The 72,089-nt window shown below is 38.6% G+C and overlaps 3 protein-coding genes across 6 annotated transcripts in view; 1 reads left to right on the forward strand and 2 right to left on the reverse strand.

Moving 5' to 3' along the window:
• The first annotated feature begins 892 nt into the window (after positions 1-892).
• Positions 893-21,850, forward strand: setd6 (SET domain containing 6, protein lysine methyltransferase). Its single transcript, XM_028809543.2, has 9 exons — positions 893-1,000; positions 4,334-4,429; positions 6,907-7,051; positions 7,475-7,616; positions 7,756-7,950; positions 8,055-8,205; positions 8,293-8,473; positions 10,964-11,106; positions 18,813-21,850. Exons 1-9 carry the CDS (start codon positions 932-934, stop codon positions 19,137-19,139), a joined length of 1,449 nt encoding a protein of 482 aa, XP_028665376.2. The 5' UTR covers positions 893-931; the 3' UTR covers positions 19,140-21,850.
• Positions 21,851-22,795: 945 nt separating this feature from the next.
• Positions 22,796-51,286, reverse strand: LOC114657668 (cytochrome P450 2F2-like). Its single transcript, XM_028809542.2, has 9 exons — positions 50,971-51,286; positions 39,678-39,840; positions 35,094-35,246; positions 30,421-30,581; positions 27,321-27,494; positions 26,442-26,583; positions 25,639-25,826; positions 24,967-25,108; positions 22,796-23,690 (listed from the first exon to the last, which is right to left on the reverse strand). The coding sequence occupies exons 1-9, from the start codon at positions 51,130-51,132 to the stop codon at positions 23,506-23,508; spliced, it is 1,470 nt and encodes a 489-aa protein (XP_028665375.2). The 5' UTR covers positions 51,133-51,286; the 3' UTR covers positions 22,796-23,505.
• Positions 51,287-68,438: 17,152 nt separating this feature from the next.
• The window catches only part of cnot1 (CCR4-NOT transcription complex, subunit 1), a 190,497-nt gene continuing 186,846 nt past the window's right edge, over positions 68,439-72,089 (reverse strand). For all 4 annotated transcript variants that reach the window (XM_051931631.1, XM_051931629.1, XM_051931630.1 and 1 more), the window contains exons 48-49: positions 72,011-72,089; positions 68,439-69,470 (exon numbers count right to left, since the gene is read on the reverse strand). The exon at positions 72,011-72,089 is cut by the window's right edge and continues 56 nt beyond it. In XM_051931631.1, coding sequence (XP_051787591.1) covers positions 69,392-69,470; positions 72,011-72,089 — 158 coding nt within the window. In that variant the 3' untranslated portion in view covers positions 68,439-69,391. The remainder of the gene's footprint in view (positions 69,471-72,010) is intronic.

Consider the following 72,089-nt stretch of genomic DNA (forward strand, 5'->3'; position numbering starts at 1 on the left):
ATACTTCTCCATCAGCACCATCAGACCAAACATCACATCTGTGGTGCTCTTTCCTGGCATGAAACCATACTACTGCTCACTAATCATCACCTCACTTCTTAAACTAGCTTCCACTACTCTCACCCATTACTTCATGCTGTGGATCATCAATTTTATCCCCCTGTAGTTACTACAGCTCTGCACATCCCCCTTATTATTAAAAATCGATACCAGTACACTTCTTTTCCACTCCTCAGGCATCCTCTCACTTTCCAAGATTGGATTAAACAATCTGGTTAAAAACTCTACTGCCATCTCTCCTAAACAACTCCATGCTTTCACAGGTATGTCATCTGGACCAACAGCCTTTCCATTCGTAATCCTCTTCATAGCTGTCCTTACTTCCTCCTTGCTAATCCGTTGCACTTCCTGATTCACTATCGTCACATCATCCAAATTTCCCTCTCTCTCTCTCTCTCTCTGTCAATCTGTTCATTCATCAGCCTTTCAAAGTACTCTTTCCATCTGCTCAACATACTCTCCTCGCTTGTGAGTACGTTTCCATCTTTATCATCCTAACCCCAGGGCTGCTACACATCTATCCAATCTCGGTCTCTATGTCAATCGGTAGAGGTCATTTTCTCCCTCCTTAGTGTCCAGCCTCTCATACAACTCAACATGCTCCTTTTCTTCACCCTTCGCCACCTCTCTCTTCACCCTACGCCCTATCTCCTTGTACTCATGTCTACTTTGTGCATCTCTCTGACTATCTCACTTCTTCGCCAACCTTTTCCTCTATACTCTTCTGTACTTCCCCATTCCCCATTATCCCATTAATACATGGAACTATGTCTTTCTAAGCAATTGCTACACAGGGAGCCAATTAAGCGTTACGCCGGAACCTGTCGGCTAAGGGCGGGAGGAGGATTGGGGGCGGAGGAATACTGGGGTGATGGTACACGTGGTTTTGTTTTCTTCTCTGACGAGCTGCAACATGGCAAGTGATCCCAAACAAGCTAAGGTATTATCAAATTGGTTACAATAATTATAAGTCATTTTTAGTTGTTGCAAAATATACATAATAATTCGTAGTGGTTATTGTCGAATAATACATTAAATATTTCTTGTGTGCCATTGCTATACCGGAGCGTACTTTTCCATAGAACGTTATCACGTTAGGTAAACATAAATGCTCAAAAGCAAACTTTAGTATTTAAATCGGAAATTGCAAGTTGTGACAGCGTAACTCATCCACCCGTTTTCTAACTCGTTTTTCCAGTTCTGGATGGCGGGGTGTCTGTTTCTGAACCACAAGACCGGGGCCATTTCATCACCAAGCACACCCACTAGGTGTCAAGTTATATTTGCGTAACCCAGTGGTTTCCAAGTTAAGTTCTGAGAAATCACTTTGGCTGCAGATTCCTGTTCCAACTAGTTTCACAATCACTGAGTTTACCTCTGATTGATTTTTAATTTTTTTAATTAATTGGTCGTTTTCTTCCTTCACTCATTCTGCATTTATTAAAGAGCAGGGATGTGAGATTTACAAGACATTAGTAAGACATTTAGAAATATCTGTATATTTGCCATAGTTGTACTTCTAGACTCTCATATCATTTTCCTGTTAATTCACTCTTCCTGTGAAGTTTGCCCCTTCAGTTGTATCCTTTTAATGAATGCTAACAGTGAACAAAGTGAAAACCAGGGCAAAAAACACTAAGCAAGATTCATCGCTAACACCCCTCCTCCAAAAAAACACTAAATAACATGCCAAAATACGAAACAATGGATGTAAAAAGCATTGATGCCTTCATTTAACACAACAGACCAAAGTAATAACAAACTCAACATGTGCAAAGTACATGCAAGATAATTATAAGTAATATAATAATAATACAGCATACCACACCATTTTCTAATCCTGCTTTATCCTGAAAAGTGTTGTGGGGTGCTGGAGCCAATCCCAGCAAGTATTGGGCACAAGGCAGGAACATTACCTGGACAGAGAGCAAGCCATTCGCAGGGCAATCACACACACTACGGCCAACTTAACATCATCCATCCATCCAACCTACATGGCTTTAGACTGTGGGAGGAAGCCAGAATGAATGAATGAACACCTGGAGAAAATCCATGCAGGCACGGGGACAACTTGCAAGCTCCACACAGGGAGGACCAGGGATGCAAACCCTGATCTCCTTGCTGCAAGGCAGAAGTGCTACGACTGTGCCACCATGCTGCCCCAAACAGTAATACAGTAATAATGAATATCTTAAACTAGTACTCTGAGGCAAATGTAAAATTTAAAATATATGAATGTAAAATAAAAGAGCATTATCTTTGGAACTGTATACATTATACATTATATCAGTTAAATTTAATACAATAATTGCAGAGCATTCCCCACAGACATTTAACAGAATTTAAGGACTGACATGACACTGGTAATTTTTTTTTATTTACAGTTTTACCTTCCTGCACTTACGTGCTGCAAAATCCTCTATGACATTGTCGTATGAAATAAAGTATATATATAAAAGTGCATCTGAAATGACAGAACTATAAAACATACCTAATTAGTTGTCTTCTTACCATTTATTATATTACTGGCCCACGTCACTAACTGCAGCAGTTAAATACTCAGTGATACAAACACAGTCAAACCCTGAGGAATATTTCATTTTATTTTAAAATGTCCATAGATGGCATGCCTAGGTAGTAAGATTAAGTAGATAATGATTATAACATTACAGTAACTTCAGGCTAAATGTGCAGTCTTTTTCCTTAAAACCTTTTTGACCACTACATTACTTTATGATGTCTATAACACCATTATGTACAGTATATGAAGAAAAGAAATTACAGGTAGCTAAGTACAGGGAGATTCATTTGAAAGAGGCCCTGAATATTCTGTAATAACTCTCACTAGGACAAAGCAATCTGACTGAAACAATGCGCAATGTGCTCCTCAGTATATGGAGTTACGAACACGCCAGGATGCCCCTGTGTCCGGAGTGATGAGGTAGGCGCCAGACAGCTGTCTCAATGTTTAACCTTCGTTCGCAACTTCTGGGTGCATACTGCCCGTACCCCTTCACTCAGCCAATCGACTTCTCATCAGGATGGTGGTGTACAGTATTGAGCAGCACGTCTTCATGCTACAAACCTATTGGGTCACCAATTCGTTTAAATGATGTCAGAAACAACTAGATGATTGTGAGTTAACAGAAGGTTACTCCTAGCAAGATGGAGCAACGTGTCACACATCGGCAAGGATCATGGCAGAAATTGAGTCCTTCTTCGACAACAGAGTAATTTCAAAGGGGCTTTTGGCCACCACAGTCACCAGATCTGACACCACCAGACTTCTTCCTTTGGGGTATGGTCAAAGGAAAAGTCTATCGGAACAAGCCTTGCACTGTGGAAGATTTGAAGGAAAACATCCAACATGAAATTGCTGCTATGCCCCCCGAGACACATGCTGATACATTCAGGAAAATGGAGTGCCGCGTCGAAATGTGTCTGTCAGAAAACGGAAACCACTTCCAGTATCGCATGTAATGCAATTGATTACATATACGTCAAGGTATATAGCATATTTTTTTGGTTCAGATTGCTCCATCCTAACGGGAGTTACAACAGAATATTCAGGGCCTCTTTGAAGTGAATTTCCCTGTACAAACAGGAAGTTAACAGCCTGCAGGCCAATTTTGAACATCCATTATCTAGTGTAGCCACATAGGTGCATAACCCCATACAAAACAAAACAAAAAAACACTACTGCTAATTATATTACATGTTGATATGTACCTTCTCGCACGTTCGGGCTTTTCTGAGCCATGCCAGCATCTGTTCTGATTGCAACCAACTACCTATTCTACAGCTCCATTAACCTGAATAGGACATAGTCTGAGTTACTGTATATTAACAAACAGATTCACCGAACCTGGCAGATTTACTGCATTTACTTTTCAAAAGTTAAGATTCATGTTCTGATTCTGATACCAAAATCTTTAATCTCTGCCATTCTGCACTCCATCCATCTTCAGCTTCTGCCATTCTGGTTAGCTAAGGCAAGAGCTGTCTATCAACTAACTGACTGCAAAATTGTAGTTTTTTAAATTACCAATATGTACCTATGTCGCCTAAAGGATTGAATGATGCTAAATGATTAATATATTAGGATAGACAATGGGTCCTGTGTCCTGGAACAGGATTAAGCTGTTTTGATAGTAAGGATGGAACAATTCATCTTTCCTTAACTAGAAATGACTTAATTAACTCACAAGAATATCTTTTAATTTTTACTATTAGGATTAACAAGTTTTAAGTATGAATAATCCTTTTTTTTCAGCTGGATGGTGACTGTAGGCTTGGAATTTCTGAAGATCCTGTTCTTGATCGTTTTCTTTGTTGGTGTAAGAAGGCTGGAATTAAACTGTCTTCAAAAGTAAGAGAAGAAAAACCTCGAAGGTCCCTGTCCATAGTACATTTTCTGAATTTTAAACATTAAATTAGTTATGTCTCTTTGAAATTAATGTTAATGTTATTTAATGTTATACAAAAAAGTATTTCAAGACTAACTTGTAATAACAGTATTTGGAAATATTTTATAAAAGCAATCTATACTGTTAAATGGGTTTAACCTAATGCTAAAGACTATACTAGAACTGACATTTCTGAAGATACACCTTTAATTGTTTTCTAATCTAGAATAAGAACATTAGAAACACACTATCTTCAAAAGTAAAGGTAGAAATATCTCGGCAGTGTCGTTGTCATAGTTGTAATTCTGCAGTACTTTTCCAGCATTTTGAACTTTCAGTTTTTGAAAGCCATGTTAATGAATACCCGAGCAGCACAGTTTTTAATATGTTTTGTCTTGCTTACTCAAAGATCAAGCATCTATGGTTGGAATTCTTTGCCCAGTCATTGCATGTCATGTTAATTATGAATCTCAGTAGGTTCAGTGTGTCTGTGTTTGTGTAGGGTCTCATGAGACTGGCATCGTGACCAGGGATGGTTCTTGCTTTGCAACTAGTGCTGCCAGACAGCAGGGTGTAATTAGAATCATTTCAGTTGATTGCCAGGGAAGGCATGTAGCACATGCACATGATTTGGAATGTCATAGTTAAAATGGTAACAGTTTCATGTGTAGTTAATAAATAGGTGAGCGTAGAACAGGAATCATAGGCTGTTCTTCAGTAAAGATTGATTTGAGCACAAAAACTTGGGTGAAAGAGGCCAAAAACATTGCCCTTGCTTCAGTATATGTTTAGATCGGTTAACCACAAACGTTTGCTGTAATTGTAGAAAAAAATAATGTTTTATATCATTTCATTGTATCACACAGGATTCATCAATAGTAAATGTTTGTTTGTTTGTTTTTTTAATCCTCACTCTCTATTTAATGCACTATACACTTCATCCCTGTCATTTCATCACTGGATGAAGAAAAGAGTTTTGCTAAAAACTAGCAAGTTTATTTATTTGGCGCTAATACAGGCAGATTTAGAATCTGCTTAATAACTGTTGATTGCACCTTTAAAACCAAATTATAAGTTTACACCTTCTTTGAAATATCAGGCTTTCTCAGTATGAACAGATCACTGAAATCCTAATTGACTTAGTTTTTTGTAAAGACTTTAGTATCATTTTTGCAGAGCTTTGATAAATAAAACTTGACACAGAACAATTACACATGCCTTTTGCTCATTGTAACATGCATCAGTTTCCTAATGTGTGAACCTTTACTACTATAGAATAATTATACTATATTACCCTTTGTGAAAAGCAGTTATCTTTTTAGATAGATAGATAGATAGATAGATAGATAGATAGATAGATAGATAGATAGATAGATAGATAGATAGATAGATAGATAGATAGATAGATAGATAGATAGATAGATAGATAGATACTTTATTAATCCCAAGGGGAAATTCACATTCACACATTCACTGTTTTTTTTTTTTTTATCAAAACCTAGAAGATAGTTCTCTTAGACTCAGTAAAATATTAGGAAGGCAGTCTTGGTTTTGCAAAGACAATGAATGAAATGCTACATCTGAAATAATTAATTATTCCTCTATTAGTGCTTGACACATACTAGTAACATTTTAAAGTGTACATGATATGCAACTCTCACAAATCTAACTAGGATCAGATTCCATTTGCAAGTTGTACCATGGCAGCTATCTACTATGTTATCCAGGGCAGGGTCTCAAGGAAGGTGAAGCATGTCCAGGTAAGCAACAAGCACAAGGCTGGAATATTCCCTAGACAGGGTGTCAATCCATTGCAAAGTGAACACACACACACATACACATTAGGGCAAATTTAACAACTCCAATTCGCCTAACGTGCATGTCTTTGGCCTGTTTTATCAATTTATATAAAAGCAAAAATCTTATCTCTTTAGTAAGTCACATGTTAAAATAATGTATGATTAAAGAAGCTCAAATGTCAGAAATTCTAGATTTTGGTTAGATGATTTAATAGTACAGTCTTTCTCAGAAAAAAATCACTTATGCATTTTCATGCACTTTTCAATACTTCCAGTGCTTAAGTTTCCAGATTCACTGCAATCCTTTTAAAACTATTCATTACCTCCTTCCCCATTGTCTTCAATGCATAAAGTTCCTGAACATTTCCATGATTTTACCAAACTCACGGTGAAGCAAAATATGCACAGTTCCCTCATCACTATTGGTCAGAGTATACGTATGTCAATCTAATAGGCTGCCTGCCTTCTACTTGTTGCTACCAAATTAGCCTCTGAAAAAGACCACATCCTTTAGAATTAGTATTCATGAATCTGAATATGCCATGTATTATTGACAGATATTCCTAATTCTGAGGATGTATACAGTATTAATTACAGTGTTTAACATGGTTCTGAATTAACTTAGTTAACTTGTTTCATAGGTTTTTATGACAAAACATGGTACTGTGTCAGACTATGGCATGTTGGCTAAAGAAGACATTGAAGAAGGGGAGGAAATATTTTCTATTCCTCGAACAGCCTTGTTAAGCCAAGAAACCACTGCCATCCATGCACTTTTAGAGAAAGGTAATTTCACAGATAAGGATCAAAGTGTATCCCATTTGCCAGTCATTTGCAGTTTTGTATATGTTTTTTTAATAAACTTAAGCCCTAAATTATCTTCTTCTTTGTTTGCAGTCAACCTCATAAAGAAATACTCATTTATATCCTATTGAGCTACATTTGATTTTATACCCAGTTTGAATATTCAGAATGACTACTGTGTGTTTGTGCAATACTGTACTTTTCCAACAATACTTATTAAAACAACTATGTTAAGAAATAGAATTCATGTTTCGTGTTTTGGTGGCCTATATAAGAGTTAATAAATTGTGGAAATATCTAAATAATAAAGTCTCATGGATAGGCCTAATTATTGCTGTGCATAACAGAGATGGGTAGTTGAAATTATGTATATAAACAATGATGCTTATTTACCTTTTTCCATAGAAAAGGATTCTTTGAAGAGCCAATCAGGCTGGGTTCCTCTTCTTTTAGCTTTAATGTTTGAATACAACAAGACTGACTCTTACTGGAATCCATACTTGTCTATGTGGCCTGACTTTACTGTAATAGACCAACCAATGTTTTGGTGAGAATTAAAATTTTGGCTGTGAAATAGTCATAATGCAAACACTGATACATTTATTGAAGAAAAATATTAGAGAAAGTTTTTTTTTTGCAGAAACAATAATAGAGTCTAATCTCTTGCATTTTCTTTTGTCTTTTAGGACCAAGGAAGAACGGGAGGCACTACTTAGAGGAACAGGCATCACAGAGGCTGTGGAGAAAGACCTGCAAAACATTGAAAAAGAATATAATGACATTATTCTGCCATTCATCCAAACACATTCTGACCTTTTTGATCCAGAGAAGCATATGCTAGAGCTCTATAAGAGTCTTGTGGCTTTTGTTATGGCGTACAGGTATGTACAATCCTAAATGTTTTGTATATAACTTTTAAGAAGGAAATGCTTTGCTTTTTGTAAACAGCTAATACTTATTAATGCACTGTTTCCATTATTTACAGTTTCCAAGAGCCTATAGATGATGATGATGATGATGATGATGATAATGATGACGACAGTACTGATAAGGAATCTACACTACCCATGATGGTACCCGTGGCAGACATCTTAAATCATGTAGCCAACCATAATGCTAATTTGGAGTATGAAGTTGTAAGTAAGGATTAGTTTTACACTAACATTTTTATTTTGTATACTGATTCCAAAAGGCTGAATTTTTTATTTTTTTTGCCTTATCAGGATTGTTTAAAAATGATATCAATTAGGAAGATCCACAGAGGGGAAGAAGTGTTTAACACTTATGGAGATTTGGCTAATTGGCAGCTGTTGCACATGTATGGCTTTGCAGAACCATATCCCAGCAACAGAAATGACACAGTAGACGTACTAATGACCACCATATACAAAGCAGCACTTCAAGGTCAGTCTGCTGTACACAAAACAAATATTTTTATTATTTATAAAAAAAAATTGCTTTGCTTTATGTGTTGAAACCTGTAAAATCAAGTTAAAGCAGTACAGTATAGCTCTTTCCCAAACTTGCATCTGGGTTAGCGAGGGTGGATTGGAGTTCTCCCACCTAAGCAAATAAGTCATTGTGCAAGTAGTGTGGTATTGGATGTTGCTATTTATTTTTCATAGTACACTTTATCGCATCTGGTATTACAGTACTCCAGATACTGATGTTACAGCATTAGTAATGATTTAAAATTCAGTGGTTTCTGAGAGATTCACAAATGTTTTTGCCCAAAATGGTTTAAGTGAAGGAATTCCCAAAATAAGTAAACTAGTGATATAGCCACTTGACGATATCGCTCACTTCACAAGTTGGATTTGGCCCAGGGTGCATTTTAGACAATTTCAGACAAGATATATGTGACCGATGAACAATTTTTAGTTGAAATAGGGTTTGATTAATATGTATATATTGTATTTTATGAATAACTAAATTCCATTCCTTTCCTGGAATTTTAATTGAGGAAACAGTTTTACATCAACCTCTAAGACCATTAAAGGCATGTTCCTTAAAATGTTTTGATATGCTGTGGAGATGCTGTCTCCTGCTGTTTTCCACACTATCTAATATCCTCACAGAGACAGTTTTAAGTTTTTTTTAATTTGTTTATCGAAATTAAAAGCCAGAGAAATGAATTTAGAACTTAATAGTTCAAAAGATGCAAATACTTTTATTTATACTATATTTTTATTTTGGTAAAATGGCCTTATGCTCAAAGCACACATAACTACATACAGCTTTGCAATTTATTATTTAGAATTTATATTTTTACATTTATTTTATCAGGTTCTTCATTCCTGTTTTTATCTTAGCACCTTAATTATTATCTATATACTGTACTGTACTATATTTGTCCATCCGTTTTTTTTTTTTCTTCTATAAAACTACTGGAAATTGTCGATTGTGCAAGATGAATGGCAATCTACTTGCTGTAGTATTTTTAGTATCTAATTTAATACACAGAAGGTATATGACTTCTCCTTCATGAATAGCAGTCTTTTTGCCAGCATTCAATGCAGTTTTACAATTTGTAAGCGTATGCCATTACTTAGGCTTTATTTGTCAACTGCTACCACACAACTTGAACTTCAACTGTTCATAGCAGAGTGGATGTACATATGTAAGGTATTTTGTTTGACATATGCACATTAAATTGGTTGTATTGACATGAGAGTGTAATTGTTATATTCTCCAGTTTTGAAGAAAAATGATTGTTGCATGAAAATGTTACATCATTCTGCTCATCTTATATATATATACAGTGGAACCTCGAGATACGATCACCTCTGTATACGAGAAATTCAAAATACGAGGAAAGTATGAGCGAAAAATTCAGATCTAAATACGAGCATTGGCTCACGTAACGAGCCACGAGCCAGGCTGTGGGTATAGCTCGCAGCTTAGCAAGGGGGCGTGGTAGCAGTTGCGAGCCGCGATCTGCGGTGTCTGCGTTTCTCACTTAAGTGCACAGGTGGGAAACTGCCCACATCCATGATTGTTCCTGTGGCTGATGGGCTGCAGCTGCCATGTCCTCCCCGCATATATAGAGAAGCGCGAGCCGGTTAAGGGGGAGAAAAAGTAAAAGAAAAGAGAGGAGAGAGAGAGAGAGTGCGCGCGCGTGCGCGCAGGCAGGCGAGTGAGTGCAGGCTCGCATGTAGCTGAACAGTGAGCAGAACGGTGTAGAGAAGGTCAGCTGCATTAAGAGTGTCTCGCCTGTTGCAGAGCCCACAGGTGAGACGCTAACAGAGAAGAAGCACAGGGGATTGTCATCTGTTTTTTAAAGACGGCATCCTTTTGACGTTTTAACCTCGTGTTAAAGGATTGTTATTCTTGTGTATTTTAAACCTCCACTTCACAACTGTTTTAAGGATTATTTATTTAAAGATTTATTGAATGCTCTACTGCACTTTGGACACCTGTTTTGATTCTTTTAATAATCAGTTATATTATTTACCAGTGTTATTTATTAAAGGTAGACTACAGTATATATAATTTATCAGTGTTATTTGTTAGGAAAATTGATTTTTATGTTAGTATATTTGGGGTGCAGAACGGATTAACTGGATTTCCATTATTTTCAATGGGGAAGTTTGTTCTAGATACGAGAAATTCGCTATACAAGCTCAGTGCTGGAACGAATTAAACTCGTATCTAGAGGTTCCACTGTATATATATATATATATATATATAGAGAGAGAGAGAGAGAGAGAGTAGATATATAGGTTAAACATTTGGTTATCTATGAAAAAGACAACATTTAAATACATTTAATTACAAAGTCTTCGTTTTCAAGGCAATAGTACTACCAGTTTATTTAAAGCCTTAGTATGGACTTAGTAAGTCTTATTGCTCCAAATGACTTCACATTTTTATAACTTTTACATGTCTTTCCAGCTGCCAACTCAGATACAGAGCGCAGTATACTGAGGGATAAATGGGACCTATTGTGTCATCTTGATATAGCAAGTAATGATGGAGCATTTGTGTTTGGCTGTTCTGGGTCACTGACTGAAGAAGAATTGTATACTACACTTAAGGTCAGAAATCATAAGCGTCAGTTATAATGTGTCTTTGGAAATTGTACACCAAGATACAATCATCTTAAAAGTTAATATTGGGAATTTTTAGCTAACTGTAAAGGTTTTCAACTTTTGGATGCATCACTGATGAAATTGTAGCAGATGTACTTTGTGTAAAATCAGTAGTAAATTTCACTTTTTGGAGAGGGTGTCTATTTACTAAACCATTTCCAAATATGAATTGTTTTAAAGCATTTAAAAGTTTACTGAGTTGGAGAATAAATCTTAATAATTGTACAGAAACTTCCCATCCCTTCAATGGTGGTAGCATTTTAGCAGACAATCACTGCTTAGCACAAATAGTAGAATTATACCTTGTTTTCTTGCATGCCTTTTTGAAAGATGGTGCTTGTTTATGCATGTCTGGCTATCGCTTTTCACCAGTGCTGTTTTTCATTTTTTTTTCTTTTGAATTTGTGCCAGTTGTTCTTGCTTCTTGATACGTTTCTGAACTGGTTACTTATATCTTGACAGTGTGGATTTGTTTTCACTTATAACTGGAATTTATACTTGCAGCTGGAGGTCCTTGGTATACTGGTCTGATTGCCTTGCTGGCTTAGCATCCTGCACATTTTGGCATGGTTTGTAACTGACCTTCCACCTTCTCGATTAGCTGTGTTTGAACAGTTCTTTGAATGGCCGAGTCATTGCTCTCTTCCCAATGATCAAATTACCCAGATAAACCGTGACACATTTTTTATCCCTGAAACTTGGCAAGAATAAGGAGATTATTTGGTTTTGAGTATGCTTATACATCCTGGGCATACATTTTTATCCAAACCCATTTTAAAAGAAAGTATGGTGATCAAGCTGTTGTGTTTTGTAGCAGCTTGAAACTTAAGGACGTTGCATTTCATTATGTAATGGCTTTTGAATACGTGCCGATTGATATTATTTCATTGACATCAGACTTTATGTCTCAACTGGATGAACTGCTTACATTTGCTTCAGTTGTGTGTCCAGTTATGATTGTGCTAGGTGACTTTAATGTGCATGTGGGCATTTAACTGCATTTTTGATAAAAAGTTTCTGTCTGTTCTTTGAAGGTTTAACCTGGCCTGTCAACTTTCCCACTCATATTTATGGGTCACATCTTATGCATGATCTTCTCCTTTGGTCTTGATGGTGTCACTGACTCTGGTTCTTTTATTGGCATTTCTGATCATAAACTAACTAAAAATAATATTTGTTTTTCCTTTCCTAAACCTCATGAAAACTTCTGTATCCCCTAAGTCTGCTGATCTTTTTCCTTTTTCACATTTTTTACAAGACTCACCTATTTTGGACACTTCCAGACTTTCTTGTCCTTGCACTGGTTATTATGTCAGTGTAGCCATTTATACATTATGATGACATAGTTTCACATTATAACTGCACTATTTCAAATATATTCAGTTATCATGCCCCTCAAGGAACCAGGCAGATCTTGGCTCATCACTCATCTCCATGTTTTTTATCAGATGTCAGGATGGTGAAAAAATTGTCAGAAATTTTGAGCATGGTTACAAGAAGACAGGTTACTCTGGCTATCAGTCTCCTCATGTTTAAAATAAAAAAAAACACCTCACCTTTTAAGACTTGTGTGATCAAGCCCCCACTATGTTTACTTCACATTTACAACCCTCTATGTGCACTCAGGTCTTCTGACACTGATTTGTTAATGGTCCTTAGACCATAATCTGTTCCTGTCATGGAAGGTTATTCAGTGCAGTGGCCCCCAAACTCTGAAATTCTTTGCCACAGTGCATTCAAGACTGCTCTTACCTTTCTCAGTTTTTTTTCTTTTACAACAATATGTTTTTCGTATCTGTAACTCTGAGTAGCAGAAGTTTTTTGTGATTTGGCTTTTGCACATTCTATGTATTTGTTCTTTTGTTTTTTTGTTTTGTAATAATTTTTATTTTGATTTATTATGTTATGTCATTGTCAGATTCTTATTTTTGTGGAAATTCTATAATAATAGTCAAGACTGGCATTTTAATGTTTCTAAGATGGATGTCCTTTAAAACAAAAAACTTGAGGGAGTCCCACATAAGGACAGGACATTTCTCTATGCCAGACTAAGTTAGGTTAGGTGAGTTTACAGATTAAAAAGCCAGGATAATTTGCATAACACAGTTAAGAAATACATTAGTTTGCACCAATCAACATACAGATAAATAATATAATGTAGAACACACCCTATATGTTTGTAGATCTAAAATAGTTAGCCAGGATGTCTGCCAAATACTTTTAATCCATCATTAAATAGAAACTTCTTATATATAATACTATGGTTAAATGTTTAAATGCTATATAATCTCATCACCTTCATGACAATTCTGCTTTAAACAAATGGTACAGAAAGAACAGGAAAGACAAGCTCAGAGCACTTCACATACTCACACAAAAAGTTCCTTATTGTTCTTTTTATGTCATCTGTTCAAAGTTTTTAACACCATCACAAAAAGGCAGCAATGCAAGAAAGTGCTGGAACTCTTTTAATTCCATCTCCATGTCCGCTAGTTTGTTTAACTGCCGATTCTAATGAATAGCTGTCTTTGTAGTTTCATCTTTGGCCCACATTTGTCTAAGTCGGCAGTACATATCCAGTTATCAGAAACAAAATAGGATGGAAATCCACAGGAGAACATTTGAAAGACACAGCTTGTTAAGCCAGTCAACTCATTTTGGTGACCAATTTTTGAAAGGCTCAGCAGCTGTAATTTAAGGTTAACTTAATTTCTTACACAGTTTGCACCATATTAACGTTTTCATCCTATACCTGTGTAATCATGTGTGCTATAGCAGCATTAGTTACGTTTAACTTTTACTAATCTCAGGAATGTGCTTCTGCCAACTTTCCATAATTTACAAGATTTTAGATGTTGGACATTGTCAACAGCTGTTCATCAATGCCATATGTTTTTCTGTGCTAAAGTAACTGGTTGATTCCTCTCTATCCAATAGACACTAGCTATATTGAATTTACAAAATTTACCTGATACTGTATTTCATGGGCAGCACGATGGTGCAGTGGTAGCTCTGCTGCCTCGCAGTAAGGAGACCTGTCTGCGTGGGTTTCCTCCGGGTGGTCCAGTTTCCTTCCATGGTCCAAAGACATGTGGGTTAGGTGCATTGGCGATCCTAAATTGTCCCTAGTGTGTACTTGGTGTGTGGGTGTGCCCTGTGATGGGCTGGCGCCCAGCCCGGGATTTGTTCCTGCCTTGTGCCCTGTGCTGGCTTGGATTGGCTCCAGCAGACCTCCGTGACCCTGTGTTAGGATATAGCGGGTTGGATAATGACTGACTCACTGTATTTCATCAATGATCAGATCATTCAATAGTACTGTTGGTAGAAATACAGGCAGATACAGTATTTACTTCAAAAGTTTCAAAATTCATTGGCTTATGTTGCCAATGACATCTTCCCCAGGTAATATGTGAACAGTATTGGCCATAGATAGGAGTGCTTGTGTAACCAAAATCATTCTGCCATTTTTTACACGTTTACATTCACAGAGTCACACTGTTAATTTATCTAGACGTGGTCTGTGTTACACTTACACCATTGTCTTTCACTAAAGGTATGCAGTATGTGTGATGGATGGTAGGTACCAGTCTTCCCTTTGAATAACATCAGCACCACTTTCATTGATGTAAGACACACCCTTCAGGATTACATTGGCACTATAAGGGTTATACTCATGCTTTCTTACTGATGTTAAAAACCTTCTGCCACCAGCTAGAATGCTTGGTTTGCATCTAAGCCTTCCGATTCACAAATTGCAAACTTGCAGTAATTGTCAACACATTTTCTGGTATTGGCCACAAAGCAGTAAATTAATTATAAAGCCTGTACTAAACCATTTCAGTTCCAAATTATATAAGCAACTTATCCCGGGAGATGACATTGTGATTCTTGTTTCCCTTCATGGCTACAGATACAAATGTAGTAAACCCAGTTGTATTTGTCTATTTACACCCAGTGTCAGACTGAGACTATAGTATAGGGTACCTCTAGACATTCTTTATTTACTCTACACATTATTTCTGCACTAAATGCTGGCCATGTTAGTGTTCATCCATCTCTTGTTTCTTTGATCTTAACACCCAGTGTTCTTCAGTCTGTATGTAAAATAGTATTTGTTCCTATTTGAAATTCACAACCCATTTTTGTCATTCCATCATTAAAGGAAGGAACAACTTGAGTCTCTAACTGTCATGTTGTCCAGGATATTAGCAATTACATTTTCCGAACTCCTTGAAACTGTGTTATCTGTATTTGTGCACAAGTCAAATCTATGCCCTAAAACAAAAGCTATTTAACAATAAGTTTATATTGTTTGTGTAAATAGTTAAATTACCTTTTATCTTTTTGCTATCTATTTCTCCTTATGTGGCACTGATTATTTTGATTATTTTTTCAAAGACTTAACTGCTGAAAAAAAAGAAGATATTTAGTTATGTCAAATCTCTTCAATAACCGGGGATTTAATATGTTGTAAAAATCAGGCCATGGGGTCCAGTACCTCATAGAAAAGGATATTAATATCTGGAACTCTTAAGCCTGCAAGGACAGATGCCTTCTCTGATTCTGTTATTAAATACAAAGATCTAAAATATAATACTGCAGTTAAAAGTTTAAACGCTTTATGATCTCAACATTTCCATGGTAAATTCACTCAAAACAAATGGTACAAGTTATTCTGGAAAGGTACACTCAGAACATTTCACAAATTCACAAAGAAAGTTCTTCCCAACTCTTATGTTTTATTGTTTTCTTATTAATGTTATGAGAAGTGATTTTTATTATTATTGTATAATGTAAATAATATAATAACCAAGTGTCTCCTTGTCTTATGTAAATGTCTGTTATGTTTGTGAGATCCAAAACATGTGTATTCCTTATTCCTGGACACTGCATTATATGCATTGTACTTCTTGATGAACATTTACTGGTTGCTAGCTCTGCGCCAGTATGACTGTTTTTGTTAGACCAAATTTGTGACTAGAGTGAGTCGCTGGGTATGTCACATTTTTCGACTGGCTTCATGGAAGCATTCTGACAGCTGCCTCTGACTCAGTAAAATTATGCAAATGAAGCCTATGACTGAAAATCACTGGAAAATGTGCATAATGTGACATGCTTTTGAGAGAGTACCCAGTTTGAAAGCCTTTAAGTTGCAGTTTTGCTTTAGGCAAATGATGTTTTCCTTTTTATGGTTGTCTGACAGTAATCTCCAAAATATACTAATTTGGATTGCAACTCAGTGTAACTTTGTTAAGAACCATGGGAGATTCAGAAGCTCCAAATTTGAAGTTCTAGTCCTTTATAAGAAAAGAATGGTTTGCTGTTTGTAGATAAGCGATGTTTTTCTGCAAAAGTGGGGAAGCTCACGTTCCTTCAGTTTTGTTCATGAGTGAGGACAAAGAATCAGTTCTCACCTTCTTCTTTGCTCTGAAGACCTACAAGATTAGCAGTTGTTGCTACAAGCAGCCAAAATTACATATCTGTGTAGAGTTGGTTGCCTCATGATAGTTTGACAATTTTAATAAAACAGGAAGACAACTTCAGTAGATTCACTGCCTCACCAAATCAAAATGATCATGTTTAAGTATTTGAGGCATGAAGTGAGGATACCACTGGTTGTACTCCATTGGAAATAAATCATGTATGCAAACCCAGGACATATTGGAGAGATTATATGCTGCACAGTACTGGTTTACTGTAACTTGCAGTCTGCAGTAGAAAGTGCAGACTGGGGTGCCCAACTACAGTCCTGGAGGGCCACAGTGGCTGCAGGTTTTCTTTCTAACCCTTTTCTTAATTAGTGATCTGTTTTTGCTGCTAATTAACTTCTTTTGAATTAATTTTAATTGACTTGGTTTTTAAGAAATGTTTCTCTGACTTTCTTCATCATTGCTCTGAGTTGCTTCATTTCTTTCCTTAAATGGCACCCAAACAGAAGTGAAATGTGAAGTGAGTGAGCCAACAGAAGACCAACTAAGTAAAGGCCTCAAACTCCAACCAATTTCACTCCAACCAGTTGCTTAATGAGGCGCCGAGTCTTGTCGTTAATTAAATTCATTCTTTAATTCCATTGATTCCGTTGCTGCTCTCAGTGTGCTATAGTAGGCATTTCCAAAATTGTGGATTTTTTCTTTTCTAAGAGCAGATCAGCATTCCTGAGACCTTTTCCTTTCTTAATTTTCAGATATTGTATGATGGTCACAGTTTGCTGGTCCTGTTTTGGCTCATTTTGTATCTCATTATTGTTTTTTTGCTAATTAAGGAAAAAGAAACAATTGAGGGGTCTGAGTCTTCAAGAGCAAGTCAAATAAAATTAATTCAAAATAAGTTAATTAACAGCAAAAATAGGTCACTAATTAAGAAACAGGTTAGAATGAAAACCTGCAGCCACTGTGGCCCTGCAGGACTGGAGTTGGGCACCCCTGGTGTAGACACATAAATGTGGTCTAGATTCCTAATCCGTCCATCATGAAAAACATTAAGTTGAAATGTCAACACTACAAACAAGAAATTCTGTTGAGTGTGTCTCCTCACTAATATATGTGGTGAATGAAGGAACAAAAACGGGAGATGAAAGGAGTAGAAGACCAGAGAAGGTGTAAAAACTAAGCCATTACAGCAGAAAAGAGAGAGATGAAAAGGCTAGCCAGTTATATATTCCTTGGGAAATGTGTAACCCAAGCCTAACAGTGAGCTCAGCCTTTTCTGTTTTTCTTTGAAAAGTGCCCTTGAAGACCTGTAAATGAATAAATGTGAAATGTCCAGCAAGAGCCTTTGTAAGGTATTTGTTCATAATGGCTCAAATATGCTTCTTAAAACATATCTGCAAGTCATGTCCCTGTTTCACCAAACATACTGTAGATGGTTTGACACATTTTGCAAGAACAGTATTTGAGATTTTTGACTTTTTTTCCCTTCTTTCATCATTCCATTTTTAGCACATCCTTCCTTTCCTATATGTTATTTGTTGTTTCCTTTTTAGTCACACACCAGATGGTTGTCTCTCAAGCAACCCGTTCTGTCTGAATAGTCTAGTAACAGGAGCAAATACTAATCCATCTATTCCCTTTCTAATATGATTGTCCAGGTTTGCAAGAGGCCTAAGTCTAGCTCTGTAGTACTTTGCATGAAGTATCTCCACCCCCCCTCCCCAAACTAAACTGCCAGGTGGAGCATCAGTTTGTCAGAGGAGGTAATACCAGCCTAACATGCATGTCTTTGAGATATGGGAAGAAAACTAGTCCAGGCATAGAGCAAATGTGCAAACTACACAACAATGATATTTAGACTAGATTGGAACATAGAAGTCTAGATCTGTGAGGCAGCAGTGATAATTATTGTACACAATGTCCCCACTTGTTTTTATATGTAAAATTAAGCATGCATGTGGCCTACACTAATCTGATTTTTTTATCACTGAATGCACATTTATTGAACTTTTATGCTATAGACTTGTGTCTTAAATATGACTTTGTTTTTACCTTTGCATATATATATATATACAGTATATATAAGATGGTTGACCTAAGAGAAATTAATCATCTAGTCAAACACTTGATACATTAATTATAGCTCATAAAGGCCAGATTTAAGTGAAATAAGCCAAGAATATTCTTTGACTTGATAGTGGCACTTTTGTTTTTCAATTGTAGGTTTTATGCATGTCTGAAGAGCATTTTAAAGAATTTAAGGAAAACAAAGGCTGGGAGGAAGCAGAGGACAGTGATGAAGAGGTTATGGCGATGTCTCTCTCCAATGAAGGAATACCAAAGCTGAGCTTTCCATTTAAACAGCTTCTCTGGAACACCATTGTGCTTTCTGTCCAGCTTTACTCCAGTGATATAAAAGAAGACATGCAACTAATTCAAAATATGGGTAAGAATGTAAAGCTCAGTAGGCGGGAGCAGTGGGCTCTTTATGTTCGTTATGGACAGAAGGTCATTCTCTCCAATTTACTACAAATGACGCAACCCCATTGATACAGATTTATGGACTGTAGTATTACTTAGTTCAAATAGACTTAATTTGCTGGAAGATCTTGAACAAATCTTGGAGAGATTTAAGGATAACAATGTCAAGTTTATTATATGTATGTAGTACAATGAAATTTGTACTTCCATGTCTTCTCAGAACAGTTGACTAAACAAATACCATGCAGCATATAGTATATGTTCAATTTTATATCATCATGTTTTTGTGTGTTTTTAATACACACTGCTTATGTTATAGTATTTGAATTCTTATGAATGAATATGCAGCAGCCTTTCCAGTGGTCTTGTACTGTACACCAGAAGGGAATGGTGAGAAAAGAGGCAGTGCAGGATGGTTGAGGTCTTTAATTACACAGTTTACCTTTCCAAGGCAGCAAGTGTTGTATAGGTCCAGGATAGAAGACATTTGGGTGCCAGTTACCTCATGTGCCGCCTCACCACCATCAGCGGTGCTATACAATCTTAAACCAAGCAGATGCCATACCAGGATGTGATACAGTCAGTGAGAATGAACTTCACTATGCATCTGTAGAAGTTTGTGAAAACAGATTGAGAGATGCCAGCTGTCCTCAGACATCTAAGTAAGTTTATGTGCTGGTAAGTTGTTTTCACAAGAGCCAAAATGTGTTGTGCCAACTTCACTTAATTAAAGATAGTCACTTCAGTTCGTTCGTTCAATAGAATTCCCTCCAATGTAGATGGAAGTGAGGTCTGCCTTTTACTTTTTAAGTCTGTGACCAGCTCTGGTACAATGGAGTCAGCAGGTAGACCTCTTCTCAGTAAACTCTCTCATCACTATTGGCAATTAAGTCAATAATGATGCTGTCAACAGAAAATTTAATGATGGAGTTGGAGCTGTACTTGCCGAAATAGCCCGAGGTGAATAAATAGTATTAGAAAGGACCACAGCACACTGCCCTGTTGAGTACCTGTGTTGAGGGTCAGTGCTGAGGATGTGATGCTGCCATTCCACATAAACTGAGATCTGCTGATTAAGAAGTTCAAAAGTCATTGGCAGTGGGTGGCACAAAGTCCTAAATTGAGGAGGTCAGTGTTGATGGCACAAGATGTGTGTATAATGCTAAGTCTTTGTTCTAACTGACACAGAAACAAGTGTTTAAGGTGGTATTTATTTTGCATTATCTATATTTGTGTAAAACACTTTTGAAGAAAGTGATACACTGTTGTGACACATCCATCTATTTTTTTAACTCAGTTATCCAATTTAGTGTTGCTGATAGCCGATGCCTATACTGGTTCAGCGTTGGGTACAAGGTGAGAACCAAGTCTGGACAGGGTTTAGGTCATCACATGCACACTCGTATACACCCAAATGTGAACACATTTATTGGTACGCTCACAGCTCATTGAAGAATTGCTGTATGCGTCCTGAAAAGTGATTCAGTGAAAAGCGATTGTCCCATGTATATCTGCATGCCTTTGATATGTCATCATATTTTAAAGTGGCCTGGACATATTTGTTGGTACCCGTAGAAATGATGATAAATACTTGGATTAGAGTGATTTTGTCTTCAGTCGTTCAATCTGTAACTCAGACTATTTAAATGGAGAAAAGTAGTCACTCAGCTGTTTGGTGTCATCATGTGTCCCACACTGAACAGAGCTGTCCGAGAAGATCAGAAAGAAAATTATAGACAAGTTAAAGGCAAAGGCTATAAGACTATCTCAAAGCAGCCTAATGTTCCTGTGACAACAGTTGCAAATATTAAGAAATGTAAGGTCCATGGGACTGTAGCTAACCTCCCTGGACGCGGCCGCAAGAGGAAAATCGACCCCAGAATGGGCAGATGGATAATGAGAATGATAGACAAAAATCCAAGGACAACTTTCAAAGAGATACAAGCTGAACTACAAGGTCAAAGTCCATCAGTGTCTGATCGCACCATCTATCTCTTTTTGAGTAACAGTGGGCCCAACAGAAGAAGATCCAAGAGGACTCTACAATTGAAAAAGCAATATAAAAACTCATATTTATATACTTACAAGCCACAGTGCCTTTTGTGAAAATGTTATTTAGACAGATAAGACAAAACTGGAGCTTTATGGCAAGTCACATCAGCTGTATGTCCACAGACAAAAAAAATGAAGCTTTCAAAGAAAAGAACACCATACCTACTGTGAAACATGGAGGAGGTTCGGTTATGTTTTGGGAGTGTTTTGCTGCATCTGGCATGAGGTGTTCTGAATCTGTGCAGGGAACAATAAAATATCCAGAGTATCAAGACATTCTTGAGAGAAATGAACTGCCCAGTGTCTGAAAGCTCTGTCCCAGTCTCAAGTCATGGATCCTCCAACAGGATAGTGACTCAAAACACATAACTGAAAGCACCTAAGAATGGCTACGAACAAAACATTGTACTATTCTGAGGTGGCCTTCTATGAGCCCTGATTTGAATCTCGTTAAACATCTATGGAAAGAACTGAAACAGGCCATTTGGAGAATGACACAGATGGAGTTTGATCAGAAGAGCGGGTCAAACTACCTGCTGACAGGTGCAGAAGTCTCATTGAGAACTACAGGAATTGTTTGTTTGCTGTGATTGCTTCTAAAGGTTGTGCAGCAAAATATTAGGTTAAGGGTTTCATAATTTCTGTCCATGTCTTTTTAGTTGGTTTTATTGTTTGAAATATTCTGTTGAATCTTTGTTAAATACAGAATAAACAATAATGGGTGCCAACTACCTTTGTTAGTTTCAAGTTATTTCAGAGACAATTATGGGTTTTTTTGTGGAGGGGTACCATGAAATATGACCACGTCTGTAATGTATCAAGAAAAACAATTTGGGTCATTCTTTTCAAAGCTAAACTGGTTGTCACTCAACGTTTACTAAGGATATTCTGCTTATAGTTTAAATATAAACAAATGAATGTGTTTTATAAAGTCCATTAGTAAACATAATCAATGGACTATTTAACATAATTAATCTTTTTCCAGCCATTACATTTTATATTACATTTTTCATGGCTGTCACCTTTATAAGACCCTTTACAAAGCAACAAAGATAGCAACTTATAGTAACACTGAAGTATGTTACGGAAAAATGCATATGAGATTTTTACGATGATGGTAAGAACGATATGGACATCTATGGAAAGTGTAAATGTGCTTTTACTTTAAGTCTGTAAAATTACTTACAGATTCATATTCATATCAGTCCCAATTCACTGTGTTCAAACTGTGCTGAATTGATCCATTCTGAATTTGTTTTACCACAAACCAGTGTTGTTGTTTTTTTTAACCATAAATGTATTAGTCAGTGTTCAGTCCTGCAGTCTCACAGCCACAGGAGACTAATTTTGAATCCTCTCTCAGTCTCTGCCCATATGGAGCTTGCAGATTCTTCCAGTGTCTGCATGTGTTGTCACCCACATCCCTGTATTAGGCTATTATATAACTTTATATTGGCTGTGAGTGAGCTTGGCGTAGACGTGGCACTCCGTTCAGGGTTGGTTCCTGCTTTGCACGTAATGCTAACATGTGCATCGCCTCCTTTGACTCTAACCTAGGATTAAGTGAGTTAAGCAGATAGATGGATGGCAGTACAGTAAAATAATAGTATACAAGTTAAAGTTTTATGTTTGCAAATTAATTTTGCTCTAATTAGATCAACAGTATACCAAAATAGTGATTACTAATTTATTACGAGAGAATATGTATTAATAATGAAAACACAAAAGAATTTTTGTGAAACTCTCTTATACTGAGCTTCATGTTTCTTAAGTATGAAAATGAAGACTTTTGAAACTTGTGACGCATGCAAACCAGCCGACCACTTATTTTACATAATACCATTCTTTAGCAAGAACCATCCCAAATCAGTTTACAGTATAATGGTATTATTTGTTTTTAAAAAGGACTTGCTTAACATCACACAGTAAAAGTTGCGGATGTAAATTCAGTCATCAAGCTTGTACATTAGAGACTATTTCCTTATACAATACTCCACACTATACTGTAAAACAAGGGGGAAAAGGCAAATCTAATTGTAAGGAGGTCAATAAAGTCAACTGATATCCGCACATGGTCTTGTGGGAACTAGAATAAGTTCAGTAAATGGATGGACAGTTCACCTTTCCAGTACTAGCTTAGATCACAGGAGGTGCTTCATTTTAAATTCAGTGTGAAAAAAAGTTGTCTAATTTAAATGTTTCTCCAGGAAAGAGTAGAACTTGTATAACTTACTAGCATCAAATTATAATGCAGTGTACACATGCATTACACCAACTTAAAAAGCATTTAAATAAAATAGTGTTACTTGGGTGCTCATTGTTAATTTCTACATATGCTTTTATCTGAATTTTGAAGTAGTCTGCTGTAAGAGAATAAAGCACACTAGTTTTTTCTGGACTTCAGCTTCATTTTATACTTTTGAGGCTCCTGTGTTATCCCATAGAGTGGAGTCAGGTCAGGTGCTCCACAGGTTTCTGGCCATATGACTTCAAAGCGTCGCAGCAGAGTCGTAAGGAAGAGAAATAGTTCCATCCTAGCAAGAGCTTCTCCTAAACACATTCTTGGACCTAGAATGAAAGGGAAATTAAAACAAAAATGACTGGACTGATAGCATATCAAACCTTTCAGCATGCCTTTATACCTCAAGATACATAGGCACCTGATAAACCATAAATTTAATTGTGTCATCTTGTTACTATGTGTAGCAGTGTTCTAACATAGACTTAAGATTAAAAGTCATCCTTTTTAATTATATTCATCATATAAACGTTTGTCCAACTTTATCTAACTTTGTGTATGAAGACTGTTTGCTTTGCATAATTTTAAGAGCAGTGTGTAATTACATTTTCTTAAAAATCTAAAAGCATTCAACATTGCCTTTAATGTGTATATTACATTTGAAACAGTGAGTTTGCATATATAAATTATAAAAATCAATTGTGACCAGTAGGGGGCATTGCAGCACCCCATATCCCAGACACAAGTCCCAGGTGTAAATACACATTTTATCATACAAAATACTTTCCAAAAGGCTTCTTTGTAATAGTGGATCAACATGATTCTTTTCTTTCTTTCTTTCTGCACCCCCACTCCTCACAGGCGAGCTTTGTCCATCCTCCACAACCCACTCTAACTCACAGGGATGATGTTGAGTGGCTCCTTTTACCTTTGACTCAGGAATACTTCCAGTGCTAGGGCATAGCCCATTGTAAATACCTCTGGATCAGACGTAAGTTCCACTGAGTAGGGTTCGTGGATTTCTGCAGCACCCCCTGGCTCCACAGAACCCGACAAGGCTGTCCCATAGGACTACAGTTCCCAGAATGCCTTGTGGGTCTCCATACAGGTAGTGTCGTCCAGGGATTCTGCCACCTAGCGTATCAGGGGAGCATGTAGTCCTGACAGGTTGATCTCCCCTTCTCCTTGCATCACACTTCCATCCCTGTCGGGTATTGTTCCTTGACCCATCCTGGGCTGGACTGCCCACCCATGTGCGCTGTCCATCACACAAGAAAGAGCTGCATATTCGTCAGACTTGCAGCTAAGAACTTCTTAGTACATGTGTCGATAAAGTGGGACTTGAACTCGATTATCTTTAGAGTAGTAGTATTCTAGCCATCTTTCAACTGGCTCTTGCAATCAAAGCATATGTACATGTCACACACTGCAGTTACTGTATACTCACACAGATTATTACTCCATCCTGAACCAAGTGAAACATGTAAGGACAGCTGTGAGCATGGTTCAGTGCACATTACTTTTCTTGATTTAAATAATATATATAATTAAATATATGTATTAATCACACTATCACAATATCAGTGGTGCTCTTAATTATATTACCTGCTGAGAAAGGGACAAAAGCATCTGGCTTCACAAATTCCCCTTTTTCATTGAGAAAGTTAGAAGGGTTGAACTCATGGGGGAACTTCCATTGAGTATCATCATGAAGAACTGAACTGAGATTTGGAATCAAAGTAGTTCCCTAAATGAAAAAAAAAGTTAAATATAATTTGTACTTAAAAATACTGCTCTGTAAAAGGTGCAAGGTGCATTTGGAGAAAAAAAATGGATTAGTGCAAATAATGTAAAGGAAAAGCTCACAGTAAAGTTTACTGATCTTGCTTCAGCAGTTGAGAAAAGACGAAATATGAAGGTCAGTTAATCCAGTTGCTACCTTTAAAATCTAAGGTAATTGTCCCCAGTGGAGGTTAAAAATTGTTGTGCCTAAATAGCATAAAAATTTGCTTATGCATTTTGATTTATTGAAAATTTAAACTAATCTCAAACGCCTTCCCCATTAATAACAATGAAATTGGCATCCATGATTATTTCAGTGTAAAATATTGTGATGACCATTAGGTAACTTATGGAAAACAGAGTTTAGAGAATGTCAGACTGTTTTCATGAAATGTTATTTCATTCCGTATTGTTTAGTCTTATCTTATATTAGATTGAAGCCTCCCCTTATTACATCTGCCTACCAGTGAGTATTGAAATGCTCAGTTTTTATACCTTAGGAATTGTATATCCAAAAAGTTGGGTGTCCTTCAAGGCAGCATGAAATATTCCCAGAGGAGCAACATCTCCCATGCGCTGGGACTCATGAATCACAGCTAGCATATATGGCATGGCATGTCTGTCTTCATAACTGATCTGTTCTTTGCTGCCAAGAATGCAATCAATCTCCTTGTGGCACCTTGCTAAAATGGGACAAAAATAAGACAGGACAAATTCTTAGCTATAATTTATACAAAGCGTCTTTGATTACCTAAAATTATTTGCATTACAAGAACCCCACTAAGGTGACTATTCTGTTTGGTATAAGCAATGTTTGTGAAAGTGATTACGTTTTTTAGAGATAATCTGTGTAATACTGTACGTACACAAAGGCCAGTCATGCCAGTATATTCTGTCAAATATTAAATGCTTAAGCTGAAATGTCAAGTACCTCATTTTCTGCTGCTTGAAGTAAGTTTTTTCGTGAATCAAGGCTTAACAGATCTTACACTAACTTGAAGCCGTTTACAAGGATTGTGGCCCATTAGAAATGTTTAATGGGGTCAAAGAAAAAAAGGTTTCAAACATTGTAATAAAAAAAAGTTCTATTCAGATGTACAGCACGATACGAACTACGTACAAACCATTAAGTTTTACAAAATATGACGCCCAAATATGAAGAGATGGTTTTTTTCATGTAATGTTATTTTTGGTACCCAAGAAGAGGCACGAGAAATGACTATTGAATTCCTAAAGTAGACCCTTGTGTTTTATATCTCACTCTCAACTCTGTCCTTTCCTGATAGTGCTGCTTATACCTTGAACATCTGGATAGCACATCAGGTATAGGAGAGTCCATCTTATTGTGATGGCGCTGGTCTCAGTACCTGCCGAGAACAAATCTATTAGGTTGAGAAGCAGGCTGTTCTCATCAAAGGTGGATTCGTTATTATTCTTATGCTGAAAAAATAAAAGAATGGTACATTAGAATTTGGAATACCTTGAATCAACCTGTTCAGAATTATTGCCTTTAAGATACTATTTCTGACTACCACAGCTCAACCCCATACGTCTAAGAGCATTCCAGCATGCATAACAAATTAACCAGAGATCGTTTCAGCGCTATGGCAGTATACAAGTGAACATAAAACAATTTGCAAGATCTCAAAATGGTGCACAGTGAAACATCAGTGTAGACATTTGAGACTTACGAGGTGGGTCTGACTAGCTGCAGAGTAAATGCTTCTGCCTTCATCCCAATTGTTTTGAGATGCATAGCATACTTTTTCTCCATATATTGCAAACATTAAGGAAATGTGGTGACTGTTGTTAGGTGTTGGTTTATGAGTCACATTTTCACCACTAAAAAACGTTCACTTTTATCTCCGCTAATCCATCTCCAATTCCACATTACTCCCAACCAACACTACATGCTTCACATTTAAATCCTACCTGTGACCGTGCAATAGCTTTTCAGGTATGGCTAAAGGATGATTAGAGGTGAAATGGTTTCATACTAGATTTTGTGAGATACTCTGTTTAACTCTTAAAATAATAAAAACCCAGTGTAGCTGTGTTACACTCTATTTGAAGCTCCACACTCCTACAGATCTGCCAGGTAGATGTGATGCTGTAAATCAAAGTGCAAATCACATTGATGATCCACAGTAGAAAAAGTAAAACAATTGAAATTTAACCTTCTCCATTTCTTCAAAGTAGCAATCGATGTAATCCTGTGGGTGTCCTGGCACCCAGTTTTTCCTGTGTTGTTTTACAAAGGACCGAAAGAAATCTTTCATGTTATCTTTGTTGGATATTGCTCTTCGAAAAGGCAGACGTAAAGACCTGATGAAAGGTAGGGCATCATACAGCTAAACAGGGCGAAAGAAAGAAGAGACATTTTGAATTATACAAAATGACCCACGTTAGTCACCATTGCTTTATGATCATGTGCACAAACATAATGGACTGGAGTTTACAAGATGAAGGTCATATCATAAGTGTGTCACATTCAAAAATACTGTAATGGTGATAACAGAATGTAATTACATGTATTAACAGAGTACATAAAAATGTTTTAATAATGACTTGGCTATTCACTGTGTTATAAAGCGTCAATGAGCCATCTTTCATACATTTCAACACAAGTTGTTTTTATTTTTTACTTTTATGGACATGAACATCATTTCACTTACCTGCTTTTATTTTAGGGAGCAGGAGAAGAGAACTACTGTGATGGAAGTTTGTGTGAGATGCTGCAGAGATGAGCACCAGATAAGGTGGAGGCAGAAGCCACATTGTTAGCATATAATGAGACTTACTGCTACATTCTAGTACATTAAGGGACAGTGATGAATAAATAATATCATTACTACCGTACTGAATAATAAAAGAATATCATGAATACCAAATTGGATAAAATACTGAATCATTCAACCCCACCTACACCTGACTCTGCTTCTTCTCGTGTCCTGCAGCAAGGTGTACTTACTTCATTGCCCTCAACTGCATTGTTTTACCACAGGAGTGGCTGTCAGATGAGTAAATTGAAAAATATATGTACCAGTAATGTCACAGATACACTTGACTTGAGCAATCGTAGTTTTCATCCTCTTTCTCTGTTTAGCATTCGTTTGCTCAGAGGTTGATGCGCTTGCTGCTTCCTGAGCAGCTCTTATTTTCTCCACCCTAGCGGCCCACTTCTTCTCTTCTTCGGCATCTTTTCACGTTAAAACTGATTAAGTCAGTGTTTGTGTTGCAATTACTTAGTATGTTTTCTTTAATTTTTCACTTAAGTTGTCACTTAAGTGTTCAGTCTGTCTCAAGAATGATTTAAGATATGAAGAGGTAGGGGAAGTGACAGCGAAGGTGGTGGGGATGAGAACGGCGCCATATGCATGCACTGCACAGCCGCTGCCGAGAGTTGATTCTACAATAAAATAAAAAGAGGAATAACCTTGGAGGTCAATCATCACCCCGAAAGCGGATAGTAGACGTCACGTAGTATATGTTTACCAAATTTCAGTTCAATAGGTCGAACGGTTTGCGAACTACAGGTGATTTAAAATCCTGGCCAGACAAAAGAACAGCCACGGTAGTGTATTATATTATTATATATAAAGACAAGTTGAAGTAAAGGCTCTCAAGGTAAAATTGAAATGGTAAATTAATCCATAGTTGAAGTTGCACAAAATGTTTCTCTATTTCTAAATTGCCAATGTTTTTCAATGGAAGATTTTGAAATTTCAAAAATGGGTACAGTGCTCTGTATTCAAGACACTTCAATAAATATTTTACTATCCCAATAAATTTCCTCAAAAGGATAACTGTCCTTTCTGGGAGCCAAGCTGTTTCAAATGGACAGACGGACATGGCGGTGCTTTTTTTGCATTATATGTAAACGCATGTAAAAAAAGCCATATCACAAGTTGCAAACCTCAATAACATCAAAAATTAGAACTGCCAGAATGGAATTTGCAGTCATGAATGGGCATGAGCCAGAATAAAAACTTTTTCAATCCTGTTTAATCCAGTTCAGAGACAGCAGTTCAGAAGAATGTGCAATAGACAGATGAAACCAAGATAAACCTCTGCCAAAGTGATGGTTGGGTGAAAAGATACAAACTGCAGACAGGCCCAAGCATACCTCTTCATCTGTATTTTCATATTTTCATGGTTTCAGCAGGTACATGAGTGCCCCTGGTTTGGGTCCTTTCATCATCGTTAGTGATGTCGCTGTTGATTGTAGTTGCAGAATGACTTTGGAAATGTACAAAAGTTTTTTCTGTTCAATAACATAAAACTGTATTTACTGATTAACAGTCCCTCGTTTAACAAGACAGTGACCATAGTCATGCTGCAGGAGCTCCCTAGGCTGGTTTGTCATAGATTGGCCAGGTATAAACTAGCTGAGTATGTATTTTATTTGCTGAAAAGGAGCAGGTGCAAAGAATGTTCCACTAAGTACAAACTTATACACTGCTTTAAATGAAATTAAACGAGTTTGTCCCAAAACTTACGCTTACTTGGAAGTGCAAGTGGAATGGTAACTTGTTTGTGGAATCACACCACGATCCTTCCCATTTCATACATTTGGTAACTGCTGGTGCTTCATTGCAAAACCTTGACATCTGGATTACAAAGAAACTCAGAGAGAGTGCTGGTGAGCACCGCCATCAGAGCACTTCAATTGAAGCTTGCTCTCTCACTCGGACCACACCTTCTACACAGCACTGCCGTTAAAGATGAGAACACCAAAATCTATACTTTCCAACAAAATTATTATTTTCAAGCTTAACTTGAAAGTCATTTTGAATAGAACGCCTTAGAAAAAAAAGCAACATTATATACTTTTGCCATCATATTCATTAATCTTGAATTTTTAGTGAATACTGCTAATCGGTTTCGTTGTCACAGTACTCATGGCATTGTGTGTTTTGACATATTACTTATGTGCAATACATTTTGATATTTGTACATTGTGCTGGATGTTTCTTAATGTAAAGTTTTATTAACATTTTGAATATCAAATGGAAATTTGAATACATCAGCCCAAAATCTACAGTGCATACATATGTAGGGCTGCAAATAGCATCTATTGACCCCCATTTTTTTTTTTTTTTTATTCAGGCTACATCATATGGTAGTTAGCAGACAAGCAAACGTGTAAGTACATTTAGTTTGTTAAAAGGTGGGTTTTTTAAAGTGCTGGAGCATCCCAAGAGAAAATAAACAACCAAAATTTAATAGCAATCCCATAACCACAGCACACCTCCCGACACATACAGAGATTCTTACCATGCCCCAAGGTCCATTCACTAGTTTGGTACTGTCATTCAGAAGCTCGATCATTTTGTGGAAGAGTTTGTTGTCATAGTCAAAGCGCAATCCCAGTATGACCGAGCAAACAACATTGGACACAGCATTCTCAAGTAATACGTGGACGTATATGGCATGACCTAGTGATAGAGAAAGAGGGGATTGTTAAAAAGGAGGAACAGTACCTGATATGCCAGCTCCAAAGCAACATGAGCAGTAAACATGTCTGAATACATAAGCACTTTGAGCTGAAATAGCATAAACACAAAGTGGAACAAACATGGCTCCTCAAGATTAGAAAAATATTTTTTATGGCGCAGAGTAAATCTGCATGCATGCTACAGTAAGTCGGCCTACAGTAGAGTTTTAATGTCTACACTGTGGTGGAATAAGACACTACAGGTTCCCACCAAAAAATGTTGGGATGCCAACTTGGTTGTCTATGATTAATTCAGTCACAAAATAAGACAGAAGGGCTGCTATGTGCACCACTATAAGCAACAGCTGAAAAGCACTGAAGTAAAGATAGCCATCTGACTTTAGTAATGTTTTCAGTTATGTTTAGGAAGCTCTGCTGTGAAAGGGGCAGAGTCAGTTACCCTCACTGGGTGTCTTCTCAGTGCTATGGAGAGAAGAAAAGGGGAGAAGGTTGGCGTAAGCTCCCCCTGTCAACCTAGGGTGGTAGTACCTGCTTCAAATCAGCATGGAAGATGATCCTCAGACACTCGTGTGTAGTGTTTTTTGTTTTTTTTTGACTGATGAAGCAGTGGAGATGAAGATTAGGAGAGGTGTAGTGATTACAGCAATCAGTAGGTGGCAGCATTGAATGATGAAATTTGGCAAACCCTCAAGCTTGCTGCCCCTTAGTGAATGTTGCAGTGTATTTTCAGATATTGCTTCTTGGATTAAAAATTCACTGTTTAAGTGATCTACTTTTCTTACACTAAAAGGAAAGATTAAAAGATAAGCAATGGCAAGACTTTCCTTTTCTCTGACACTACATACATCATCTTTTTCATGATGGAAAATATAACTTTGTGAACATAACAGTAATCAACACATTTCTCTGTGCTTTGAAACCTTTAGACCAGGGGTGTCAAACTCATTTTGGTTCAGGGGCCACATACAGCCTAATTAGATGTCAAGTGGGCCGGAGCAGTATTTATAACATAATTACCTATAAATAATAGTAAGTCCATGTTTTTTCCCTTTGTTTTCGTGCAAAGAAGTACAAGTACATTAGAAAATCTTCATATTTAATGAAATGTTTTACAAAACATATCAACATATCAAAACATATAAACAACCTCAGATTTCTTAAAACAAGTGTTTGCACAAATACAAACAAAACTTTAAGTCAGAGGTATTTGGAACTGAAAAATATAGTACTGCACCTTAAAATTTATGGCATTACATGAACAATAGGATTCCACCAAACCAAACTCTTTTATAGTGAAGCTGTTAACTTACATTAAATGTACCATTTTTTAACTATTTCTACAGCAAGAATTCATTTTCACAGAACTGAATTCTTTAAGTGCAATCGGTGTCTGAAGCAATATTTTAAAGGAGTTAGTCACATCTAGACTACTTTGTTTTTGCTCCTGAAACTTGGCATCTTTTGGTCTGCACAAGTGCATCAATATCAGGTGTCATGTCCTGACTAGTAGCCAATCTCAGAATGTCATCTAAGTGCTTGTTTGTGAGCCTTGAGCGCAATTTTGTTTTATTGATGTTCATTACTGAGAAAACTTGTTCACAAAGGTAGGTTGTCCCAAAAATGCACAAAATTTTTGCAGCCAGGGCTGTTAATTTGGGGTACCCTGGCAAGAGATATTGATAAAATGTGTCCAAGCCCAATGAGGCAAACTTGTCCTTCAAATCTGCATCACATTACAAATCAATTATCTCTAGTTGGATGTCGACAGGGACATCAGAAGCTTTGACTGTGAAGGGTGAGTGAAAAACTGCAAATTCTTTCTCGAGTTCACCAAAGATCTGAAACCATTTCTCAAACTCACACAGCAATCCTGCAATCTTGTCTTTATACTGTTTCATGTCAGCATTAATGCCTGCTGCACATACCTCTCTTAGGCAAGGGAAATGTGCAGGGTCACCACTTGACAGCTGTGTCTCCCACAAAGTCAGCTTCAACTTGAATGCACATATGCTGTCATAAAACTGTGTGACAACTTTTTTGCGGCCTTGCAACATTTTGTTCAGAATATTCAAGTGCTCTGTAATATCCACCAGAAATGCAAGGTCCTGCAGCCATTCCTGACACTGTAATTCCATCACTGGATTTCCTTTTTTCTCCATGAATTGTCCGATTTCCTCGCGTAGATCAAAGAAATGCCTCAGCATAGCACCTCTGCCTAACCATCTTACTTCAGTGTAGTATGGCAGGGTATTAGTAACGTGATTGTCACTGAGAAGGCAGTCAAACTGACGATGATTCAGGCCTCTGGCTCGGATGAAATTAACAGTTCGGACAACCACCTCCATGACGTGATCCATTTTTAACGACTTGCAACACAATGCTTCCTGGTGCAAAATACAGTGAGATGTCCAGAAACCATCTCCTCCATTAGCGGCTTGTACTTTCTCTCTGAATTTTGTCACAACACCTGCTTTTCTTCCGATCATTGATGGCGCGCCATCTGTAGCCAGGCTGACGGCGCGGGACCAGTCCACCCCGACTCTGTCCAGCACGCCAACCACAGAGCCGAAAATGTCCTCAGCTGTTGTGGTGTCACTCATAGGCACCAACTCAAGGAACTCCTCAGTGACGGTCAATGTGTCATCAACTCCATGAATAAATATGGCCAGTTGAGCAACGTCTGTAATGTCAGTGCTCTCATCAATTGCAACAGAAAATGCAAGAAATGACTTGACCTTGTGTTTCAACTGCCTGTCTAAATCAGCCGATAGTTCCGATATCCTCTCTGCCATAGTGTTTCTCGTCAGACTAATGTTGGCAAATGCTTGTCGCTTCTCAGGACACACGAGTTCTGCAGCCTTCATCATGCATCTTTTAACGAACTCACCGTCGGAATACGGCTTTGATGCTAATGCTATTTCGTTAGCAATTACGTAGGTGGCTTTTACTGCTGCTTCACTGACCTCTCGGCTCCGAGTGAAAATTGACTGCTGTTTTCTCAGACCCACCAGCAATTCATTTATCTTCTCTCTCCTCAGTCGTCCTTGCAAGATGTCGTATTTTCCACCATGATGAGTCTCATAGTGGCGCCGAATATTATATTCCTTGAGCACCGACACTTGTTGATTACACACCAAGCACACAGGTTTCCCATTTATCTCTGTGAATAAATAGGAAGTGGTCCATTTCTCTTGGAAAACCCTACACTCGGTATCCACTTTTCTCCTTTTTGACAAAGACATTTTGGCTAATGAGGGTGTCAAGGTGAGTAGAAAATAAGGTAGCCTACAGAGTGGCAGAGTTGTTGCTTCTTTTACTCTAATTAAAACAGTGCACCCCTCCCCTTTGACTAACACAGTGCGCCCCTCTCATCTGACTAACACCCTAGCGGATGATTTAGGAATTGCATTTTATTACGAATTTCGAGTTCGTGTCTTTTATTAATTTTTTTACTTTCAAAATTCATCCAGTGGGCCGGTTTTGGCCCGCGGGCCGTACGTTTGACACCCCTGCTTTAGACCCTCAGAACTGTATGTAACAAGAATGTAAGTTTAATGTCACTGTGCTCTATACAAGAAATTATTTTATAAATTCACTCACATGTGCAGGCCAAAGTTAGCACACAGGGGCGGTCAGCATTTAGAAACTGCTAGCATTTGGAGAATGAAGGGGACAACTGCGAGGATGGGCATTGTACTATTCCTGTGAATCCTTTCCTTTCCTTGTTTGGAAACCAAAGAAGGGCCTACATGTGGAGGAACCAGTATAAATATTTGGACAAGCAGCCAAACACTTCGAAGCCAATGAACGGAGGGATGGGTGAAAGCGTCATTCGTCCTGAAAAGCCTTCCAGCGCAGAGGACGAAAAATGGCAGACTCTATAGATCAAGATCCCACCTTGATATTGTCATGCTTTTATGGCTTCCTGTCTGTAATGCCACGTCAGTAAAGAAAGCTAAGTTATTTTCTCTTATGTGATTTGTACCGCTGTATCACTATGGGAGGGATATCGCCTTTTAATATCATATCTCAATATTTTTCGGTTACTTAAAATGCCGCAATTATCCATCCATCCATTATCCATCCTGCTATATCCCAACTACAGGGTCATGGGGGTCTGCTGGAGCCAATCCCAGCCAACACAGGGTGCAAGGCAGGAAACAAACCCCGGGCAGGGTGCCAGCCCACCGCAGACGCCACAATTATAAAAGAACTACGGTAATTCCAATTAGGGAGCTATATGGCACCCTGAAAAGGAAACACTGTAATAAGATTACTTTCAGCATTTTCCCTTGATGGTGGTACAGAAAAGAAATGTAATTATGCAGTATAAGGCATAGACAGGGAGTGGGCTTCCAGCTCAAGGACTGCTTGGTATTAACTACACTAAAAGGGGGAAAAAAACTCAGCTGCATGAAAGGACACGTTTAGCCCATGGAAACCCAACTACTTTTGTAGTTAGATAATAACACGTTTGTTTATCCACCCATACCTTCCTGTTTTTCCAGAGACTCTATCAAGTGTGTGGCCTCAGTGAGAATCTTACTCTCCATCAGTTTCTTTCCCAGTCCGAAATCGCGTAACGTGCTGAGAGTAAAACATCTATGCTCCTTCCAGTGAGTCCCATAGGTGACCATAGAAATCCCTGTAAAATACAAAAAGGTTACATCATGAGCCACCCTGACACATTTCCAGCAAACCAAAAAACAGGTAAAATGTGAGAAGTATAAAAAAATGAGAGTGAGAGCAGGGGCCTCTCATGGAAGTGCCGTGTATGCAGGACACTACACAAATACTGTAACTGTGTTAAGAAATATCACTGGGGTGATAAAAAAGGGACACTTAGAACCCAACTTACCCAGGGCCCAGCCTTCAAGTCTTGGACCCTCTGCCTGCTGGGCACCATGGCTAACCCACTCAACAAACCATAGTAACAAATATCACCTTCCCACTTTCACTTATGCTCCCAGACCCTGACCTCCCCTCCTCCCACCAGTTGTCCACTTTCCCAACACCGCTGCACTCACAGCTTCAGCCACAACCATTTCTGAGGTCAGCAAATCCAGGTTAAAGCTCTCTCTACTGCCCACTGGCCAGTCTGCACCCCTGAGCCTTTAGTTGCCTGGCAGAATTTTCCCAGCTGCCTGCTCTGACAACATGGTGCCATAATGTCCCTTTTTGGACTTTATGCCCTCTAGTGTCTGGGAGGTGTTACCACTTTGAGCTTCTCCTTTCTATTCTCACGCAGTGTGTGTTACCCCCTCCCATTTTAAGGTTACCAGCTTCCTAGTATTCTCGGATAGCATTTCATGGTATAGCCCAGGCTGCCCCTCTCTGTCTCTCTCTCACTCACACACACACACACACTGGCCCCCACATACCCACACCGATGTGTTCAAAATCTCTTCTGCTGATGGTGTGTTTCATTTTCTCCCAGAAGCTGTCTGTGTCCCATGCCATCCTGATGGTGCCCTAATCTCTGCCAACTGCTGCCCTCTGGACATCCCCTCACAATATGAATATTACTAATATCAGCTAAGAACAGTAAGGAGCTGTACGGTATGCTCTAAAAATGTAAAACTAAAGGAAGGTTTAAAAAATATATCAGTGGGTTTACTGCAATAGCTGTTTCAGTTATTTGTCTACATTTTTATCTTGAAGACTTTTAATCCTCCTGCTAAAACTTTTCATAGTTACATTTCAAAGCTGATCATTCTAATGTTGTTTGTGTCCTGTTTCTATCCATATTTCATGATTAGTTCACCACAAACCTAATACCAGCTCTGGCAGTACATTGATCATTGGCACACCTAGTTCTTGTTGTTGAGCATATTGTGTGTTTCCCATTCTCCATCCCACACAATTATTTATGGGAAGCAGCAGTAATACAGTAGTATATACATACTGTTCCCATAAGAAGTCTTAACTCCATTGGAAGTTCTCACATTTTATTTTTCTATACCATTGAATCACAGTGGATTTAATTTGCCTCTTTTAACAACTGAACTAATCAACTGAAAAAGACTCTTCAATGTGAAAGTGAAAACAGATTTCAGCAAAGTGGTCCTAATGAATTACACATATGAAACTCAAACTAACTGATTACATAAGTGTCATCCCTTTAATTCAGAACGCCCAAATCATCACCGGTATAGTCAATTGGCTTTACAAGTCACAGAATGAGTTCAGTGGAAATCACCTGTCTGTGCCCAAGGGGTTTCAGTTGATTGTATTTTAAATGCACCTTATCTGAACTGGCCCAATTGTGGTGTGAAATATTGCATATAAGTTGATAAATATTTTGTTTGTCTTTATTTGTGACTTATAAGACTAATGTCTATCATTGATAAGAACAGCAGTGGTTAGATGGTTAAGAACCCCTTCCCCCCCGTTTAGGACTGAGTCTCTTTGTAATTTTAGGACAGGGTTGGGGGAAGTGCCTCAAACAAGTTTGGCCAATGTTTCTAGGACTCTCTCAATCAAATCCCCACAGGAATGCCAGACTGTCTAGCTGGCAAGCTTCACCTTAACACATGGTTTTGGGGGCAGGTGTGAAGGTATTCTATGCCCCATTGGTCTGAAGTATGGCTGTTTGGAACTGGCTTGTATCAGAATCTTATAAGTACTATGACGCCCTATTGGCTGGTGGGTTTGGACAGAGAATCTGTAAATCTGCTTGCTTTACCCCTCCCTAGCTCCCTCTCTTACCAACTGATAAAGGAACATCTCTCTGTCACACCATGAACTGAAAAGGACAACACAGTGAAGAGCACAGCTCGGCAGCCATATTGCGACAGGCATGTGGCCTGTTCTGATGAAAGCTCACCACAAATGATGCCTTAAATAGAGACATTTTAAGTAACTAACAAGTTTGTGTGCCGCCTGAAACTACACATAAGCATTTATCAGGTTGTATTGTTGCCAACATTCAAATGAACTTTGCATATTGTTATTATTTATGAATATTATCAATAATACATTATTTAAAGTGTAACTTAACTCCTGCTTGTCTTTTACTACATCTAATTGCCTGAATTTCTAAATGAAGAACGGAAGTTGGGTAGAAGTTATATGGTACAATACCTTATAAACAATGGTAAGTCTGTGAGATTTGAGGCATTCTGACAAAGGCTACACATTAATAATACAAAAGGAGAAAGTACAGTAATATATTACTCTACCAAGACAAAACAGGGCCCAATTGTGGCTTGTCACTATGATGGCCTGACCAACACGATGAAGACATAACAACACTCCAAGCAACTCCTTGAAAAGCACAAGACAGGGGACTAATACAAGAAAATACCCAAGTCACTGAATATTTGGAGTCCAGTTAAATCAGTCCTTATGAAAAGGAAAGAGCATGGCACTGCTGTAAATCTGCCTAGAGCAGACCATTCACAGAAATTGAGAGTTCACCCAGATGAAGGCTACTGAAGGAAAGCCACCAAGAGACCTCTGATAGTTCTAAAGGGGTTACAAGCTACAGTGGATCAGATTAGAGAGGCTTTGCATACAAGTGTTGCCCGGGTGCCTCACGAGTTGCAGCTTTATAGGAGAGTGGCAAGGAGAGAACCACAGTTAAAAAAACACACAACAACTTGGCTAGAGTTTCCCAGAAAGCACATGAAATATGCTAAAGTCAGTTATAAGAAGGTTCTATGGTTGATGAGACCAAAATTGAGTTTTGCATGTAATTGGACTAAACACCTGTTTGTTGTGAGCCAAACACTGCACATTATCAAAAACACGCCATCACCATAATGAAGCATAGCGCTGGCAGCAATGTGACGTGGGGATGCTCCTCTGAAGCAGGATCTGGAAGGCTTCTAAGGGTGGAAAGTTAAAATAAATGCAGCAAAATACAGGGAAATCCTGGAGAAAACCTGATGGAATCTGCAAGAAATCTGCACCTTGGCAGAAGATTTGTTTTCCAGTAAGCCAACAGCCCCAAGCATAAAGCTGAAGCTATACAGGAATAGCTTAAAAAGAACAGTGTCAAAGTCCTGGAGTGGCTAAGTCAGAGCCAATTGAGAACTTGTGGTTGGACTTGAAAATGGCTGTAAACTCAGGATCCCCATGCAACCTGACAGAGCCCAAGCTTTGTGGCAAAGAAGAATGAAGAAAATGGCAGTTTCCAAATGTGCAAAGCGGACAGATGGAGAGACCGGAGGACACAGACACAAGGCTGCCAAAAGGGCAATATACTAAATATTGACTTGAAAAGGTGAATACTTACTGTATGCAATCAAATGTTTTGTGTTTTCTATTTAGTCACTTTTCAGAGACCTCTATTCACTTTGACATTAAAGAGTCTTTTTATATTGATCTGTGTCAAAAAAGCAAAGCTACATCCACTGTGATTCAATGATGTAAAACAGTAAGATGTTGGGGTGGGGGGGTGCGATTTTTAAAAGGCACTAGTGCTTCAGTATAAAGTTTGCCATTCATGGTGATGACAACTTATCTATGTATAACAAATATTAGTTAACTTCTAGTGAAATGTGTTGCTACGCCAGTATTATTTCCTGTATATTTCAGTCATTTCCCAAAGGCCCAATGAACAACACAGCTACTTAAGTTCTCAGGCACCATTAGGTCATCCGTTACAGTAAGTCAGCCAGCCTTCTTCAAATACATTAATATTAATTACCAAAGCACTACTTTAACTGTAACATGAAAGATTTCAAACTAATCAAACATCAGAAAAGTGTGCAGTTAGTAAAAACAAAACATTTTAAACCCTAAAGTGACTGCTGCTGAAAACATTGTTATGAAAAGACTAAGATTTTTTTCAATTTTGTACTCTACATATAATATATACTGTTTGAAACTTGGTTTTACATAATTAGCAGCTTTGAATAGTGGCTTTCAGACAAAGTTGAATTATTTTCACAAAGTCATGTTACCAATAAGGGGTGGCATGGTGGGGCAGTGGTAGCACTGCTACCTCATGGTAAGGAGCTGGAATAGCCTTCAGCCCCCTCAGGACCCTGGTCTGGATTAAGCAGGTTAGAAAATGAAGACATGTTACCAGTATCTTAAATGGGGTTTGCTATGGTCTACACAAAGTTACCTCGATACTCCGTGATGTCATTAACTAAGAGTCCTTGTGGCCTTCCAGCATAATCTGCCCCTCGATTTATCAGGATCTCCTTCACCGCTTCATACCCATGGAGAAGTACTGTTAGGTTCCTCCCAAAGTACAGGCTGTACACCTTACCATATCTCTTAGAAATCTGCAAGAGAAATCAGCAAATGTCAAATGGACAACTGGAGACAGAAAGCAGGCGAGTTGCATGGTTTCACAAACCCAGGATTGAAATAAGAGTGTTTCTTTTGTGTGTCAGTCACCTTCCATATAGTGCTTTAATGTCCTCCCACAGTCTTGTTGGGTTTTCTTTGGGCATTTTGGTTTCTGTGGGTATGTGTGGCTTGGTTAACTACTATCTTGCACGTGATGCTGCAGCAACACTTTCTTGCTTTGAACACTGTAATACAAAAGGCTGGTGCAGAAAATGGATGGAAGACTGAAAAGTAGTTAAAACGGTGCTGTAGAAAAGTAAGTGTTCTTCAAAACTTTAGCATGTATGGATATTTGATTTTCTCTCAACAATATTGATAGGTAAAGGTGATTTAATTTAACAAATAAACAGTACAAATAATTCTTTGAGATCCTTTACTGAAGTCAGAAATGCAGTTGTCTTCTGTGGTGGAAAAAATAAAGTAGATCACTAGCTTTTGTTGCTCCCTTTGGTAGAAATTAACTCTTATAAACATTTCTTCTAATCGTCTATCCTACATCAGCTTGGAGAGAATTTTTCACACTCTTTCTTCAGCTATGCAGTGTTTGAGGGCTTTCTTGCATGCGCTCCCCAATTCAGGTCCTCCCTACTCCAGTATTTTTATGGAGTAAAGATCTGGGCTTTGACTTGGCCATTTCATACCACCCAATTTCTTCTTTTTGAGTCATTCTTTTGAAGATGTGTTATGTCATTGTCTTGTTGCAAGGACCATTTGCATTTCAACTACTTCTTTTGGACAGATGGCTTCACCTTCTCCTCAAGTTGAGCATGGCAAAGGTGATATATAAATAAAATGTGTTATTATTAATATTATTATTATTATTATGTATGCTCTGGTAAAATGCGGAATTCATGGTTGACTCCTTGATGGCAAGCCGACTAGGACCTGAAGCAGAAAAGAAACTAACAACCATAATGCTTCCAATATCATTCTTTACAGCTGACTTGAGGTTCTTTTGATCAAAGGCGATTTTTATAGCATCCAGCATTGTGGCCAAATATTTGTCTCATCTGTCCAGAGCACATTACTCCAATTGTCCTGTTCTTCACCAAGATGTTGTCTGGCAAGTCTGCGATCACAGACTTAACGTGCTTTCCCATATTCAACGTGCCTCTCCGTCAAAATCATCCTGATCAGCACTCAAATAGTGCAGCATCCTTGTTAAAGACGTGCATTTAGGCATTGTGTGTAGGACTGCCAGTGTGAAGGGTTGTCCAATCAAAACAATATCTAATTGGCCTTGACTATACGTATATATTTTGTATTTTTTTCTTGCTAAGGTTGACAGGCATTGCAGCCAAGTTGTAGAATTAAGCCTAAGGCTGCTTGTCCAGTCCCATTATCAATTAAGTGTAGCCCTCACTTAAATGGTCAGTGATTTTCTTGTAAGAATTAAAAACAACCCATGTATACAATCAGGATTCATGAGGTGCTTTAGAACGGGTTTCGTTTTTCAGCAGAGACACCAGTGATATGTTCACACAAATTTAGAAAATCTGTTCTTAGAGCCCAGGACTCCTTAAGCACACAGTCCACTTAAAATGAACTCATGGGTTAGGTAGATTGGCAAAGCTAGACTGGACCCTGATGTGTGTCAGAGTGTTCATACTGCGATGGACTGGCGCCTGGTCCAGGGATTATTCTTGTCTGGAGCATAATGCTTGCTGGGTTAGGCTCCAGCTTCCCCAAGAACACACTCTGGATACTTGGATTTCTAAAATAGATGGATGGCTGAATGGATGGATACAATTTCCAAAGAAAGCTTTGGAAAATACAAAACCTGCTCAGTATAACACCAACACTTCTTTTTGGAACTTACTTTCTTATGCATATTTTAGAGTTTTATCCCACTTTTCTCCAGATAATCTGTGGCACTGTGAAAATACGCTGATGTTAAAAAGTATTTGCCCCCTTCCTGATATACTCTATTTTTGTATATTTTCCACAATGAATATGTGAAGATCTTTAGACAAAATGTAAAAATGGATTAAGGGAGCCAGAGTAAGCATAGCACTATTACTATATTGCTTCTTAATATACTTAAGTATTGCAGGACAAAATGGGAATTGCCCATTCTGCTAGACTTTAGTGGCATACCAATCCTATTAAAGCAGCACATTTAACAGACATCCAGCTGCAGAAAATCCCCAATTTACATTTCATACTAAGTGATCTGTTTGGACTTCATCTGATAACAAAGGGATGAACTGACATCAGAGACCCCTCTGCAAACTCCTTCAGGCCAGAAAGGACACAAGCAAGAACAAAGACCTATAATGCAAGGAATGACTACTGGGATGCACAAAATGATGCACCTTTGAGAAGACTCTGATTTTAACTGGTAATGACTTGAACCCAAACACGAGTGGTTCCGCCTTTCTTCATAAACTAATTACATTCATCCCATCTGGGGGATATTCTATGGACACACTCCCTGCTCACTCAGGAGAATACTGAGGACACTCTGAGGAAACTCTCAAGGAAGCATTCTGCTCTCTCATTCTCTAAAATGACCTTCTAGAGTCTCTCTCTGAAACTAAAAGCTGATTAGCTGCTCACCCTCTGTCTCTTTGGGGAGCTAAAAGCTGAGATCCAGTGTGCCAAGCAGAAGCTATGTACCGATAATCTGAAAAAAATGCTGAGAAGTAGTCCATATATATATATATATATATATATATATATATATATATATATATATAAATATATTCATAGCATTCGTAGAATCACAATATGATTGTATGGGTGGTTACCTACCAGGTAACTATTGTGGTTGGTCAGCAAGTCAGCTAACATCCGCCACGGTGCCCTCTTTCAATTGCGAGAAGCAGATCATAGAATGGCTGAAATAGTTTTACTGTCAAATAATGCAAAGAGTACGCGACACGTGTTTCGCCCTAATTCTGGGCTTATCAGGCGTACACACACACTCACCTCGGAGCTAGAGGCTAAGCCCCTAACGTTGTGCCACGCTGTGTGGTTCGTTCATTTGACAGCATGTAGATCAGGGTAATTACATTCATGGCATTCGTAGTCTGAATCACAATCTGATTGTATGGGTGGTTACCAACCAGGTAACGCTTGTGGTTGGTCAGCAAGTCGGCTGTGATTCAGACTACGAATGCCATGATATATATATATATATATATATATATATATATATATATATATATATATATATATATATATATATACAGTATATATATATATATATATATGCAGGTATATGTCTATGATCCTTGTGTTTATGAATAAATTATATATTCTGTTTCTTAAAACGAGTGTGCTTCAGTTATGTTGATATAAGTCTAATGGCATGGGAATGCCTCCTACAACAGAGAAGGGTAAGGAAAACAAAATAAAGTAGGAGCTTTACTAAATTATTTAATTAATTACTGGCATTGCCAAAGGCAAAACTAATTATTAATTAACCACCTTCTCTCCTACATTATCATGACCATCCTTGGGTGGGCTAGTTAAAATTCATTTTCATCTTCCCACAGTAGTAAAGTTATCTAACAGCTGTATTGCGTGGGTGAAAAGGTAACTGCCCCCTTAGTTATTCACTCAAACAGCTTGATCTCAAAAAAACTTAATCGATAATTAGACTCAACAGACTGAACACAGCCAGACCTGACTGTAGCCAGCTGTGGTGGATCTAAACCTCACCGTACTCTGACACATACCATGACAGTTAAGTAGTCACTGTATGTTTTCTGTAGCTGGAGGATTTCATCCCAACTGGTCTCACAATCAGTCAGTCTGACATATTACTTTAATTGATCTCATTGTTTATTTAGCTAGTCTTTCATTTTTTTCTTCTCTTATTCTAAATTCAAAAAGCACAGCAGTGCGGGATTTACATTTATATTAAATTTAGAAACGTCTGAATGTTTGCCATAGCACTTATGTCTCCTTTGTCATTTTCCTATTAATTCACCTTTTGTGCTCCCTTAATTATATTCTAATAATGGCAATTAACAACTAATGAAGCACATCAGGACAGCACAAAGTGCACAAAGTGGTGAGAGGCTGCAGCTAGTTGAGTGTCAGACCCTCGAGTGTGCTAAGTAGTAAATAATCCCCTTCTGGATGATCCAGGTCCAAAGACATGCAGGTTAGGTGCATTGGCGATCCTAAATTGTCCCTAGTGTGTGCTTGGTGTGTGTGTGTGTCCTGCGGTGGGCTGGCGCCCTGCCTGGGATTTGTTCCTGCCTTGCGCCCTGTGTTGGCTGGGATTGGCTCCAGCAGACCCCCGTGACCCCGTGTTAGGATATAGCGGGTTGGACAATGACTGACTGACTGACTTCTGGATGATTGCAATTAAAATCCTTATTAGGATGATGAAAATTTTAAAAAATAAAGATAAAATCATTAAAATATCTTCATGTACCATACAGAAATGCTTACTAATAAAAATGCAGAAATTCAGTTTTGTTGTTTTTATAAACACAGAGACTGGGAAATAACTGCTTGTTTAATTAAGTTAGGAGTCCAATTAAATGTAAAGTTGGTTGGCATGAAAACCTGTAGCCACAGTGGTCCACCAGGACTGAACTGGGAACCACTGTTCTGTAAGAGCACTATGCTTTGATCAAAGGAAATTCCAGAAAAGATGAAGAAAAGCTGCTGAAACTTTCCAATCATAAAAGGTTTACCATGCCATTTCTAAGCCTCTGGGACTCCACAGCACAGTATGAGCCATGATCTCCAAATAGAGAACATTTAGAACAGTGGTGAATCTTTCCAGGTGTAGGAATAACTCTTTAAAGAAGTTATAGAGGATCCCAAAAGAACAAGTGAAGAACTGCAGGCCTCTCTATCCTCAACTACAGTCAGCATTCATGACTCCATGATATCATTCATGAGAGAATAGCAAGGTGGAAAACCTCTACTATCCAAGAGTAACATTAGAACTTGTCTTTCATTTGCAAAGTAAAACCTGCATAATTTGTAAGCTTTTTGGAATAATTTTCTACAAAGAGATAAGTTAAAAGTGGAGCCCAGTGGAAGACACAGGTCCTACCATATCTGATTTAAAGGTAATACAGTTTTTTTCTTCAGTCAAAGTGTCACACCTACATTAAAACATGGAGGTGGTAGAGTGATGGAATGGGGATGTTTTGCTCCCTTTAAACCCACAGGACTTACCATTATTTAAATAACCATGAATTTTACACTTTACCAGAATATTCTTAAGAAGAATGTCTTGTCTATGGCCTGAAGCTTAAGTGTAAGTGGGTTATGCAGCACAGCAATCACCCAACACACCAAAGCAAGTCTTCAGCTGAACGTCTCACAAGAAATTAAATTCAATGTTTGTAGTGACTTTGTCAAAGTCCTGACTTGAACTGAACAGAGATGTTGTGGCAGGACCTGAAATGAGCAGTTCACACTTGCAGACCAACCAATGTGTCTGAAGTAAAACAGTTCTGCAAAGAAGAGCGGACTAAAACTGCACAGTGAAAGATTGATGATTGCTGTGAGACAAGAATTAAAGTCAGGCTAGGTAGGATCAAAAAGATGCATGCACAGACAATGTACTGGACCAAATCAAATATCAAAGTTGAAATTAAAAAAGGAGACCAAAAAAAGAAAATAAACGAAATACCGCTCAGCCAACCCTGCTAAGTGGGTTTGAAAATGGATACATGGATGGATTGATAACACTACATGGAGTCATCACCATATTTGTAGCGGAACTCACAAATACATTTTGAAATACTACAAATTATTTTTTCACAAAGGTGAGATGGGGTGTTGAATAAATTGGTTCCTTGAATAAAGAAAGTAATGATTTAAGGACTGTACTGTGTGCTCACTCAGGTTCTCTTTCACAAATATTGCATTTTGTATAACAGTCTGAAGCAATTTATTCTTTAAAATCTGCAAAAACAGAAGATACCAGGAAGGGGCAAATACTTTTTCACAGCACTATTTCTGGTTCTAACCTCATACCTTCTGGAGAGTTCTCTAGGCATGTCTCACTTTCAACATTGACTTATAGTTAAAAAAGGAGCCCAAGCATTTAGAGGCTCAAATAAAATAATGTTCATAATACTTAAAAAATAAAGGCAACCAAGCGGTTCATCAGAAAGATGCCACTGGGGAACCTTTTTTAGGTCTCCACCCCAAAAGAACCATCCATATAATGGTTCCAGATTTGTTCAGAACTGTAACATGTTTCATAAATAACCATCAATATAGGATCACAGATCTGTGTTTTTAGGAGGGAAGAAATTCAAGTCGAACAAGGAGGTTACTGACACTATACAAGAATAAATCAACATGCAGTCAAAAGGCTTCAACTCTTCAGGGATTAAGAAGCTTCATGAGCGCTGGAACAAGCATATTGCAGTGGTAGGAGACTATATAGAAATATAGTGTGCAAGTCGTTTCATTGTATTCAATAAATAAAGCATAGCTCATAAATTTCTGTTTATATTTGAATGCCCCTCTTACACCATGGCATGATAAGATGCCGACGTGTCACTGGCACTCAACAGCATTACTGATTTAGCTGAAAACAATTTTTAAAATAGTCAACATACATGGTAAAAATATGTATTTTTACAGAAAAAAAAGTAACATTTTACAGTATTTTAATGATATTCTAAATAACTTCTTGCATAAAAACAGCATTGAACTGCAACTTAATTTTTTCTTTCTTTTTTACAAGATTTTGTCCTTCACTATAAAATACAAGAATATCACCCTATTTTTAAAGGAAATTGTATCATTTTAATATCTGTACATTTAGTTTTATTTGGAAACTTAAGTAGTATTACAGAAAAAAACTATTTAAAAAATAAATACAAACTTTGTACACTTTAAAAAAAATTGTAAAAACACAGTGACAAGCATAGCAGCAATGGGTTTGAAGTAAAAACCTTCAAATGACAATCATTTGCCATAGAAAAATTAAATAAAATACTCCTTAAATCACAGTAATTTCAATTACATCATTAAGTGGCATAAGACAATTAATTCACAAATAGGCCTAGTATTCTCAATGTAATTATTTGTTAAAACACAATTTTCATATATTATAAGTATTTCAAGGCCTAGTATTCTCAATGTAATTATTTATTAAAACACAATTTTCATATACTGTATTATAAGTATTTCAATAATTCAGATTAGTACTACAAGCCTATAAGAATATCGATATTCCATAAAAATATCTGCTAAGTGATCTGATCATCGCCCAACACTTTTTTCAGGCATTTTTGTTTTCTTTTTTTTTTTAACTGTGCGTTTGTGTTCACCGAATTGAATTTTCATAGGAACGTTCAAGTTTTTTCTTCACCTTAGTTAATTCTCGGCCAGTTCCACTCGATTGAAATCAATAATTACAAAATATTTCAAAAGCTAAGAGAAACTAAGACTGGCATATCTTATCAAGATGTGCATTACTATAACTGTAATATACTGTATATATTAGTTTTAAATGAACATGTATCAATTTCAGTGACCTCTATCTTATTTTTTAAACTAAGAATGTTTAGAATTTGGCTTGGAAAATGTACTAAAAAATAATATGCAATACATTCAAATTTCTTTGTCTACAATAACACGAAAGAGAAGTACAGCAACAGCCTTAGGGGTGTGTGGGGCCTAGGGCTGACCAACCCGACGCGGGGCCGGTTATGTCAAACGTTGTTACCAATGAGTGCGGACTGTATAAACTGGCATGTGAATTTAATAAAAAATGTTAACATATACCGGATTTTCTCATTACAGTATTCAGCTAATTTTTACAAAATAACACGTGGACTTTAACAAAATATAACGATACAGTATATTAAAAAGTGCAATTCATAATTCATGACAATACCACGACAGTGCAAAATGCGATGAGGTGTCATGCGGAAATTAGCAGGGCCTCTTCTAGAAAAGAACCCAAATTGTAAATATACTCTGAGTCTCAATATGCAGGATGTCATAGTCATAACTCACGTTGATGTCATGTCAGCCAGTTATCATTAGCGATACATGTTTTTGTGCATTAATATTCGGACTACGGAATGTTTTCAAAGACGTACATGTACGGAATTTTACCTTGAAGAGGGATTTTAAAAGGGTTCCTCTTAGAAGCATCTCATATATATATATATATATATATATATATATATATATATATATATATATATATATATACACACACACATACTGGAGAATATAACTTGACAAATCCGCTCAAACGGTACACCTGAACCTCAATAGTGGGGCTTGGGGCGGTCTAACGTGGTGACACGCGTTCGCGTCTATTGTGTGCCCGCTATTGTGTGCGTATGAGCACGTGGGTTTCATCCGGGTGCTCTACCTTGTACCCAATGCTTGCTGGGATGGGCTCAAGGTAAGTGGATTTAGAAAATGGATTGATAGGAAAAAATAAGGAGCGTCCTAGAATATTTTTACAATTTCTGGTAGTAATGTTGCATGTTTAAAACGTCCTTTCATCAAAATTAAATGAATTATGAATAGGTTTTGTGAATATAAATGTAGTTTTAACATTTAAATAGATAATACATTTATTTTAATAGATTGATTCTTTTACTGAAGAAGAAGAAGAAGAAGAAGAAGAAGAAGATGATGATGATGATGATGATGATGATATACTTTATTAACCCCCGAGGGGGAATGGTCTTTTCGAATGAAAAGATTTGCACTCCTTTAGGATTTCAGTACTGTTTTAAAATATGTCTTCTTCTTCTTTCGGCTGCTCCCGTTAGGGGTTGCCACAGCGGATCATCTTCATCCATATCTTTCTGTCCTCTGCATGTTGTTCAGTTACACCCATCACCTGCATGTCCTCTCTCACCATATCCATAAAGCTTCGCTTAGGCCTCCCTCTTTTCCTCTTCCCTGGCAGCTCTATCCTTATCATCCTTCTCCCAATATACCCAGCATCTCTCCTCTGCACATGTTTAAACCAACGCAATGTCGCCTCTCTGACTTTGTCTCCCAACCGTCCAACTTGAACTGACCCTCTAATGTACTCATTTCTAATCCTGTGCATCCTCATCACATCCAGTGCAAATCTTAGCATCTTTAACTCTGCTACCTCCAGCTCTGTCTCCTGCTTTCTGGTCAGTGCCACCGTCTCCAACCCATATACTGTAACATAGCTGGTCTCACTACCATCCTGTAGACCTTCCCTTTCAATCTTTCTGATATCCGTCTGTCACAAATCACTCCTGACACTCTTCTCCACCCATTCCACCCTGCCTGCACTCTCTTTTTCACCTCTCTTCCACAATCCCCATTACTCTGTACTGTTGATCCCAAGTATTTAAACTCATCCACCTTCACCAACTCTACTCCCTGCATCCTCACCATTCCACTGACCTCTTCCCTCTTTTTAAAATACGTATTCACCACAGCCATGCCCATCCTTTTGGCAAAATCCACTATCCTCTGACCTTCTTCATTCCTCTCCTTGATACTATACCTACCCATCACCTCCTCATCTCCTCTGTTTCTTTCACCAACATGCCCATTGAAATCCACTCCAATCACCACTTTCTGTCCCTTGGGTACACTGTTCATCACTTCATCCAACTCACTCCAAAAATCTTCTTTCTCACCCATTGCACACCCAATTTGCAGTGCATATGCACTAACAACATTCATCATCACACCTCCAATTTCCAGCTTCATAATCATTACTCTGCCTGACACTCTTTTCACCTCCAAATCACTCTTGACATACTGTTCCTTCAGAATAACTCCTACCCCGTTTCTCCTCCCATCCACACCATGACAGAACAATTTGAATCCACCTCCGATCCACTTGGCCTTACTCCCCTTCCATTTAGTGTCTTGCACGCACGCACAATATATCAACCTTCCTTCTCTCTATCATATCTGCTAACTCTCTCCCCTTACCAGTCATATTGCCAACATTCAAAGTTCCTACCCTCAGTTCCGCTCTCTTTACTTTCCTCCTCTCCTCCTGCCTCTGGACACGTCTCCCCCTCTTCTTCTCCTTCTTCTCCTTCGGCCAGCAGTAGCCCAGTTTCCGCCAGCACCCTGTTGGCTAACAGTACTGGTGGAGGTCGTTGTTAACCCGGGGCTCGACCGATCCGGTATGGAAATTTGTATTGTTGTCCGCATATTGATTTGCCAAAATTTTACACCGGATGCCCTTCCTGACGTTAGTTTTAATATGTGAAAACCATGTTTTTAACAGACAATGATCTTGTTATTACTAGGAGCAACTTTGAATTAACAGTCTTTTGTCACTTAATGACTTAATAGTGATGACAGCAAATGATTATCAAAATATTTTTAGGTTTTTGGTGCTACCCCAACCCCACCGTATTTTTGCAAAAAACATTTTCACATTGATATGCGAGCTGTTTTTTTTTATAAACAAATCGATAAACGAAACAAAGTTCAAAGTTTATGTTGTGTTCGGTTTGCTGTGGCCGTAAACGCGCACTGAATTCGCCACCCCGCTGCGTCGCCTCGCGTTTTCTCTTAGGGTCCCCCTCTCCATGAAGTGGCCCATGAGCAGTCGCCCAATGCTCATCCACCGGTCTGCGTTTCAGAAAGTTCTTGAACTTTGCGCTCAGTGCAAGTCAATTACCGTCGGTCGCGGTGAGCCGAGCCAACACCAGCCGGGCGCACAGCAGGAAACATCCGTGCACGGGACTTCAGCTCGACATACGGTGAACCCACGCACACACCGGGAAGATGAGAACACCGATCCGGAATTTGAACCCACTTGTCTGGGACACCCAGGTAGCAGCAACACGAACCACTGTGCCACCATATAGGGCAACTTGTTCTTGCATACAACATGAATCAATTAAAATATCGCATATGTTAAAACAACCAGCTCAGACCTGCAGCTTTCAGTTTTTTCTTGCGCATGTGGAATTTTAAGGAAACTTTTGCATTCCTTATTGAAGTCTGCCGTTAGAATCACGGTGCAACAGGTACAATGCAGGCTTCTGTGCAAGAACGCGATTTGTAATTAACATTACACGGCTTAGAATTTCACACCGAAATACGAAGTTAATTTTGTAACCCTTGCATACATCCCTCCATACATTTACCTTGTTCAGGTCCACCAAAGGGTTCTTCAAGTTCAGCTGTAACATGTTCCCGAAAAGTGGCGCAGGCATTGGCCCCGGTGGGAAATTGTGAGGTCTTTTGTTTTTTAAAAGAAAAAAAAGTAAGAAAGTCCCGGAACAAAGCAACACCAGAATTTCAAACATCTTGGGGCAGATCGCCGGAGGACGACTTAGAATCGCATTAAAATGACCGCACTTATTTATAATGATCTCCGCGGATGACTCGTTGTGGTGAAATAGACGTGCCGAGACCCAAGGGCACCTCCCGCGTCACCGAGAAGCGCTCTGCAGGTAACAAATCACGGGAGATGTGACGAAAGTTAAGGTTAATGGGACAGCAGCACCAGTCATAGAATAGACTCCTCCCTCTCGTGCCCTACTCTTACACGGCTGGCGAACAGATGAGTACGAAGATGTGGGGCAACGAGGACAAATCTAACTACAGTCTTATATAATATACTGTAATGTACGAGAAATGCACTGCTTCATTGGGGACAATTACTATTTTAAAATTGCACATTTTGCCCGGATGGCGAAGCGTTTCTGTTAAACTGTTACTGTTAAACATTCTGCCATCCGCTCTATCCAAAGTTAGGGTTTTCTGGGGGTCGGAGATGAACTTGATCGCATCGCGCATAGGGCAGGAACCAGACATGGACCGGGAGCCACCAACATATTGAAACACTGGTCAGCCTGATTAGCACGGTTTGGGTGAGAGGAAACCTCCGCGCAAACTAAGGATACGGAATCCGAAACTCTAACTCGGGACGAAGGGTCTGTGAAACGGGAGCACTACTGGTCGCCCAGTTAAATCATGTCATATGCGAAAATGTTGGTTTCCATTCGAAGTGATAATGTGCAGGTCGAGTTAACTGGCGATGACCCATAAAGGCTTGCGATTGTGCATATCCAGACATGGCCTTTATCCTCGATTGCACAGAATCTGGGTGACTGACGTCTCCGACAGCAAAGAGGGCGTGTTAGGCCCGACACCAGGTGGGGAGATACTCCATCTCAAGCCACATTCAACAAACTTGACAGACATGAAAACAGGATTTGAATTCAGGGGCCTTATGTCCCCGATGCCTAAGGACAAATCCTTGGGGTGGCCGTCCTGATCCAATACACACGCACTGAAGCCTTCACGCGCTGCGTCGCCATCGTTTCAAATCAAATCTTATGCGCCTTTAGGAGAAGCCCATGGTAATAATAATAATTCTGTGCATTATATAGCGCTTTTCTCACTACTCAAAGCGCTCAGCAATTGCAGGTTAAGGACCTTGCTGAAGGGCCCAACAGAGCAGAGTCCCTATTGGCATTTACGGGATTCGAACCGGCAACCTTCCTATTGCCAGTGCAGATCCCTAGCCTCAGAGCCACCACTCCGCCATGGTAATGGCTTATTTAATTTGTAAAGTATACAAAGTCTAACATGAATAAATAATGTAATCTTATAAAAAATGCCTCAATGGCTTCCAAGACACTACTTAATGTAGGAATGCTGTTAACAACACTGAAACCCTAAAATTAAACTCTATGCTGCTGCTGGAGTATGTGAATTTCCCCTTGGGATTAATAACGTATCTATCTATCTATCTATCTATCTATCTATCTTGTTAACAACCTTTAAATTATTAAGTGCAAGCTAATAAAATGCTGATGGGACATATCAGTGTACGATTGAACAGAGTGAAGGGGAATGCTGCTGGACTACATTTGAATGGTGGAATATTTATAACAAAATAAAATTAAATAAATAAATATATAACCAAATAAATTAATTCTTTGAAATTTGACTATAAATAAATAATAACAAAATAATGCCATTATGAATCGTGAGCATAATTTCAGCAGCAAGGACTGGAAGTCTAGACAGGGTTGCAAGAAAGGTCAACAGTACACAGAGATATCGTTCATGAAAATCTGCCCCAGAGCACTCTGGACCTCAGACTGGGTTTGAAGGTTCACCTTCCGATATTACAATGACCCCAGGCCCGGTCTTAGGTATTATGGAGCCCTAGGCAAAAGCAGGTCCAGGGGCCCCCCCTTGAAGCTCTGTGAAATGCGTGAAAATTAGACCAAGGTGTCGATCTGGGGCCCCCCGGACGCCGGGGCCCTAGGCGGTCGCCTACTTCGCCTATGCCTAAGGCCGGGCCTGATTGGGACAAATAATGCTGTAGTATATTTAAGTATATATGACAATTGCTCACTCGGACAATTTGTTTTGGGGGCCCCCAAGAAGGCGGGGGCCCTAAGCTATAGCTTGTGTAGCTTATATGTAAATCCTGCACTGAATGACCCCCGTGCGCAAAGTGAAGACAATCCAGGAGTGACTTAGAGAGTGACTGACTGGGGGTATCCTTTAGTGGCCCAGCCAGAGACCTGGCTGGAATCCAATGAAACATCTCTTAAGAGACCCTAACATAGCTATCCAACAACAGTCTCCATCCAACCAGACAAGAGCTGGAGAGGATCTGCAGCTGGAGAGGAGCTGCAGAGAAGAATGGCAGAAAATCCAAATCAGATGAGTGAAGCTTGTCACCCAGGAAGACCTCAGGTTTTAATTGTTGTCAGAGTACTGAGTACAGGTTCTGAATACTTATGTTGGCGTGATATCTCAGAGTTTACTCTTTAATAAATATGCAAACATTTCTTTTCGTTTGTCATTCTGGGTTATTGAGCATTGCTTGATGTGGGGAGAAAATGAATTTAAACGATTTTAGCACAAGGCTGCAACACAGTAAAATGTGTAAACAGTGAAGGGGTCTGAAGACTTTCCGAAGGCACTGTGTATTGCTCCTAAATGCATTGTGACAGTCCATTCTCCTCTGACCTGCTCTCACTCGCTGTTCATGGACCACCTTCTGTTCTCATGCTGTGGCTATTCACGTCTCGGCTTCTCCTCCACCTTGGCACTACATGCTCGTTTTTCTGTGATTCCCTCAGTGCAGCCAGGTGGGCCCCCAGCAATGGCTCAAGCCCAGGTGTCAACTCCCTTCAAGTTCCCTCAGTTTTCATGATCAGATGTGTCACAACACTAGTCTATTTTTCTGATTTTTTTCATAATTTTTTGAGCCTACAGGGGGCCAAGTTCTACATATAAACCTTCACTGAGGTGGCTTTAGATGTCAATATGATCAGTAGAAAACGACAAAGACCGGTAATGGAAGCAGTTGAAGAGCGACAATAACAAGTGCATTGTCTTCAAGCAGGGTATGGTGTTTGCTGTATAGATTAGATGTAAAAACCCCACAAACCTTAAAATCCACATATAGAGTTACCACAAATAAGCATACGTATGACCTGTTCCTGGGTAAAGAAAAAAGAAATACTGAAAAAAGTACCAGGAAATGGAGAGCAAATCCAAGTGCAAGTCCACATAGTGCAAGACAGTAAACGTTAACATCAGATCTGCAGAGGTCAGCATTTTAGGGAACAAACCACAAAAACGCAAAGAACCCAAGACAATTTGGTTATTAAAACAATAACGTCTATAAGGTGATGTGACATGCAGTCATTCAGAAAATGTTTTGCTTCACTTGACCTCAAATTTCCCAGAGTAAATGTTTTGGTGGGACCGTAGAAAAGGGGATTGTGTATTGGATTACAAGTCGTCCTCTTCTTTACATTAGGCACTGTTAGGCTACTTCAGCCATTTGTTGTTTACTTTATTCCAGTTCAATTTGGAATGATGCAAAAGTGCCATTGCTGCAGCATAAATGCTCAAAAATAGGAGCACCTTAGAAAATTGTTCATATTAGGTATTGGGTTTGGTTTCTGCTTATTTTTAACTGGACGTAGGACCTGTAGACCTCCATTAAAATTAAACAAAAGTTAATAACAAACTAAGTCTGCAGTTCCGGCTGACAACATACCATCTCCTTAGCCATACTTTAATTATTAAAACTTATATATATATAAATATATATATACACACACACTAGGGGGTTCGCCCCTGCTCACTTCGCTCACCAGCCACTTCACGTCTCTGCCGGTCATGTTGTGAAGAGGGGGGCTGAACGGACCCCAAGGAGACACGGTGGCTCCTCTGAAACCCCTTTTTAAATGGTGATACAATGGGAAACAAATACAGTTGTTTTTTTTTTACCTCCTCTTTGCTCAATCAGCTGCTGGCTTGCTGCTGCTGCCGTGCCGTGTGATTTGCATCTTGTGTGGTGCTTCAAACATTTAAAAACCTGTACAGCAGCTGTCCTGCTCTTTTATGTCCAGCCCAGGGCGTGGTTAAATCTCTTGGCATAAAATCTCGTCTCACATGACGTGACCTCTTGATATTTTAGTTTATAATTTAAAAATGGAATAAAAATCTAACAACATCACATTAAAGTTCAATAAATTCTGAAAAGAATGATACGAAACATATATATGTATGTTTTAAAATAAGCCCAATTTAAAGCGTGACAAAAAAGTCACATAAAATCGTTGCACAAAATCATTGCACTTTTAGGCTTAGGATTATATATACAGTATATATATACATACATACATACACAGTACTGTGCAAAACTTTTAGGCAGGTGTGAAAAAATGCTGTAAACAAAGAATGCTTTCAAAAATGGAAGTGTTAAATCATTTATTTTCATCAATCAACAAAATGCAGTGAATGAACAAAAGAGAAATCTAAATCAAATCAATATTTGGTGTGACCACCCTTTGCCTTCAAAACCACATCAATTCTTCTAGGTACACTTGCACACAGTTTTTGAAGGAACTCGGCTGGTAGGTTGTTCCAAACATCTTGAAGAACTAACCACAGATCTTCTGTGGATGTAGGCTTCCTCACATCCTTCTGTCTCTTCATGTAATCTCAGACACACTCGATGATGTTGAGATCAGGGCTCTTTGGGGGCCATACCATCACTTCCAGGACTTCTTGTTCTTCTTTACGCTGAAGATAGTTCTTAATGACTTTGGCTGTATGTTTGGGGTCGTTGTCCTGCTGCAGAATAAATTTGGGGCCAATCATACGCCTCCATGATGGTATTGCATGATGGATAAGTATCTGCCTGCATTTCTCAGCATTGAGAACACCATTAATCCTGACCAAATCTCCAACTCCATCTGCAGAAATGCAGCCCCAAACGTTCAAGGAACCTCCACCATGCTTCACTGTTGCCTGCAGACACTCATTATTGTACCGCTCTCCAGCCCTTCAACGAACAAACTGCCTTCTGCTACAGCCAAATATTTCAAATTTTGACTCGTCAGTCCAGAGCACCTGCTGCCATTTTTCTGTACCCCAGTTCCTATGTTTTCGTGCATACTTGAGTCGCTTGGCCTTGTTTCCACGTCAGAGGTATGGATTTTTGGCTGCAACTCTTCTATGAAGACCACTTCTGGCCAGACTTCTCCGGACAGTAGATGGGTGTACCTGGGTCCCACTGGTTTCTGCCAGTTCTGAGCTGATGGCACTGCCGGACATCTTCAGATTTTGAAGGGTAATAAGCTTGATGTGTCTTTCATCTGCTGCACTAAGTTTCCTTGGCCGACCACTGCGTCTACGATCCTCAACGTTGCCCGTTTCTTTGTGCTTCTTCAAAAGAGCTTGAACAGCACATCTTGAAACCCCAGTCTGCTTTGAAATCTTTGTCTGGGAGAGACCTTGCTGATGCAGTATAACTACCTTGTGTCTTGTTGCTGTGCTCAATCTTGCCATGACATGTAATTGTCTTCCACAACCTCACCTTGGTAGCAGAGTCTGGCTGTTCATCATCCAGTTTTAAGCCTCCTACACAGCTGTTTCAGTTAATGACTGTGTTTCAACCTACGTGTGACATTGATCATTAGCACCTGTTTGGTATAATTGGTTGATCATACACCTGACTAATCCTACAAAATCCCTGACTTTGTGCAAGTGTACCTATAAGAATTGATGCTGGTTTGAAGGCAAAAGGTAGTAACACCAAATATTGATTTGATTTAGATTTTTTTTTGTTCACTCACTTTGCATTTTGTAAATTGATAACAATAAACAATCATTATTTATATTTCTGAAAGCATTCTTTGTTTACAGCATTTTTTCACACCTGCCTAAAACTTTTGCACAGTACTGTATATATACTGACTGGCCACTTTATTAGGTACACATTGCTAGTACTGAGTTGGGCCTCCTTTTGCGTTCAGAACTCCCATAATTCTTCACGGCATAGATTCAATAAGGTGCTGGCAACATTCCTCAAGGATTTTGGTCCTTATTGTCATGATAACATCACACAGATGCTGCAGATTTGTTGGCTGCACTTCCGTGATGCAAATCACCCATTCCACCACATCCCAAAAGTGCTCTACTGGATTGAGATCTGGTGACAGTGGAGACCATCTGGGTATAGTGAACTCACTGTCATTTTCAAGAAATCAATTTAAGATGATCTGGGCTTTGTGTCATGGCGTGTTATCCTGCTGCAAGTAGCCATCAGAAGATGATTCATTGCAGTCATAAAGGGATGGACATGGTCAGCACCAATAGTCAGGTAGGCAGTTGCATTTAAACAATGTTCAGTTGGTACTAAGGAGCCCAAAGTGTGCTAAGGAAATACTCCCCACACCATTACACCACCACCAGCCTAAACTGTTGATACAAGGCAGGATAGATCCATGTTTTCATGTTGTTGACACCAAATTCTGACCCAACCATCTGAATGTTGAAGCAGAAATCAAGACTCATCAGACTAGGCAACGTTTTTCAACTCTTCTGTTGTCCAATTTTGGTGAGCCTGTGTGAATTGTAGCCTCAGTTACCTTTTCTTAGCTGACAGGAGTGGCACCCGGTGTGGTCTCCTGCTGCTGTAACCCTACTGCTTCAAGGTTTGACATGTTGTGTGTTCAGATATGCTCTTCTGCATTCCTTGGTTGTAATGAGTGGTTATTTGACTTACTGTTGCCTTTCTATCAGTTCGAACCAGTCTAGCATTCTCCTCTGACCTCAACGAGGCATTTTCACCCAGAGAACTGCTGCTCACTGGATATTTTCCCTTTTTGGGACCATTCACTGAAAACCCTTGAGATGGTTGTGTGTGAAAATCCCAGTAGATCAGTAGTTTTTGAAATACTCAGACCAGCCAGTCTGGCACCAACAACCATGCCATGCTCAAAGTCACTCATATCTCCTTTTTTCCCCCATTCTGACGCTCGGTTTGGTCTTCAGCAGGTTGTGTTGACAATGTCTACTTGCTGAAATTCATTGACTTGCTGCCATGTGTTTGACTGATTAGATATTTGCTTTAACAAGCAGTTGAACAGGTGTACCTAATAAACTGGCCAGTAAGTGCGCATGTATTATACTGTATACACACACACATATATAATATATATAGTGATGGACAGTGCACATACAGTATCTCACAAAAGTGAGCACACCCCTCACATTTTTGTAAATATTTTCTTATATCTTTTCATGGGAGAACACTGATGATATGACTCTTTGGCACAATGTAAAGTACTCAGTGTACAGTTTGTATAACAGTGTAAATTTGCTGTCCCCTCAAATAACTCACATAGCCATTAATGTCTAAACCGCTGACAACAAAAGTGAGTACACCCCTAAGTGAAAAATATCCAAATTGTGCCCAATTAGCCATTTCCCCTCCCCAGTGTCATGTGACTCGTTAGTGTTGCAAGGTCTCGGGTGTGAATGGGGAGCAGGTGTGTTAAATTTGTTGTTATCACGCTCACACTCTCTCATACTGGTCACTGGAAGTTCAACATGGCACCTCATGGCAAAGAACTCTGAGGATCTGGAAAAAAGAATTGGTGCTCTACATAAAGATGGCCTAGGCTATAAGAAGACTGCCAACACCCTGAAACTGAGCTGCAGCACGGTGGCCAAGACCATACTGCGGTTTAAAAGGACAGGTTCCACTCAAAACAGGCCTCACCATGGTCGACCAAAGAAGTTGAGTGCACGTGCTCAGCGTCATATCCAGAGGTTGTCTTTTGAAAATAGACGTACGAGTGCTGCCAGCATTGCTGAAGAGGTTGAAGGGGTGGGTGGTCAGCCTGTCAGTGCTCAGACCATACACCGCACACTGCATCAAATTGGTCTGCATGGCTGTCGTCCCAGAAGGAAGCCTTTTCTAAAGATGATACACAAGAAAATCCTGCAAACAGTTTGCTGAAGACAAGCAGACTAAGCACATGGACTACTGGACCCATGTCCTGTGGTCTGATGAGACCAAGATAAACGATAAACTAATTTGGTTCAGATGGTGTCAAACATGTCTGGCGGCAACCATATGAGGAGTACAAAGACAAGTGTGTCTTGCCTACAGTCAAGCATGGTGGTGAGAGTGTCATGGTTTGGGGCTACATGAGTGCTGCCAGCACTGGGGAATGAATGCCAACATGTATTGTGACATACTGAAGCAGAGCATGATCTCCTCCCTTCGGAAACTGGGCCGCAGGGCAGTATTCCAACATGATAACGACCCCAAACACACCTCCAAGACGACCACTGCCTTGCTAAAGAAACTGAGGGTAGAGGTGCTGGACTGGCCAAGCATGTCTCCAGACCTAAACCTTATTGAGCATCTGTGGGGCATCCTCAAACGGAAGGTGGAGGAGCGCAAGGTCTCTAACATCCACCAGCTCCATGATGTCGTCATGGAGGAGTGGAAGAGGATTCCAGTGGCAACCTGTGAAGCTCTAGTGAACTCCATGCCCAAGAGAGTTAAGGCAGTGCTGTAAAATAATGGTGGCCACACAAAATATTGACACTTTGGGCACAATTTGGACATTTTCACTTAGGGGTGTACTCACTTTTGTTGCCAGTGGTTTAGACATTAATGGCTGTGTGTTGAGTTATTTTGAGGGGACAGGAAATTTACACTGTTATACAAGCTGTGCACTGACTACATTGTATCAAAGTGTCATATCTTCAGTGTTGTCCCATGAAAAGATATAATAAAATATTTACAAAAATATGAGGGGTGTACTCACTTTTGTGAGATACTGTAGGTGGGTGTCTCAACCTGGATGGGGGTGAGGTTCCTTACCTTATTTGACACTGTTTGACATGACATCCTACTATCCAGAATGGCGAACATGCTGGGTATCTCTGGCACTGCCCTCCAGTGGTTCAAGTCCTATCTGACTGATAGGCAAGAGTTTGTTAGTCTTGGCAACAGCAGATCCAACTCTGTGCCAGTCACACAAGGAGTCCCTCAAGGTTCTGTCCTTGGTCCTCTGCTTTTCTGTATTTATATGCTTCCCCTTGGCCATATTATCCGTAGTTATGGATTGGGTTATCATTTTTATGCAGATGATACCCAGCTCTACTTCAATGTTAAAAGTAGAACTTCATCAGAGCTTTCTCAGCTCACAACCTGCCTTAGTGAAATTAAAACCTGGATGGAGCAGAACTCTTTAAAATTAAATTGCAATAAAACTGAACTCCTGCAAATTGGGACTAAAATGCAACTTAATAAAATGAGCTCCTTCCCAGTCCATCTTGGCAGTGATCTCATCAGACCTGCCTCTACTGTAAAAAATCTTGGTGTCATTTTGATTCCTCCCTCACTTATTCCGCCCACATAAATCACATTAAGAAACTTTCTTACTTTCACCTCCGTAACATATCCCGTGTTCGCTCCTTCCTCTCCTTCTCTAATGCTGAGAAACTTGTCCATGCTTTTATCACATCCCGCATCGATTATTGTAATTCCCTACTGGCAGGTGCCCCTTCTAATCTTATATCACAGCTCCAGCTTATTCAAAACTCAGCTGCAAGAGTCCTTACTCGAACCAGCAGCAGCGAGCACATCACACTCATCCTGCTCCGTCTTCACTGGCTCCCTGTGTCCTACAGAATCGAATATAAAATCCTACTAATAACCTACAAAGCTTTAAATAACCTCGCACCAAACTACATCAGTGACCTTCTCCATCACTATGTGCCTGCCCGCCCACTAAGGTCCTCTGATTCTGGTAATCTTGTTGTGCCCCTCACTAATCTACACTCCATGGGTGACAGGGCCTTCAGCTGTATAGCGCCCAGACTCTGGAATGACCTACCAAAATTAATCAGTCAGCTGACTCCATGAATTCTTTTAAAAAACAACTCAAAACTCATCTGTTCAGGAAGGCTTTTAGCTCTATTTGACTTTATTATCCTTCTCTCAGTTTACTTCTCTGTCAAGATGCCAATGTAACCTGTGTGTGTGTGTGTGCTAGACCATCAATTATGTTGTGTTTTTTTTTTCAGAATTTACTGTCTTAATCTTCTTTATTTATTTATCTGGTTTGTACAATGCTATATACTGTATATTCTGCCGTTCTTTATTATATTCTGTAAGTGCCTTGAGCATGGGAAAGGCGCTATATAAATAAAATATTTATTATTATTATTATTATTGATGGGAAGCCAGCCCATCGCAGGTCCGTGTAGAAAGGTAAGGCAGAGGCAGGCAAGAGATGCCCTTGTATAACTGGGCTTGCTGGCATCTCTTGAAGATACTTACCTGACCAGGAAAGACGGGGAAGGCGATCCCCTCAGACTATCTTCTCCTCCAATACAGTAGATGGCAGCATCCTTGGTTTCAGCACCTGTACTGACACTCACAGGGCATGCTGGGAGCTGTAGTGCTATGGAACAACCCTATTGGGTTTCATGGGTGCCACCAGGGGTTGCTATGGGATTCCTGGTCCCTCCTCTTACAGACTTTTGCTTAACCTGGAAGAACTTCCAAACAGACTATGCCCTGGCTTCCTGAAGTAACTTATAGGTCCAGTTTAAAAGGAGTCACTCTGCCTTTCCCTATTATTCAGAGTCGGGAGGCAGAGGGTGGCACACCTGGAGGAGTGGAAAACTAGAGTGAAATATTATCTGTGGTTGTGAAATTTGATCTTGCTCACTTGTGTACTGCATTTAATAAACAAATCCTTTCCATGAACCCGGGCCTGTGTTGGGTGTGCTGCTGTTTAGAGTTTGGGGTTGAATATACTGTATATATATATATATATATATATATATATATATATATTATAATATATATATATATACACACTAGGGGGCTTTCGACATTAATATGGCAATCGAATCTTTTTAGCAAATACGAGTTATATGGTACAATCATTGAATTATTGATCATCACAATTTTTCCATCTTTCTTTCCGTGATAAGTGTGTTGTTCGTGACGATTATCTCTTAGGGGATAATCTGGAAAGATAGCCTTAGTCATATCTGTTGTTTGAACGAAAGCTTTTGGAAATTTTTTAAACACTTTCTTTCTTTCGAGTCCCAACATGCTGAATCTTTTAAATGAGGTCCGTGAGACATTTGTTTAATGACTTTGTACCATAATTCAGGATAAGTTTCTCTGTTTTGAATTTAAGTACAGACAAAACGATCAAATCATCAGCAGTTAATAATTTTTTTTTGCAAAGTAACCAATACATGCACGTGCGGTAAACCCTGTTTTTGAAATTCGATTATGTAAATGTATGCTCGGATTTGACCGAATACCGTTTCGAGTTCTTTCAATAAAATTAAGACTTTCTGATAAAGCAATCTACTTACGAAAGTCAGAATATCCTGAGCCGGTGGCATTGTTTTCAAGAATCTCCGGATTTCTGGCCATTGCGGATTGCACGTCATTGTAATAAATAAATCTGGCTGACCGATAGTTCTGGATATTGCCATTGCATTATGATATAATTATTGTAATGATCTTGGACTACCTTGATATGATGATGGTAATATTACTGCTTCACCTATTTTGAATTTGTCTGAAATATTGATATTTGAATTTTGAACAGGTGATCAATGAGAATGGAACATATACAAGGTCTAAGTTTTGCTTGATTCGATTTAATAAAGAAGAGACGATTAGCTTTGACTTTTAGATAAATAATAATTAATAATGTAATGTGATAGACATTGAGATGACAGAAGTGGGATAAATACATTGGAACATTTCGCTAATTTTTCCCGAAAATATTGTGTTGGTGTTATTCGTTTTTCTGAATTTGTGTTTCATATTGTGTGACCATCCTGTTTCTCCATCTGGGAAAAGCAAAGGAAAAGGATCGGACTGTGGTGAATTATTAGACAGAAATGTCGATTCATGTTTTGCTTTTGGATAAACACGAATATCTGCTTTGTTTTTGATATTTCCATCTTTCAAAACTATTATCGCTGATAACTCGTCACATGTCGGTTTATTATATATGCATGCGTGGTCTTTCTGATTCATATAGAAATCCAAGAAAACTTCTTTGTTCGTGTTTTGCAGATAAATGTTGTGTAAAGTGCAATACTTTTGGACGTATGGGTTTGTATCCATTATTGACTGTATAATTTCTAATACGTCCGATCGTTTAACTCTTTCAATTCTATAACAGTAACTTTGGAGAGGTAACTGGTGAATGTCCTCAAATTGCCTAATGACAGACCTGATCCAAGTCCAGCTGAGAACTTGCAGCACAATTTGAAAACTGCACTATACGTGTGTTACCTGCTTGCCCTGAAAAAAATGAACATTTTCTTGGAAGCAAGACTCAAAAATTACTTTTGAACAAAGCACAATAGAACTAAATAAGGAGATAATCTAAACATGATTTCCAAATGAAATATCCAGTGCATTTTGAGTGCATTCAAATATAGTGAGGTCTCTTAAAAATAATTTCAGGTAGAATTTCCCGTGGATTCAATAGGACTTTCTGCAATTTTAAGCTTTCAACTGATCTGAAGATATCATTTTAAGACCCCAGTAAATGTAGTCAAGCTATCTTAAACTGCTCGAGTTATTCTCACACTGAATCATGCATCTAAAATGCCTAAAATACATTTTTAGATCTTATTTTGTGACAATTTGAAAAGGCTTTCCCCCTGCATTTGATACTTTGCACTATATTTCAAACTCTTGAAAAAAAATCTTTAAAAAGACTGGAAGTTCAACATATTTGAACAGTCTTGAGGTATGTGACATTACAGATTTCTCCAAGGAGTTTCTAATGCAATCTTCTGTCCATATTGTGACATCATAAATTGATTTTAAGATCTCAAGCACACGATGCTACATCTTAAGCCTGCGGCACACTGCACAACTTTTTCTCTGAGGGGATGTCAAAACGTGATGACAGTAGTTGCTGGTCTCGTAATCTAACATACTCAGGAGACATGAGTAGAAATCACAGGGTATGTCAAATTATACAACTCCATGACTCTTCAACACATTTTCACATTTCTTAAGTATCGCCAACCTTCCCCCTTTTTTCCGATACTCAACAACATGCTGCCTGACACAGCTGGTGCCTGTATCTGTGCCCTGGCAAAGACTTTACAGGTATGGCAAGTGTAGCCACAATCTCAAACCATCCATTCCATTGTGGTACATAAAACTAAAGACACACAAGCATCTCTTGGTGTTTGTGAGGTCCAAAGCCCCTGCATTTCTCACAGCTGCATTAAGGTGCACTTGCACATCTGGCTGAGCGCTCATTGCTTCTCACCTCTCTCACACACACACACCAACCCAATAACTTGATGCCAGGGTAAGTCTCCGACTGGTTGGATCGAGTTGCTGGGTAGGTCAGACTACATGACTGTTAGCCTCAGGAGTGCATCCAAAAAAAAAACAAAAAAAAAACGTTAAAATTATTTAAATCATGTCTGCCAATTAAAATGGCTTGAAAATGTGCATAATGTGATAGGGCCTATAGACATGAGATTGTATTGCTTAAGTCTGACATTTTATAGGAAATCATTTTGACTATCAGCATGAGATATCTTACAATCCATTATATAAATAAAATGTATTGCTAAATGCATTTTGAATCTAAACTCTATTGCAGATATCTTGTAGAAATGTGCCTCAGGATATCCTGAAATATGCTGCAAATAACTGAGACAGGGCAGCACAGTGGCAGTGCTGCTGCCTCTCACTAAGGAGGCCAGGGTCCTGGGTCTGGGTCCTCCCTGCGTGAAGTCTGCCCGTTATCCCCATGTCTATGTGGGGTTTCTTCTCATAGTTCAAAGACATGCAGGTTAGGTGGACTGGCAATTATAAATTGGCCCTAATGTGTGTTCACCCTTTAATAGCACTGTGCTTGGTGGGATAGGCTCCATCACTCACAAGAACCCTGTTCAGGACGAAGAGGATTAGAAGAAGAAAAAAAAATATCTGAGACAATAAACTACAGTACACTGTAGGAGAGGGGTCTCCAACTCTGGTCTGGGACTGCAGGTTTTCATTCTAAACCTTTTCTTAGTGACCAGTTTTTGCTTCTAATCAATTTTTGCCTGAAGTTTAGTTAAATTGTTATTTACAACTCAGACCCCCTTAATTCATGAGCAGCTAAACAATAATGAAATACAAAATGAGCCAAAACATGACCAGCTAACCTGTGGCCATCATGTAACATCTTAAAATAAACGTCAATATCTTGGTAATGTTTGTCTGCACAGGTCGACAAAATATGGGCAGTGTTCTTAGAAAAAAGAAAATCAACAGTTTTAGAAAGGTCTGCTTCTAAAAAAAGAAACTGGTACGATGTTAAGGCCACAACTTAGCACATAATCTGTTGGCTCCCTTCACAGCCCTGGCCTGGATAGCAACCAACTTTAAATACCACAGACTAAGAACCCTTTCCCAGGTAAGGTGCATCCCTCCATGTACTTTTTCAGCAGCATAATGCACAACAATACAGGGCTCTGTAAGTCCTTTTGTGACTAAAGGAACATAACCGAGATCTGATGACAATGTAGTAGACTCCCTAGTCATTAAATCTTGATAAAATGATGGAAGGAGCTATTCATTTAAGGCCAACAGCTAGTTAAGTAGTAAAATCAACATCTAAATCAACAAAAGCCAGTTTAGGTGTTAGCATTTTATATCTTGTGGAGTCCAAGGCCCAAGCTGATATCACACTGATTCGATAGCAAATGAGGAATTTGCTCACAAGTAAGGAGCTACAGCCAATCAGGTGGTTACAGTGTGGGTGTTACAATTAAGGAATATACTGTATAGTGGACTTTGAACCCCTACCAAAGATACGACATCAATGTGGATTCACAAAACTGAAGACCACAATACAGGGTGTGTCAAGTCCAGCTGCAAACCACAATCCCCTTTCACTCTCTGCTCAACTTCAATTTTTATGATGGAGTGAAAGCACAACATATAAGAAAGTAGCCAGTCAGTGTTCAGAATCAGCAAGGTGCTTTATTTCTTGGAGAAGCAGTTCAGTTTCTGTGGCATTTCTATTTATCTTTACACCTTTGGCGCAATAAATTTCTAATAGCACAGGTGCCATTTCTTTGGGATCTCCTCACAATATTTTAGCTTCAGCATTTTAATGCCTTAGTGATAGCGGGCTGGGGGTTTAACTAAAAAATAAATTGGGGCTTGCACTTGTGAGCATCCCAAAGACATGTAAGGAAGAGAGATCCTGACGATTAGGTAGGTACAAATATGGATGGATAAGCAGATTTAAATCCTTTAAACATGAGGGGATTGAGGAAGTGAGTCAATTCTTGTAAAAACGAGACTTTCAAATAAAAAAAAAAATCTGACTATTCTCTCCCAAGGCGTTTCAAAAAGTTCCCCCCACACTCCCAATATAAACAGGCAATAAAAGTAAAACACACACCTACTGCAATGGACACAATTCTAAGCATAGTAAAAAAAAATTTATAATGAAACTGACTTGGAGAGCTGAATTTACTTTACATGTAACAAATATATGGTTCAAGACTGTTTTGTTGGTAAGATGCACACAGTAAACACGCGACCAGACCAATGCTTGACCATAAACCTGTTTCTTGCTAACAAAGCACTGTGCAGTATCTTATGTAAGCCCCATGGCATAGCAACTACTACAACTAGAGATGCATTAAACTCAAAAGATCAAGGTTTGATTTCCATTCCAGGTGCATTCTGCATATTGTTTTGTCAATTGAAGCTTTGCTCAAATTGTTAACTATGACAAGGAGGAATTCAGCAGATGACAGGATTTCAATGAATGCAGTCTTCCTATGTCAAAAAAAAGTCAGAAAGTGAAGGATGTTTACTTCATTACTTCTGCTTTACACACCATTTACCTGTACACAAAAAGCCCAAAAACAAAAGCATGCAGTCTTTAAATTGCATTTTTACAGGATTCAGTTGTAGGTCAAGTACTCTTTATGCAAGATGCTCCAACATCCACTGCAATCCTTAGACTTTCAAAGTTAAAAAAACAATGAAATGACTGACTGATAAGGAAAGTTACACATAATGAAAACATCTTCTGTAATTTTCTGTCACTTTGGAGTCCTTGGAATTTATTTAGCTTCTGTTTACTTTTGTGCTCCTTTTACCTTGAGGCAGGACAGTGTAATATTTTAAAAACTCCCATCAACTCTGGCACAGAGGCCTTAAAAAAACAACAGAATATTGCCTTGGGTGTAATCTGAAAGGCAAAGTTCAGTGCTTAAAAATATAAACATGGATGAGTACATATGACACATCAGACTTCTGCAGTTATACCTTGGAAATATCTTCTGCAGCAAATATTTTGGAAAATCAACTTTGGGCTATGACCAAGGCTACAAATAGTAATTAAATACTTTGCTTTACACTTAAATATTGCAGTGGTTACATTGCAAACGGAATCAATTTGTTTAGGAACTTAAGACTTTGATAAACCACATCCATTTAAATATTAGCCAAGAGCACATGTCAGGTCATACTTATCTGTCGCGGTTTTTTTTTTTTTAATATATAAAAACAGTACCGCTCATTTTACCATTATTTGTTCCAAATGTGTCAAGAGTATTCAGTTCTCATAGTGCTTTAAAATATACACCGTCTTTCATGGGAACACCATCAAATGAAATATAAACCAGACACAAAACAAATTTTCATCCAGTCCTTCAATTTTCCATTGTAATTGGAGCAGTAGTGCATGACCAGTTTAGCCTAAACTCTGTACTTCTTGGGAGAAGGAAACCCAGAGTAGCATGTGAGGTCCTATGCAGAGACTTTGGGTAGGTTCAGAGCTTTGGGTTACTGAAAACTCCTCACAACAAGTGATCAGGCTGAAATGTGAGCAGATGACTCAGCACCTTCAGTAACAGACTTCATTTCATGTTTTTATATGGGTTGTGTTGATCTGTGCTTATTCTTGTAGTAATGACAAAGCATATGGACTTAGAAGAGTAATGCACAAGAAATACATTAGACAGAATACAACAAAGTTCCACAGAAAACAGCAAAGGGTGCTTCAAATGAAATTACCTAACTGTAAAAAGATTCCATAAACAGTAACATCTTTAAAGGATTGTTTAAAATGTTGTGAACAAGAATGCAGAAACATTCCCAATTTTAGCTGGCATAAAGGCTAAAAGTCATTTTAATAAAAATACTAACAAAATGACCAAGACGTATTAAATCCCTGATTTCAGTTACTTCAGAATTTTAGCATTGACAGCAAAAGAAAAGTCAACAGCAGCAGAGTGCTGCATTCATCACTTTAATTAGGGAACTACATTATGCATACATACAAGAAAAATGTGGCAGAACTAAAGGCAAAACTATAAAGTACTACAAAATACAACACAGGGACCAATACATTTACAAAACATTCAAAATCCTTACAAAAAAGGCTGTATTGGTCCATTTTTGATCTTTATACAAACTTAACAGGCTTTCTACCAATATTCTGGCATATTTGTATTCAACAATTGTACAAGATTGGGAGAGCACTTAATCCCTTATTTAAAATTACAACCACAACCCATTACCTCACATTGTCTGGAATAAACATCTTCTAAGAATAAATTGCTATCCTTTATACATGGCATTCAGTTCATACCTTATAAACACATCCCACCCCACTCCCAACAAGGAGATCCTTCTCCCCACCCAAAACCTGGTTGAATCCACATTTCAGTTGTTAAGCAACACACTATAGTCTTCTTAATAACACAATTATGTATTGTTGTAAAGGAAAAAAAAACATCTCTGTACAGAGGGGCATGAAATGAAAAACATAATGGTTTGGACATGTTATCCAGATAATTTAACAGCAGCTGCCCCAAAACCCACCCAGCCAAAACAGGTTTTAGTACCAGACATCTGTCAATCTGCAACACTATTTGAAAAGTCCAGTTTTGAAAGCCTGCCCTCCCAATTATTTACATTTAAGTTCAAAATTATATTCACAGCATTTGTTTTTAAATTTAAAAATAAATCTTAAAGTCCTTACTCATTTTGGCCATAAATAATAGATAAAAAAAAAGAAAAAGAAAAAGAAAAAAAAAGAAAAAAAAGAAATACATTTTCTAGCTTCCAGTCAAGACAGTTTCTGCTGTGGCAGGCTGAAAGAGCCGTCAATGTCAGTTTAAGTGTGGGATACAAAAGGCTGAGCGGAGGTTTGTTTTATGCTGCCAGAATATTCCACTGATTGTCTAACTGGCACCAGTGCCTTCCATTACTTGCTGTGCTTGTTTTTGTCCCATACAGCACTGAGCTACTGACTGGAACAACCTTAAGAAAAAAAGAAGAAAAAAAGTTATTGACTAAGGCCATATTAGTATGTTAGTCTTTATAAATATAAATGTACAGTATTTTATTTTTATATATTATATATATATATATATATATATATATATATATATAGTTTACTGTCAAATAAATGCAAAGAGTACACGACACGTGTTTCGCCCTCATTCTGGGCTCATCAGGTGTACACACTCCACTGCACTCCCTCTCGGGAATCGAACCTCGGACGTCAGCGCCAGAGGCGATGCCCCTAACGTTGCGCCACGGCGTGTGGTTCGTTATTTGACAGCATGTAGATCCATCAGATTGTGACAAAGACTACGAATGCCATGAATGTAATTACCCCGATCTACATGCTGTCAAATAAATGAACCACACGCCGTGTACTCTTTGCATTTATTTGACAGTAAACTATTTTCAACCATTCTATGATCTGCTCCTCACAAACTGAGGGCACCGTGGCGGATGTTAGCAGATTGCTGGCCAACCACAAGCGTTACCTGGTAGGTAACCACCCATACAATCAGATTGTGACAAAGACTACGAATGGCGTGATTATATATATATATATATATATATATATATATATATATATATATATATATATATATACATACATACATACACACACAGTACTATGCAAAAGTTTTAGGCAGGTGTGAAAAAATGCTATAAACAAAGAATGCTTTCAAAAATGGAAGTGTTAATCATTTATTTTCATCGATCAACAAAATGCAGTGAATGAACAAAAGAGAAATCTAAATCAAATCAATATTTGGTGTGACCACCCTTTGCCTTCAAAACCACACCAATTCTTCTAGGTACACTTGCACACAGTTTTTGAAGGAACTCGGCTGGTAGGTTGTTCCAAACATCTTGGAGGACTAACCACAGATCTTCTGTGGATGTAGGCTTCCTCACATCCTTCTGTCTCCATGTAATCCCAGACACACTCGATGATATTGAGATCAGGGCTCTGTAGGGACCATACCATCACTTCCAGGACTTTTTGTTCTTCTTTACGCTGAAGATAGTCTTAATGACTTTGGCTGTATGTTTGGGGTCGTTGTTCTGCTGCAGAATAAATTTGGGGCCAATCATACGCCTCCCTGATGGTATTGCATGATGGATAAGTATCTGCCTGTATTTCTCAGCATTGAGAACACCATTAATCCTGACCAAATCTCCAACTCCATTTGCAGAAATGCAGCCCCAAACGTTCAGGAACCTCCACCATGCTTCACTGTTGCCTGCAGACACTCATTATTGTACCGCTCTCCAGCCCTTCGACGAACAAACTGCCTTCTGCTACAGCCAAATATTTCAAATTTTGACTCGTCAGTCCAGAGCACCTGCTGCCATTTTTCTGCTCCCCAGTTCCTGTTTTCGTGCATACTTGAGTTGCTTGGCCTTGTTTCCACGTCGGAGGTATGGCTTTTTGGCTGCAACTCTTCTATGAAGACCACTTCTGGCCAGACTTCTCTGGACAGTAGATCGGTGTACCTGGGTCCTACTGGTTTCTGCCAGTTCTGAGCTGATGGCACTGCTGGACATCTTCCGATTTCGAAGGGTAATAAGCTTGATGTGTCTCATCTGCTGCACTAAGTTTCCTTGGCCGACCACTGCGTCTACGATCCTCAACGTTGCCAGCTTCTTTGTGCTTCTTCAAAAGAGCTTGAACAGCACATCTCGAAACCCAAGTCTGCTTTGAAATCTTTGTCTGGAAGAGACCTTGCTGATGCAGTATAACTACCTTGTGTCTTGTTGCTGTGCTCAATTTTGCCATGACATGTAACTGTCTTCCACAACCTCACCTTGGTAGCAGAGTTTGGCTGTTCCTCACTCAGTTTTAAGCCTCCTACACAGCTGTTTCAGTTAATGACTGTGTTTCAACCTACGTGTGACATTGATGATCATTAGCACCTGTTTGGTATAATTGGTTGATCATACACCTGACTATAATCCTACAAAATCCCTGACTTTGTGCAAGTGTACCTATAAGAATTGATGCTGGTTTGAAGGCAAAAGGTAGTAACACCAAATACTTGATTTAGATTTTTCTTTTGTTCACTCACTTTGCATTTTGTAAATTGATAACAATAATTATTATTTATATTTCTGAAAGCATTCTTTGTTTATAGCATTTTCTCACACCTGTCTAAAACGTTTGCATAGTACTGTATATATATATATATATATATATATATATATAAAAAAAAAAACTACATTATGGAAGCTAGCGATTTTTAGTCTTCCAAAGCCAAAACTGCATTGTCTTCTCTACTGAAGATATTAAGGCCGCATATAAGACCTCATTCATAAGTCAAAGGGTCAACACTGTCATCCATTGAGGGTAAGGTGGAATTCTTCATGTGCTAGTGAACAAGCAACACTTCTTTAGCATAATTATGCATAATATACTGTTAAGCTTTATAACAATTATGACACAACTGTCTCTCTTGGAATCAGTTTTAACACATCTGTAGATTCAGGTGGATATTATGGAGATTTATAAAAGAGTTTACTTTTCAATTTCTGGTGCACAGTGAACAAAATCATGGTTCCAGAACTTGAACGCTGGGTTTTTTATTAGCTCGATGAAAG

The sequence above is a fragment of the Erpetoichthys calabaricus genome, chromosome 9 (genome assembly GCF_900747795.2).
Source record: "Erpetoichthys calabaricus chromosome 9, fErpCal1.3, whole genome shotgun sequence".
NCBI lineage: Eukaryota > Metazoa > Chordata > Cladistia > Polypteriformes > Polypteridae > Erpetoichthys > Erpetoichthys calabaricus.

What these genes read in the sequence shown, in the direction of transcription:
- setd6 (XM_028809543.2), top strand. Translation starts at nt 932, where the DNA reads ATGGTACACGTGGTTTTGTTTTCTTCTCTGACGAGCTGCAACATGGCA. An exon ending in GAATTAAACTGTCTTCAAAA is followed by an intron (nt 4,430 to 6,906) that starts GTAAGAGAAGAA and finishes CTTGTTTCATAG; the next exon opens with GTTTTTATGACAAAACATGG. An exon ending in ATACAAAGCAGCACTTCAAG is followed by an intron (nt 8,474 to 10,963) that starts GTCAGTCTGCTG and finishes ATGTCTTTCCAG; the next exon opens with CTGCCAACTCAGATACAGAG.
- LOC114657668 (XM_028809542.2), bottom strand. Translation starts at nt 51,132, where the DNA reads ATGTTTGAAATTCTGGTGTTGCTTTGTTCCGGGACTTTCTTACTTTTT. An exon ending in ACTTTGAAGAAATGGAGAAG is followed by an intron (nt 26,584 to 27,320) that starts GTTAAATTTCAA and finishes TTATTTTTTCAG; the next exon opens with CATAAGAATAATAACGAATC. An exon ending in GTGCTATCCAGATGTTCAAG is followed by an intron (nt 25,827 to 26,441) that starts GTATAAGCAGCA and finishes GTCCCATTTTAG; the next exon opens with CAAGGTGCCACAAGGAGATT.